The 71,234-nt window shown below is 48.1% G+C and overlaps 1 protein-coding gene across 16 annotated transcripts; it reads right to left on the reverse strand.

Moving 5' to 3' along the window:
• Positions 1 to 364: 364 nt before the first annotated feature.
• On the reverse strand, positions 365 to 37,204 carry FBXO27 (F-box protein 27). Of its 16 annotated transcripts, XM_078359321.1 has the most exons (7): positions 37,102 to 37,204; positions 36,307 to 36,696; positions 35,444 to 35,555; positions 35,267 to 35,362; positions 30,394 to 30,529; positions 8,464 to 8,623; positions 372 to 505 (listed from the first exon to the last, which is right to left on the reverse strand). In XM_078359321.1, the coding sequence occupies exons 2-6, from the start codon at positions 36,668 to 36,670 to the stop codon at positions 8,471 to 8,473; spliced, it is 861 nt and encodes a 286-aa protein (XP_078215447.1). In that variant the 5' UTR covers positions 36,671 to 36,696; positions 37,102 to 37,204; the 3' UTR covers positions 372 to 505; positions 8,464 to 8,470. The 16 variants fall into 16 exon arrangements, with proteins under 16 accessions (XP_078215455.1, XP_078215447.1, XP_078215454.1 ...); XM_078359329.1 differs by lacking the exon at positions 8,464 to 8,623 and having other exon boundaries at positions 365 to 505; XM_078359328.1 differs by lacking the exons at positions 372 to 505; positions 8,464 to 8,623 and adding an exon at positions 20,846 to 21,601 and having other exon boundaries at positions 35,444 to 35,552.
• Between the last annotated feature and the right edge of the window lie 34,030 nt (positions 37,205 to 71,234).

The raw sequence follows: 71,234 nt of genomic DNA on the forward strand, positions 1-71,234 counted from the left end.
TGCTGCCGTGTTCTCCTTGTCTGAATGCTGGAGTCCACAGTGGGAGTCGCTTGCAACACATCTGGTCCAGCCCCAAGCCCTGCATGGAGCCCGCCCCTGTGTCACTGCTTGCAGGGGCCAGTGGGACCCCACAGTTGCTGACTCACACACCCCCTCCTGCCAGGTCATGGTGGCTGTGGGATCCACACTGGAGTGCAAGCCAGGTGTGGCCAGGCAGGCTGAGTGGGCAGGGTGCCTTCTGCAACAAACCTGGAGCAGTTTGAGGCCTGGTCAGTAGGGTTGCTAGCCAGAGGTCTCTAAAAAATGAAAAATAAACAATTCCACTTTTTTGAGAGGGGGTGGGGCAGAGTTTTACTCTTGTCACCCAGGCTGGAGTACAAAAATGGTAGAGGTCTCTGGCCAGCAACATGGCTGAGAAAAATCCTGTGTCTGTAGCAGCTCCTGGAATGATCTTCTTCAAGCACTGAGCCGGGGGCCTGGGCCTGCAGACTCCTCATTATGAGCCCTGAGAAGGCAAAAGAAATGCTGCACTGGGAAGATGCACATAGTTGGAGGGCAGAAACTTAAACATTAAAGCACATTTCAGATAGAGGAAAGTCTTCCGAACCAAAAAGGAAACTTGCAAGGATCCCTCCTGGGAAAATGTAGGGCAAAAAAAATATCGGTGTAGATATAGATACAGACATAGAGACACAACCTCCGGTAGGGACAGAGATGGGCACACATGCACAGGACCGAAGGCACACACACGCGCACACACACTTTAAACATACAGACATAGAGACACAAGCTCCGGTAGGGACAGAGACGGGCACACACACACAGGACTGAAGGCACACACACGCGCACACGTTAGACATAGATACAGACATAGAGACACAAGCTCTGGTAGGGACAGAGACAGACACACACACACAGGACTGAAGGCACACACACACACACACACTTTAGATATAGATACAGACAGAGAGACACAAGCTCTGGTAGGGACAGAGACAGGCACACACACGCAGGACTGAAGGCACACACACACACACACTTTAGATATAGATACAGACAGAGAGACACAAGCTCTGGTAGGGACAGAGACAGGCACACACACTCAGGACTGAAGGCACACACACACACACACACACACTTTAGATACAGATACAGACAGAGACACAAGCTCTGGTAGGGACAGAGACAGGCACACACACTCAGGACTGAAGGCACACACACACACACACACTTTAGATACAGATACAGACAGAGAGACACAAGCTCTGGTAGGGACAGAGACAGGCACACACATGCAGGACTGAAGGCACACACACACACACACACTTTAGATACAGATACAGAGAGACACAAGCGCTGGTAAGGACAGAGACGGGCACACACACACTTTAGATATAGATACAGACTGGTAGGGACAGAGACAGGCCCACATGCACAGGACTGAAAACACACACACACACACACACACACACACACACTTTAGATATAGATACAGACATAGAGACACAAGCTGTGGTAGGGACAGAGACGGGCACACATACACAGGACTGAAGATACACACACACACTTTAGATATAGATACAGACTGGTAGGGACAGAGACAGGCCCACATGCACAGGACTGAAAACACACACACACACACACACACACTTTAGATATAGATACAGACATAGAGACGCAAGCTGTGGTAGGGACAGAGACGGGCACACACACACAGGACTGAAGGCACACACATGCACACACACTTTTTTTTGTTCTGTTTTGAGACAAGGTCTCGCTCTGTTGCCCAGGCTAGAGTGCAGTGGCATGATCACGGCTCACGACAGCCTCGACCTCCTGGGCTTAAGTGATCCTCCCACCTCAGACTCCTAAGTAGCTGGGACTACAGGTGTGCACCACCACACCTGGCTTTTTTTTTTGGTAGAGATGGGGTCTCACCATATTCCCAGGGCTAGTTTCCTGGGCTCAGGCAATCCTTCTGCCTCACCCTTCCAAAGTGCTGGGATTACAGGCGTGAGCCACCACACCCAGCCAAGGCACATACTCATAGAGTAAGGGCCCCCAAAATTCTCAAGCCACATGCCACCTGGAGAGACTCCTATCTGCAAGGGTGTCACAGGAGGCCGGGTGGGGGTCTGGGCTCCATTTTCACCTAGATACTCCAGGATAATATTCTCGTCTCAAAACCCGTAACTTTGGCCAGGTGTGGTGGCTCACGCCTGTAGTTCCAGCAGTTTGGGAGGCTGAGGCGGGAGGATCACTTGAGTCTAGGAATTCGAGAGCAACCTGGGCAACATACAGAGACCTTGTCTCTAAAAAACAAAGAACCCCTCTCCCCCATAACGTCATAATATCTGTAAAGTTATTTTTACCGTATAAGGAAACATGAGCAAATTCCAGAAGTTAGGACCTAGATAATTTTGGCAGGTGGGGGGTTATTCAGCCTACCACACACCAGAGTTCTTTTTTCTTTTTTCTGTTTTTGAGACGGAGTCTCATTGTCCAGACTGGCATGCAGTGATGCTATCTTGGCTCATTGCAATCGCCACCTCCTGGGTTCAAGTGATTCTCCTGCCTCAGCCTCCTAAGTAGCTGGGATTATAGGTGCACTCTGCCATGTCCGGCTAATTTTTGTGTTTTTAGTAGACATGGGGTTTCACTATGTTGGCCAGGCTGGTCTTAAACTCCTGACCTCAGGTGATCCTCCCACCTGGGCCTCCCAAAGTGCTGGGATTACAGGTGTGAGCCGCCATGCCTGGACTTTTAAAAAAATATAAAGATAGGGTCTTGTTATGTTGCCTAGGCTGGTCTTGAACTCCTGACCTCAAGTGATCCTCCCACTCCGACCTCCTGAGGTGCTGGGATTACAGGCATAAACCACCATGTTGCTTTCCAACTTGGACTGGCAGAATGGCTCCCACAAAGAAGGGTGGGGAGAAGAAAAAGGGCTGTTCTGCCATCAACGAGGTGGTGACTCGAGAATACACCATCGACATTCACAAGCGCAGCCATGGAGTGGACTTCAAGAAGCACGCCGCTCGGGTGCGTTGATACCAGGCTCAACAAAGCTGTCTGGGCCAAAGGAATAAGGAATGTCCCACACCGAATCCACGTGTGTTGTCCAGAAAACAGAATGAGGATGAAGATTCACCAAATAAGCTCTATACTTTGGTTACCTACGTTCCTGTTACCACTTTCAAAAATCTACAGACAGTCAGTGTGGATGAGAACTAATCGCTGATGGTCAAATACATCAAATAAAGTTATAAAATTACACACACACACACACACACACACATACACACACACAACTATGTCTGGCCTGGACCATTGTTCTTTTGTAATAATAATGGTCCTCATCCTAGTAGTTGTTATCTGATGATGTTCTATGATTATTAGTTCTAAAATCTTAAGTGCCATAATAAAGAAATAAAAAAGGAAAATCAAATAAAATCTTAAGTGCCAGATTCTGGGCTAAGAGATCAAGGTACAGTATTGCATTAATTCTTCGGGCAACTCTCTGGGATAGGCACCCTTACTACCCTGAAGAGACAAGTAGAGACAATAGTGCTAAGCCATGGAGAAGCCTCGGCCGGCCACGGTGGCTCACACTGGTGACCCCCAGCACTTTGGGAGGCCTAGGTGGGTAGATCACCTGAGTTCAGAAGTTCGAGAACAGCCTGGTTTTAAGTTGATTTTCTTTCATTTTAATTTTTATTTTTTTAGAGACAGGCTCTCTCCATGTTGCCCAGGCTGATCTTGAACTCCCGGCCTCAGACAATACGCCCGCCTTGGCCTCCCAAAGTGCTGGGATTACAGGCATGAACCACCGTGCTCAGTCCTTAAATAAATTTTCAGTGTATTAAAGCTACCAGTGTAAACATTGTTTTCTTTAAGCTTCAAAGTTCTACTTACAGATATTATTTTATTTATAAATCTAATAAATTTCAGCAGTCACTTTTAGGGAGGCCTTTGATGAATGTCCAACCAATTCCGTTTGCAATAGCTTCACATTCCATTTAGGATTGAAATTAAACTCTGTTCAGCGTTCTGCTTTCACAAATTTAGACTGATTTTCTTGGGAACCTCAACAGACGCTTCTAAGAAGCAGAACCTTCCCAAGTACTAACTCTTAAAAGAAATTAAACACATCCCAATAGCATTTACTTACCTAGAGTCAAATTCTTTTACTCATGTTTTGGTGAAATATTACGAGTCCACAAGCCATGAATTTACACAATTACATGTTTTTGCCTTAGGAGACTCACGTCATTTACAGGGCAAATGTGTCACATTTCCTAATATGCCACACTCTTTCAAACATTAGAAATACTTAAAAACCAACCAACCAAACAAACAAATTTACAGGTACTTAAAGTACTTAAAATACCAAATAGCACAGATGATTCTTTTTTTTTTAATTCTTTTTTTGAGACGGAGTTTCGCTCTTGTTACCCAGGAGTGCAATGGCGTGATCTCGGCTCACCACAACCTCCGCCTTCTGGATTCAGGCAATTCTCCTGCCTCAGCCTCCTGAGTAGCTGGGATTACAGGCACGTGCCACCACGCCCAGCTAAATTTTTTTGTATTTTTAGTAGAGATGGGGTTTCACCATGTTGACCAGGGTGGTCTCGATCTCTTGACTTTGTGATCCACCCTCCTCAGCCTCCCAAAGTGCTGGGATTACAGGCTTGAGCCACCACGCCCAGGCAGTGATCCCTTTTTTTTTTTTTAGATGGAGTCTTGCTCTGTTGCCCAGGCTGGAGTGTGGAGTGCAGTGGCGTGATCTCGACTCACTGCAACCTCTGCCTCCCGGGTTCAAGCGATTCTCCTGCCTCTGCCTCTGGAGTAGCTGGGATAACAGGCACCTGCCACGATGCCTAGCTAATTTTTCTGCATATTTTTAGTAGAGATGGAGTTTCATTCACCATGTTGGCCAGGCTGGTCTTGAACTCCTGGCCTCAAATGATCCATCCGCTTTGGCCTCCCAAAGTGCTGGGATTACAGGAGTGAGCCACGATATCTGGCCTATTATTATTATTATTATTTTAGTGGAAACAGGGTCTCACTGCAGCCCAGGCTGAAGTGCAGTGGTGCAATCACATCTCAGTGCAGCCTCACCTTCTGGGCTCAAGTGATCCTCCTGATTTAGCCTTCCAAATAGCTGGGACTATAGGCGCATGCCAACATACCCAGCAACTTTGTGTATTTTTTGTAGGGACAGGGTTTTGTCATGTTGCCCAGGCTGGTCTAGAACTCCTGACCTCAAGTGTTCGACCCATCTCGGCCTCCCAAAGTGCTGGGATTACAGGTACGAGCCACCATGCCCAGCCTCCTATCTCTATTCTTAAAAAAAAAAAAAAGAAAGAAAAGAAAACAATTTTGCTAGCTAGGTGAGACTAATTCTTGGCCAGATAATTTACTATTGGAAAGGGAGTTCTGACTTTCTAGTTATGGAAAGAAAAAACCTACAGATGACTCACACCTGTAAGCCCAGCACTTGGGGAGGCTGAGGCAGGAGGATCACTGGAGCCCAGGAGTTTGAGACCAGCCTGGGCAACCTAGGGAGACCTCCGTCTCTACAAAAAACTTAAAAAATTAGACAGGCATGGTGGCAGGTACCCATGGTCCCAGCTACATGGGAAGCTGAGGTGGGAGGATTGCTTGAGCCCAAGAGGTCAAGGCTGCAGTGAGCTGTATTTGCATTACTGTACTCCAGCCTAGGCAACAGAACAAGACCCTGTCTCAAAACAAAACAAAACAAAAAAACCTTTTCAAAAACCCTGCTGAGTCTCGCTCTGTTGCCCAGGCTGGAGTGCAGTGGCACGATCTTTGCTCGCCACAACCTCCACCTCCCAGGTTCAAACGATTCTCCTGCCTCAGCCTCCCGAGTAGCTGGGACTATAGGTGTGCACCACCATGCCCAGCTAATTTTTTTTAGTAGAGACAGGTTTCACTATTTTGGCCAGGCTGGTCTTAAACTCCTGACCTGGTGATCCACCTGCCTCGGCCTCCCAAGATGCTGGGATTACAGGCGTGAGCGACCTTGGCTGGTGTGAGCCCTTTTTAAATTGTTACCATAACAAGTGGGCTTCATGGGCTGCAGAGGTTTTGTCCTCTGGCCTTCAATCCAGGTTCATAGTGCACCATCAGCTCACTTTCCCAACTGGTGACATCAGAGGGAAGTCTGGAGCTGTCCAGGTGACTTGTGTTAGCCGGTCCCTCTGTTGCCCAGCTCTATTCTGCATTCTCTGCATTCCATCTCGCTGTCTGGCCAGGCCACGGCCCCTGAGAGTAGTTACATGACGCCTGGCATGCTGATGGTATTGCCTGTCACCCCTTTGGCCGGCTTTGCTCCTGGCGAGGCTGATGTTGGGGTTGTGACCCAGAGGTGAACAGGCAGGTCTCAGAGGGACTGTTGGAGATGCTGTGGATTGTTCCTGGGAGGGATCAGCTCTCACAGTGTCAACAGAGTGCAAAGAGGATGCAGCTCATCTGTCATTTACCAGGGGCAGCAGCGCGTGCGGCTGCCAGGCTCAACTTACAAACCTCAGAGGTTGGAGGCTTGGAGGAGGAGAGGCGAGGAGCCCATCCATGTTGGAGAAGGAGGTCAGATAACAGGATCTGGGCAGGCTGGAGGGGGACAGAGGGAGGAGGCTGGCGAAGCAACCTCCAAGCTTAGCCCTGCCAGCCTGTCAATACAGAAATGAGCACCTACTGCATGCAGCATCTATTTTGCTTTTTTTTTTGAGATGGAGTCTCGCTCTGTCGCCCAGCCTGTAGTGCAGTGGTGTGATCTCGGCTCACTGCAACCTCAGCCTCCTGGGTTCAAGCGATTCTTCTGCCTTGGCCTCCTGAGTAGCTGGGACTACAGGCTCGTGCCAACACACCTGACTAAATTTTTTGATTTTTAGTAGAGACAGGGTTTCACCATGTTAGCCAGGATGGTGTCGATCTCCTGACCTCGTGATCTGCCTGCCTCAGTCTCCCAAAGTGCTGGGATTATAAGCGTGAGCCACCGCACCCAGCCTATTTTGCTTTTTTTCTTTGAGACAGGGGCTCACTGTGTTGCCCAGGCTGGAGTGCAGTGGTGCCATCATAGCTCACTGCAGCCTCCAACTCCTGGGCTCAAGCGTTGTTCCTGCCTCAACCTCTTAAGCAGCTGGGACTGCGGGTGCATGCCACCACACTCAGCTAACTTTTTTATTTTTATTTTTTATAGAGACAGAGTCTCACTATGTTGCCCAGGCTGGTCTTGAACTCCTGGGCTCACGTGATCCTCCTGCCTCAGCCTCCCAAAGTGCTGGGATTACAGGTGGGAGCCACCACGCCCGGCCTAACACCTGTTATGTGCACTGTGCTCTCTCAGGGTTCTGCTCTCTAGAAGGTGGAGGAGTGATAGCCCAGCTGCGGGGTGATCCTGCCTGAGGGGTGATCATAGATGTCAGGTTTGTTCTGAATGTCTTTTGAAGGAAAGATGACAGGATTTGCTGCTGGACTGGGTTTGGTGTGAGAGAAGGGGAGAGAGAGGAGTCCAGGACAAGGCCAGGCTTGCAGGTCTGGCAGCTGGTACAATGAGAGTGCTGCTCCTGGAAGACGGCGTGTGGACTCTGATTCAGGAGGTTGCAAAATTCGTTCTTTCTGGGCATGTGCTATGAACTTCAAGGCCCATGTTTCTCTCTTTTTTTTTTTTTCCCTAGATGGAGTTTCCCTCTTGTTGCTCCGGTTGGAGTGCCATGGTGGGGTCTTGGCTCACCACAACCTCCATCTCCTGGGTACAAGTGATTCTCCTGCCTCAGCCTCCCGAGCAGCTGAGATTACAGGCATGTGCCATCACGTCTGGCTATATATATATATATATTTTTGTATTTTTAGTAGAGACAGGCTTTCTCCATGTTGGTCAGGCTGGTCTCAAACTACCGACCTCAGGTGATCCACCTGCCTCTGCCTTCCAAAGTGCTGGGATTAGGGGCGTGACCCACTGCACCTGGCCAAGGCCAGTGTTTCTCTAAATCTTGTAACCATACCCTGAGTAAGAAATACATTCTGGCTGGGCACGGTGGCTCATGTCCCTCCCATGGGAATTATGGGAGCTACAATTCAAGATGAGATTTGGGTGGGGGGTGGGGACACCTTCACTAACCTCCCTCAGTAACCTCCATTAGTCTTTTTTCCCTGAGGATTAAACAGAAATCCGCCTTTTCTTTGAGACAGAGTATAGAATAGAGGGGGTTTCACCATGTTGGCTAGGATGGTCTTGATCTCTTGACCTTGTGATCTGCCTGTCTCGACCTCCCAAAGTGCTGGGATTACAGGTGTGAACCACCATACCTGGCTGCTCATGTATCATTTAATTGATCCTCCCACAATCCTATGAGGAGGCTGGATCAGGGAAGAGCACTTTGGTTGCAAGCAACAGGAAGTCATGTTAACAGTGGGACCTGCTAACAAAAGGGTACTTACTGTTTATTTAATAAGCACTTCTGAGATAAGCTATCTTGGGTTGGTCTAGCAGCTCAGTCATGTCATCAAGGAGCCAGGCTGCTTCTCTCTCCCTTTCCAACACCTGCAGCATCTTGGTGTTTGTCTTGGAGGGTGGCAGCCTCGGCGGCAGGGACCATAACTGCACAGAAAGGCAGGAAGATGTAGGAAGAGAAGGGCGCTCAGTACACTTTCCCTGATGCCTTTTTTTTTTGAGACAAAATTTGCTCTTGTTGCCGAGGCTGGAGTGCAGTGACACGATCTCGGCTCACTGCAACCTCTGCCTCCCAGGTTCAAGCAATTCTGCCTCAGCCTCCCAGTAGCTGGGATTACAGGTGCCTGTCATCATGCTCAGCTAATTTTGTCTTTTTTTTTTTTTTTGAGACCGAGTCTTGCTCTGTCACCAGGTGCCAGACTGGAGTGCAGTGGCATGATCGTGGCTCACTGCAACCTCTGCCTCCTGGGTTTAAGCAATTCTCCTGCCTCAGCCTCCTGAGTAGCTGGGACTACAGGCGCATGCCACCACGCCCAGCTAGTTTTTGTATTTTTAGTAGAGATGGGGCTTCACCATGTTGGCCAGGCTGGTCTCGAACACCTGACCTCAAGCAATCCACCTGCCTCGGCCTCCCAAAGTGCTGGGATCATAGTAGCTGTTAAAATCTTCTCCACTCCTTGTTGAGTGTTCACTGCCAAGTGCCCTCCTTTCTTTTGCTCTCCTTTGGAGTCTCCTTATCTCTCCATAATCCAAGGGCACACCAGGGAGTGTCTGAAACCCTAATTGGGTGCCCCAGCCTATGTCAGCAATGATGGCCATTGCCGTACCATGCCATTAGTCAACATTGTAGATGTCACCTTGCCTCTACTGTGGCAGACCCTGTTACTTGCAGGCCAGCCCCCACCTCCTGGCTAACAGAACCCAGCTGTGTCTTTTTTTTGTTTCTTTTTTTTTTTTTTTGGTGGAGCCATGTGCTCAGCCACAGATAATGAATTAGAATATGCCAGATGTAGCTGGCCTGTTCCCCTGTGCTGGATGTTTGCTTTCACAGCCTCCTTTGCAGCTAAAGGTGTTCCTGTAACCCAGTTCTGGTCAAGAAGGCATCAGGGCTGGCTGTGATGGCTCAAGCCTGTAATCGCAGTGCTTTGGGAGGCCAAGGCAGGCAGATCACCCGAGGTCGGGAGTTCAAGACCAGCCTGACCAACATGGAGAAACTCCATCACTACTAAAAATACAAAATTAGGCCGGGCGCGGTGGCTCATGCCTGTAATCCCAGCACTTTGGGAGGCCAAGGTGGGCGGATCATGAGGTCAAGAGCAGGGCGTGGTGGTAGACACCTGTAGTCACAGCTACTCAGGAGGCTGAAGCAAGATAATTGGTCGAACCCGGGAAGCAGAGGTTGCAGTGAGCTGACACGGTGCCACTGCACTCCAGCCTGGGCAACAGAGTGAGACTCCATATCAAAAAAAACACACACGAAAAACCAGACACACACACACACACACACACACACACACACACATGCACACACACACACACACACACACACGATTGATGGCCAAACACTAAAAAAAAAACCAACACAAGATTATTCCAAATTAGGGTATTGCTGAGCATAGTGGCTCTCACCTATAATCCTAGTGACTGGGGATGTGGGAGGATCCCCTTGAGGCCAGCAGTATGAGACCTGTCTGGGCAACAGAGTGAGAACCCATCTCTGCAAACAAAAAGTGAAAAACTTCGTTAGGCATGGTGGCACATACCTATAGTCCCAGCTACTTGGGATGTTGAAGTGAGAGGATCTCGTGAGCCCAGGAGTTTGAGGCTGCAGTGACCTGTGATTGCATCACTGCACTCCAGCCTGGAAAACAGAGTGAGACCTCCCACTCTAAAAAAAACAAATCGGATCCGGTGTGGTGGCTCACGCCTGTAAGTCCAGCACTTTGGGAGGCCGAGGCATGAGGATCACTTGAAGTCAGGAGTTTGAGACCAGCTTGGCCAACATGGTGAGACCCCCAACTCTACTAAAAATACAAAAAGTTAGTTAGGCGTGGTGGCACATGCCTGTAATCCCAGCTACTTGAGGGGCTAAGGCCAGAGAATCATTTGAACCCAGGAGGCGGAGGTGGCTGTGAGTCAAGATCAAGCAGAGATTGCACTGTGCATTCCAGCATGAGCGACAGAGCAAGACTCCATCTCAAAATAAATAAATAAAATAAAATAAAAAATCAGAGGTGGTGACTCATGCCTGTAATCCCAGAACTTTGGGAGGCCAAGGCAGGAGGAACACTTGAACCCAGGAGTTTGAGACCAGCCTGGGCAACATAGTAAGACCCCATCCCTACAACAATAGCAAAAACAACAACAGAATTAGCCAGGTGTGTTGGCTCACACCTGCAGTCCCCGCTACTTGGGAGGCTGAGGTGGGAGGATCCCTTGAGCCCAGGAGATGGAAGCCATAGTGAGCTATGCTCACACCACTGCACTCACGCCTGGGTGACAGAGCAAGACCCTGTCTCAAAATAAATAAATAAATAAAATCAGAATATTGATGATCTCTGAGTATGATGGAAGAGAAAGGAAAGCCGTCTTCTAAATTCTAAAGCATTGGTGTTATTCCATTTCAGAACTTAGTTGGTGGACAGATAAGTACTTTATTATTGTTTAAAAATAAATACCCAAGCACGCTCTTTTTTTCGTATGTAGGGTTTCCTGGGAAACAGACTCTGAGGTGGAGATTTACAGGCAGATGGTTTTGGGGGAGTGCTCTATGGGGCGAAACTGCTGAGGGAGAGAGGAGGGCAAGGTGGGCAGAGGGAGATGTGGAAGTGTGTTGTGTTTGCTACAAATGCCTCAGTCAGGACGGCAGAGAAGGCAGAGCTGGGGCAGCCCGTCCGAGGGATCCCTGGCTGGGGCACAGGGCCAGGCCTTTGTATTTCCTCATGCACCAGATATAGAATGTGGGCTTCCCCTGGGGATTGGGGATAACCTTGAGCCAGATGGCTTTCTTCAGCTAAAGTCCCAGAGAGAGGTGCAGCTGTAAGTCATCAGTTACCAACACCCAGGCAGCTGGCAGGAAGGGTATCTCAGTCCTGAAGACGGGGTGTGGGTGGCATATTATAGCATCCAGCACGCCTTTGTACCTATGATGCATTTGACAACAAAAATTTAGAAAGAGGCTGAGTGCAGTGGCTCATGTCTGTAATCCCAGCACTTTGGGAGGCTGAGGTGGGCAGACCACTTGTGGTCAGGAGTTCAAGATCAGCCTGGCCAACATGGTGAAACCCCATCTCTACTAAAAATACAAAAATTAGTCGGGCATGGTGGCGGTGCCTGTACTCCCAGCTACTTGGGAGGCTGATACAGAAGAATCACTTGAACCCGGGAGGCAGAGGTTGCACTGAGCCAAGATGGCACCACTGTACTCCAGCCTGGGTGAGAGAGAGAGACTCCGTTTCAAAAAAAAAATTTAGAAAGAAAATACATTCATGTAATACATCATATTAACAGATAAAAGGATAAAAATCCTTTGATAGCATTTGACACGAGGCTTTGTGCAGTGGCCTACACCTGTCATCCCAGCCCTTTCCAAGGCCAAGGCGGGAGGATCGCTTGACGCTAGGAGTTTGGGACCAGCCTGGGCAACAAAGCAAGGCCCTGTTTCTACAAAAATTAAAAAATTAGCCAGGTGTGGGACTCCTATAGTCCCAGTTTATCAGGAGGCGGAGGCAGGAGGATTGCTTGAGTCCAGGAGTTTGTGGCTACAGTGAGTCATGCGAACAGTCTCCAATCTGACAAAAAGAAGACCTCCCAAAATCCTGTAACAGGAATCCAACTTAATGAGAAACATTACCTTTAGAGAACTGTCTTAGTCCGTTTGATGTTGCTGTGACTGAATACCTGAGATTGGGTAATCTCTAAAGAAAAGAGGTTTCTTTCTTACAGTTCTGGAGGCTGGGGAGTTCAAGGTCGAGGAGTTTCTGGTCAGCCTCTGGTGAGGGCCTTGTACTTCGTCATAACATGGGAGAAGGCATCGTGGCCGAGGCGGGGCACTGAGGGCCAAACTGGCTTTTTATACCAAACCCACCATGGTGGTAACTGACCCACTCCCGTGGTAACTCATTAAACCATTGATATTTTTTTGAGATGGAGTCTTGCTCTGTTACCCAGGCTAGAATGCAGCAGCGTGTTCTGGGCTCACTACAACCTCTGCCTCCCGGCAACTCTCCCGTATCAGCCTCCCCGAGTAGCTGGGATTACAGGTGCCTACCACCATGCCCGGCTAATTTTTGTATTTTTAGTAGAAATGGGGTTTTGCCACGTTGGCCAGGCTGGTTTCAAACTCCTGACCTCAGGTGATCTGCCTGCTTCAGTCCTTCAAAGTGCTTGAGCCACTGCACCCCAGCTCACGTTTTGTTTTCAATTCTTTGCTAATCACCCCGAGTCTTTCTTTCCTTTCTTTTTTCTTTCTTTCCTTTCTCTCCCTCTCTCTCTCTCTTTGTCTCTCTCCCCCTCTCCCCCTCCCTCCCTCTCTCTCTCTCTTTCTCTCTCTCTTTTTTTTTTTTTTGATGGAGTCTTGCTCTTGTCACCTAGGCTGCAGTGCAATGGCGCGGTCTTGGCTCATTGCAACCTCCACCTCTCAGGTTCAAGCGATTCTCCTGTCTCAGCTTCCTGAGTAGCTGAGATTACAGGCACCTGCCACTACACCTGGCCAATGTTTTGTATTTTTAGTAGAAATGGGGTTTTGCTGTGTTGGATAGGCTGGCTGGTCTCAAACTCCTGACTTCAGGTGATCCACCAGCCTCAGCCTCCCAAAGTGCTGGGATTACAGGCGTGAACCACGTACGTGCCCAGCCTCACCCCCTCGCTCCCCCCAGTCTTTCATTAGATGCCTGACGATGTCCAGGGAATGTGGTAATAATCATCCAGTTCCATTTTCCTTGTATTGAGTTTTCCTGCTGTACATCTTAAAAGGCTGAATCAACTCATTTGCCCACACATCTGCCCACCAGCACATTCTCCCAAGCCTCCGCTTGTGACAGTTTCAATGACCAGACTGTCACCTGTGCCAGGGACTGTGCTTCCTCTACCCCCGGGAGGGTGCCCTCATTGTCAGCCAGTTGCCAAGAGATTTCGTTCCCAAGCCTCATTTTACCATCTGCCTTCTCAGACCACTCCTGGTAGAAACTGTGAGGTCCTACCTCATTAGGAAGCAATCCTGAGATGAATTTTGAAGTGCAGAGATGGGGTCTCATGCTTATAATCCCAAGACTTTGGAAAGATTACTTGAGGCTAGGCATTTGAGACCAGGCTGGGCAACACAGTGAGACCCAGTCTTTAAAAAAATTAAAAATTACCTGGGCATAGCGGTGCACATGTAGTCCCAGTTACTCAGGAGACTGAGGCAGGAGGATCACTTGAGCCCGGGATGTTGAGGCTATAGTGAACTTTGACTGTGCTACCTGGGCATGGGCATCAGAGTGAGACCCTGTCTCCAAAAAAAAAAAAAAAAAAAGACAAGTGCAAAAGCATTTTCAAGAAATAACACACATGAAAGGAAGAGTATTTGTGAAGAGGACCTATCAGGTGACGTTGATGATGATGATGATGCAAACCTGACGACACTTGGGGCAGCCCAGCAGGGAGATCTGGAGCAAAGACTGCCTGTTAGAGGTGCTGGCATTGTGTGGAAATGGATAGGATGCCATGACTCAGCTATTACCACCTTGTTCATTCATTGGCTGGAAGGCAGTGCACAGAGAGCATGACTCAGCTCTAAGCCGAAGCAGACGCTGAAGGAACTGCAGAAAGGAGGCCACTGCTTCGTTGTTTAGCAAACTCCCAGTAGCTGAGGAGCAAGCGCTGTGTTTTCTTTCTCATTTTCTTTTTTCTTGTTTTTGAGACAAGGTCTTACTCCGTTACCCAGACTGGAGTGGAGTGGTGCAATCACAGCTCACTGCAGCCTCCGACCTCCTGGGCTCAGGTGATCCTCCCACTTCATCCTCCTGAGTAGCTGAGACCACAGGCCTGCACCACCACCACCACGCTTGGCTAATTTTGTATATTTTTTTGTACAGACGTGGTCTCGCTGTGTTGCCCAGGCTGGTCTTGACCTCCTGGGCTCAAGCAATCCTCCTGCCTCAGCCTCCCAAAGTGCTGGGATTACAGGCATGAGCCACTGCTCCCAGCCCAGGCAGGCCCTTCTAAAGACAGCTGTCTCAGGTCTGCTGTTAAATGGTTTTTATAGCCCACTCCACTGGCCCACAGCCAAGGTGTTTTTACGGCAAAACTATCATCCGTAGGCCCCCACATGACAGGGTGGGATGGAACTACAAGACTGGCCTCAGCTACGCCCTCCAGGAGCCCTGGATATAGCCAGTTAAAGCACATCCCACTGACCATAGAGGTCTAGCTTCGAAAGTGAGACGGCTTCCTCTTTGTTTCTGTATGAATTGTTTTACCTGGTTCAAGACATTGATTCAGGCACAGCAAGTACAGCTGGCCCATAAGTGGAAGCTGATCTGAACGGTGTTCAGAGCTGAGACAGTGTCCTGATAATCAGGGAACAACACACACAAGAAGGACAATTCCAGGCCGGGAGCGGTGGCTCATGCCTGTGGTCCCAGCACTTTGGGAGGGTAAAGGCAGGAAGATCATTTGAGCCCAGGAATTCAAGACCAGCCTGGGCAACGTAGAGAAACCCCATCTCTACAAAAAATGCAAAAATTAGCCAGGCATGGTGGTGCACGCCTATAGTCCCAGCTCCATGGGAGGCCGAGGCGGGAGGATCACTTGAGGCCAGGAATTTGAAGCTGCAGTGAGTTGAGATTGTACCACTGCCCTCTAGCCTGTGTGACAGAGTAAGACCCTGTCTCAAAAAAAAAAAAAAAGAAAAAAGAAAAAAAGAAAAGTACAATCCCAGAGGGCACCCGTGGTGCCCCCTGAAGATGGAGAGTTTACAGTTTTCAGGGAGTCCCAGGCAGGAAGTGCCTTCATTAGAGGGTGAGGAGCCCCAGTGTGGTCTTCCAGCCAGTCCTAAAGGTGCCAGACCAGTCCAAACAGTTCTTCCCAGTCTTTGCTGTCACAGGGAATGCCCAAGGCAGTCAGTTCCAGACGGCTTTTGCATGTCCACGACAGGAGTGTCTCTGCCTGAGGAATGTGGACAGCAACTCCAGGTGGGCGTTCTGATGGGATGTCCAGCATCTGGGCTGCCCCAGGTGGCAGGTGAGCAGGTGGAAGGACAGGGGTCAAGTGGAGGGTCTCAGTCAATTTGAATTCAAAGCAGTTCAGCAGCTTGGAAAGGCAAGACCAGGTATTTCTTTTAATTTTTCTTTGGGAGGAGGGAAAAGCTTTCAGGAGTAGTTCTGAACAAAAAAAATTATTACTGCTCATCCCCCAACTTTGCACCTCCCCAGATGCCAAGTTTGTGTTTCGGCTCTCTTTCAAACAGTAATTAATTAATTAATTTTTGGAGACAGAGTCTCTCTCTGTCACCCAGGCTGGAGCGCAGTGGCATGATCTCAGCTCACTGCAACCTCCATCTCCCAGGCTTAAGCGATCCTCCCACCTTAGCCTCCCAAGTAGCTGGGACTACGAGTGCCTGCCAACTACACCTGGCTAATTTTTGCATTTTTTGTAGAGATGGGGTTTCCCTATGTTGCCCAAGCTGGTCTCAAACTCCTGGGCTGAAGAAATCTGCCTGCCGTGGCCTCCCAAAGTGCTGGGATTACAGGTGTGAACCACCACACCCTGCCTGTGGTTTGGCTATTTAAAAATGTTTTATTGGCTGGGCACGGTGGCTCACACCTGTAATCCTAGCACTTTGGGAGACCTAGGCAGGTGGTTGCCTGAGGTCAGGGGTTCAAGACCAGCTTGGCCAACATGGAGAAACACTGTCTCTACTAAAAATACAAAAAATTAGCCGGGCATGGTGGTGCGGCCCTGTAGTCCCAGCTACTCGGGAGGCTGAGGCACAAGAATCACTTCAACCTGGGAGGTGGAGGTTGCAGTGAGCTGAGATGGTGCCATTGCACTCCAGCCTGGGCAACAGAGTGGGACTCTGTCTCAAAAAAAAAAGGTTTTATGTATTTAAAAATAAACGGGTTTTCACTATGTTGCCCAGGCTGGACTTGAATTCCTGGGCTCAAGCGATCCTTCTGCCTTCGCCTTCGGAGGAGCCGGGACTACAAGCCTGTGCTAACGCACCTGGCTCTGTTTTTGTCTTTTTGTTACAGAATCAGTATGTCTCATTCCATCATTATAACTTTAGATTTTTTTTCCCATTTTGATGGAGGTAAAATTCATACATGTATAATTCACTATTTTAGCCATTTAAAAATGTATACAATTCAGTGGTTTTGGTACATTCACAATGTTATGCAACCATCACCACCAACTAGTTCCCAAATCACCCCAAACAAACCCTGTACCTGTGAGCATCCCCCTCCTCCTCCATCCCCCTCCTCCTCCCTGGCAACTGCTAATCTATTTCCTGTCTCAACAGATTGGCCTATTCTGGGCAATTCATATAAATGGATTCATGCAATATGCGGCCTTCTTTCATTTAGAATATTTTCAAGGTTCATCCCTATTGCAGCATGAATCAGTATTTCTCTTTTTTTTTTTTTAGATGGAGTCTCTCTCCGTCACCCAGCCTGGAGTGCATCGGTGTGATCCTGGCTCACTGCAACCTCCGGCTCCCAAGTTCAAGTGATTCTCTTGCCTCAACCTCCTGAGTGGTTGGGATTACAGGCACCCACCACCATGCCCAGATAATTTTTTGTATTTTCAGTAGAGACTGGGTTTCACTATATTGGCCAGGCTGGTCTCGAACTCCTGACCTCTAGTGATCCGCCCTCCTTGGCCTCCCAAAATGCTGGGATTACAGGCCTGAGCCTCCGCGCCCAGGCTATTGCTTTTTTATGACGGAATAATTTTCCGATGTATGGATGGACCACTTTTGGTTTAGCCATTCATCAGCTGAAGGATATTTGGGTTGTTTCCACTTTGTGTCTCTTATGAATAATGCAGCTATGAACATTCGTGTACAAGATTTTATTTGAACACTTGTTTTAAATCCTCTTGGGTATATATGTAGGAGTGGAATTGCTGTGTCATGTAGTAAAATTCTATGTTTAGCTTTTTGAAAGACTGCCAAACGACTTTCTAAAGAGCTGCACCATTTTCCATTCCCATCAACGATGTGTGAGGGCTGCGATTTCTCCATATCATCACCAACACTTGTCATTTTCTCTTTTTCTTTTGGTTCATATTCATCCTAGTGGGTAGGAAGTGGTATTTCATCGTGGCTTTTGTCAGGCCTCCATGTTCAAGCCTGGACCCAGGAAGTCTGAAGTCCTGCTTGCCTCGGCTAATCGCCCCCCACCCCCCCGCCTGTGTTCGCCATTATCCCTGATCGCCCAGCAGAGTGTCCCCTGAACATTAAGCTTCTCTTCCCACCCTGCCATCTTAACAGTCCTTGCTCTGTGAATATCCCTCCACCCCACCTCACCATCTGAACTACTCCTCCGCCTTACCCCACCCGCCATTGTAACTGAACTTATGGTAATGTATACTCCTTGCCCCACCCCACCACTGTAACTGATCTTACCCTGTTAACTGTCCACTACCCACCCCAAACCTATAAAACCAACTCCTATCCTGCCGCCCTTCCACTAATGCCCTTTTCGGCCTCAGCCCACCTGCTCCCAGGTGAATAAACAGCCATGTTGCCCACACAAAGTGCTGAGGTTACCGGCTTGAGCCACTGAGCCCGGCCCTTAATTTCATTTTCAGATTGGCATTGCTAATATATAGAAATACAACTAGGCCGGGTGCGGTGGCTCAAGCCTGTAATCCCAGCACTTTGGGAGGCCGAGGCGGGTGGATCATGAGGTCAACAGATCGAGACCATCCTGGTCACATGGTGAAACCCTGTCTCTACTAAAAATACAAAAAATTAGCTGGGCATGGTGGCGCGTGCCTGTAATCCCAGCTACTCAGGAGGCTGAGGCAGGAGAATTGCCTGAACCCAGGAGGCGGAGGTTGCGGTGAGCCGAGATCGCACCATTGCACTCCAGCCTGGGTAACAAGAGCAAGAGCGAAACTCCGTCTCAAAAAAAAAAAAAAAAAGAAATACAACTAATTATTTTTTTTTTTATTTTTCACAGAGATGGGGTGGTCTCCCTTTGTTGCCCTGGTTGGTCTTGAACTATTGGTCTCAAGCAATCCTCCCACCTCACCTCCCAAAGTGTTGAGAATTATAGGCATAAGCCACTGTGCTGAGCCCTGATTTTCAATACTGATTTGTATCCCCCAAATTTCCTGAATTTATTAGCTCTTTTTTTTGTGAGACAGAGTTTCGCTTTGTTGCCCGGGATGGAGTGCATTTGTGTGATCTTGGCTCACTGCAACCTCTGCCTCCTGGGTTCAAGTGATTCTCCACCTCAGGCTCCTGAGTAGCTGGGATTACAGGTGTGTGCCACCATGCCGAGTTAATTTTTGTATTTTTAGTAGAGATCGGGTTTCACCGTGTTGACCAGGCTGGTCTCAAACGCCTGACCTCAGGTGGTCCCCAACCTCTGCTTCCCAAAGTGCTGGGATTACAGGTGGGAGCCACTGTGCCCAGAGCTGATTAATAGTTTGTGTGTGTGTGTGTGTGTATAATTTAGAATTCCCAATCTTTTTTTTTTTTTTTTTTTGAGACAGAGTTTCACTCTTGTTTTCCAGGCTGGAGTGCAATGGTGCGATCTTGGCTCACTGCAACCTCCGCCTCCTGGGTTCAAGTGATTCTCCTGCCTCAGCCTCCCAAGTAGCTGGGATTACAGGCATGTGCCACCACACCCAGCTAATTTTGTAATTTTAGTAGAGACAGGGTTTCTCCATATTGGTGAGGCTGGTCTCGAACTCCTGACCTCAGGTGATCTGCCTGCCTTGGCCTCCCAAAGTGCTGGGATTACAGGCATGAGCCAGCATGCGCAGCCTCATTTTAAAATTCTCATCCAGAAACGTTGGATACAAAAGGGATGCAAGCATCTCACAGAAAAAAAAAAAAACATTTTTATACAACTTGATTAGAAAGACACATCATGTCCAAGAATTGGTCAGGATAAATCCTAAATTTTCTTCTTTTTTTTGTTACCAGCTTATATATCAAGAATAGAGGCTGGGTCACGATGGCTCATGCCTGTAATTCCAGCACTTTGGGAGGCCAAGGAGGGCAGATCACCTGAGGTCAGGAGTTTGAGACCAGCCTGGCCAACATGGAGAAATCTCATCTCTACTAAAAATGAAAAAAAAAATTAACCAGGTGTGGTGGCACATGTCTGTAATCTCAGCTACTCAGGAGGCTGAGGCAGGAGAATAGCTTGAACCTGGGAGGTGAAGGTGGTGGTGAGCCAAGATCGTGCCATTGCACTCCAGCCTGGACAACAAGAGAGAACCTTCATCTCAAAAAAAAAAAAAAAAAAAAAAAAGTTGAGCACAAGGCAACAGAAGTGAGACACCTCCCTAGTGTCCAACCTGTCAGAAGCAGCCAAAGGGGTGATAGTCCCTGAGATGTGTCTTCCTCAAACTTACAGCTTTTGGCAGAAATCATAGGTTAGAAATGCATCTGAAGGCTGGGTGTGGTGGCTCCTACCTGTAATCCCAGAACTTTGGGAGGCAGAGGCGGGAGGACCACCTGAGGTCAGGAGTTCGAGACCAGCCTCTCCAACATGGTGAAACCTGGTCTCTACTAAAAATACAAAAACTAGGTGTAGTAGCATGTGCCCATAATCCCAGCTACTCAGGAGGCTGAGGCAGGAGAATCATGTGAACCCAGGAGGTAGAGGTTGCAGTGAGCTGAGATTGCACCACTGCACTCCAGCCTGGGGGACAGTGATGCTCTGTCAAAAGAAGGGAAGAAGAAGGGAAGGGAGGGGGAGGGAAGGGGAAGGGAGGGGGAAGGAGAAGGAAGGGGAAGGGCAGGGGAAGGGAGGGGAAGGGAGGGGAAGGGGAAGGAAGGGGAAGGGCAGGGGAAGGGAGGGGAAACGGAAGGAAGGGGAAGGGAGGGGAAGGGAGGGGAAGGGGTAGGGAAGGGAAGGGAAGGGGAGGGAAGAGAGGGGAAGGGAAGGGGAAGGGAGGGGAAGGGAAGGGGGAGGGGGAGGGAGGGGAAGGGAGGGGAAGGGAGGGGAAGGGAGGGGAAGGGAAGGGGAAGGGAGAGGGAGGGAAGGGAGAGAAAGGAGGGGAAGGGAAGGGGAGGGGGAGGGGAAGGGGGAAGGGAAGGGAGAGAGAGAAAGAGGGAGGGAGGGAAGAAAAAAAGAAAGAGAAAGAAAAGGGCTGTTATAGTGAACCCCAAGTTTCTCTTCAGAGAATCAGTATGTCAGTATGTTCAGCTCTCTTATTCTTTAATCCTGTATTTTAAAGTTTAACTTCATTGTACTTCCAGTAAACAACTTTCTCCACCAGTTCTAATCAGTAGTTCACGTCTGTTCCCTTCCCCCCACCCCATCCTCACTCATCCTGGTAACCTCGGTCTCCCCTGGCTTCCTGCTCTGACCTGCCCGTGACTGTCCTTCCTGACAAAACACCCACCCTGCCACTCCAGCTCAGACCCTCGCTCTCTTTAAAACAGCCAGTCGGGATTAGTCTAGCTTGTGCGGTCTAACCCTAGCCAATAGGGGAAGGACACAGCAGCAGGGACGACCCTGTCAGGCATAAGTACCCCTTCACCCCTTGTCCAAGCATGTGGCGGCCATCATTCTCCATCCATGCGCCGCACCCTTCTGTCGAAGTAAACTGCCTTGCTGGGAGGGTCTACCTTTGAGTGCTATTTCTTTTGTGGCATTGAAATTTTACTTAACAGAGCCAAGAAGCCAGTTGACTGTAGATGGTTTCCTCAAAGAAGCAGCCCTTTGCTGTGGGCATTTGTATGTGATGCAGATGGTCCAGCCAGCCTCCGTGATGCTTTCAGTTTAGGTCCCACAGAGGATGCCCTACGTGTGCAACAGTGGTCTCATAGTCGCGTCCTGTTCCTGCAGTGCATGCCTGTTTTCAGTTTGGCACAGCATATGCTGAGACTGAAACAGCACAGTGCAGACAGCGGTAGCAGGTTCTGGCTGACAGTCAGGTCCAGGCCATTACGATCTGTGAATTCAGGAAGCCACAAAGTCAGTGGCTCTTTGGCAGCAGCAAAGCCAAGCCACTGCAGGCTAGAAGGCTGTGTTTCAAGTGCAAGTGACAAGGCTTTCCTAAGCCCTTTTACCTCGTTGATCTTAGAGCTCAAACGGATGCACTCAGAAACATGCCTGGCGGCCAGGCGCAGTGGCTCAAGCCTGTAATCCCAGCACTTTGGGAGGCCGAGGTGGGTGGATCACGAGATCAAGAGATCGAGATCATCCTGGTCAACATGGTGAAACCCCGTCTCTACTAAAAATACAAAAATTAGCTGGGCATGGTGGCACGCGCCTGTAGTCCCAGCTACTCAGGAGGCTGAGGCAGGAGAATTGCCTGAACCCAGGAGGCGGAGGTTGCGGTGAGCTGAGATCGCACCATTGCACTCCAGCCTGGGTAACAAGAGCGAAACTCCGTCTCAAAAAAAAAAAAAAAAAAAGAAACACACCTGGGCTGGACTGGAGGCAGTGGCTTGTGCCTGTATTCCCAGCACTATGGGAGGCTGAGATGGGAGGATTTCTTGAGCGTGGGAGTTCAAGACCAGCTTGGGCAACATAGTGAAACTACGTCTCTTAAAAAAAAAAAGATTAAAAAATTAACTGGGTGTGGAGGTGGGTGCTTGTATTCTCAGTTACTTAGGAGGCTGAGGTGGGAGGATTGCTTGAGCCTGGGAGGTCAAGGAAACAGTGAGCCTAGATTGCACTGTTGTACTCCAGCCTGGGCAACAGAGCGAGACCGTCTCAAATAAAAAAAAAAAAGTCTATTAAACAAAATTGGCTGGGTGTGGTGTCTCACACCTGTAATCCCGGCACTTTGGGAAGTGGAGGTGGGTAGATCACCTGAGGTGAGGAGCTTGAGACCAGCCTGGCCAACATGGCGAAACCCCATCTCTACTAAAAATACAAAAAAACTAGCCGGGTATGGTGGTGCATACCTGTAATCCCAGCTCCTCGGGAGGCTGAGCCAGGAGAATCGCTTGAACCTGAGAAGCAGAGGTTGCAGCAGTGAGCTGAGATTGTGCCACTGCACTCTAGCCTGGGTGACAGAACAAGACTCTGTCTCAAAAAAAAAAAAAAAAAAGAAAAAGAAAAAAACTTTTCCAGCCAACACCAGGCTGCCTCATCAGTTACCTTTAAGGGTCCAGCATTTGATTTTAACAAGGACTCATTAGCAAACTAAAAACTGTTTTTTAAAACTCTAAAAGCAGCTGGGTGTGGTAGCACGTACCTGTATTCCTAGCTACTCAGGAGGCTGAAACAGGAGGATCACTTTAGCCCAGGAGGTCGAGGAGGCTGCAGTGAGCCATGATCGCGCCATTGCACTCCAGCCTGGGTGAGAGTGTAAAACCCTGCCTCAAAAGTATTTTTTTTAAAGTGGAACTCCAAAAGTATCCAGAGATTGCATCTTTCTTTTTGCTGCTTCTTACTTTCTCCAAAGGCTCCAGTAAGCCAAAATTATGGCAAAAATCATCACTTACAGAGACTGTACTTGTTCTGTTTCCAATACTCAGCAAATTTAAATTCCGATCCTCCCATTGTTGGCAAAAAGCAAGTGAGTTGTTTTATATACACACAATTATTTTTGCAGCTTTCCCTAATCCAGATGATCTCCATAGTGTATACTGCAAGCATAAACATTTACACTGATTTAAAAAAATCATACAGCTAGGCTGGGTGCGATGGCTCACGCCTAGAATCTTAAACTTTGGGAGGCCAAGACGGATGGATCAACTGAGCTCAGGAGTTTGAGACCAGCCCAGCCAATATAGTGAAACCCTGTCTCAACTAAATATACAAAAACTTAGCTGGGCATGGTGGTGTGTGCCTGTAATCCCAGCTACTTGGGAGGCTGAGAATCACTTGAGCCTGGGAGATGGAGGTTGCAGTGAGCCAAGATTGCACCACTGCACTCCAGCCTGGGTGGCAGCGAGACTGTCTCAAAACAGAACAGAACAAAAAACCATACATCTAGATGAAATAGTCATAAAATACACCGCAGTTTTCAAATTTCTCCATTTTTTTCTCATTGCAAATCTCAAATCTCTATCAATAAATTCAACACTTAACAGTTGGAATAGAAAGTAGGGTTGCTGAAACCTCTAGGCTGAAGGAACGGGAAGAATCTACCGGCAGTCTTTAGTAACCATGGGATTGTTTCCAGAAACCCCCATGGATCCCAAATCCACAGATACTCAAGTCCTTATGTAAAATGAAGTGATATTTACATAAATCTCCGCACATACTCCCATACACTTTATTTATTACTTTACTATTTTTTTTGAGATGGAGTTTCGCTCTTGTTGCCCAGGCTGGAGTGTAATGGTGCAACCTTGCAACCTCCGCCTTACTGCAACCTCCGCCTCCTGGGTTCAAGCGATCCTCCTGCCTCAGCCTCCTCGGTAGCTGGGATTACAAGCACCTGCCACCACACCCAGCTAATTTTTATTTTTAGTAGAGATGGGGTTTCACTCTGTTGGCCAAAACTCACACACAAAACACAGACTTTGCATGGCACCATTTGCAGTTGAGAGAAACATAAACGAAGGCAAAGATGCAGTGTTAACCACAATCGCGTGAAATTAGCTGAAGTAATACTGTACTACTGTGGTAAGTTGGTAGCCACCTCCTGCTGTTACTGCAGTGAGCTGAAGTGTTGCAAATATTAGCTTAAAATACCAAATGATGCTAATCAACTCTGGGGAGTTCAGTTCTCTGTAAATTGCATAGCACTGTAAACAGCGATCTCTCCTGGTTCTCGTTCATTTTTCATCTTGAGCACAATATTGTAAACCCTGAATAACACCAGGGGACCCATACAAAGCGCCACCGGTGAAACTGAAAGTGCTCCCAAGAAGTACAGGAGTCATGACGTTACAAGAAAGAGTTGAATTGCTTGTTATGTATCATAGACTGAGGTCTGCAGCTGCAGTTGTCTGCCATTTCAAGATGAATTCAGCATTAAGGAGCATTGTAGAAAAAAAAAAAAAACAGGAAATTCCCAAAGTGGTCACAGTTATGCCAGCAGGCGGGAAATCCTTGCACTTTTTATAAAATACCTTCTTATCTCATACTGAAATTGTGAGGCCAGGTGTGATGGCTCATGCCTGGAATCCCAACACTTTGGGAGGCTGAGGCGGGTGGATCACTTGAGGCCAGGAGTTCAAGACCAGCCTGGCCAACATGGCAAAACCCTGTTTCTACCAAAAATACAAAAATTAATGTGGCATGGTGGCATGCACCTGTAATCCCAGCTACTTGGGAGGCTGAGACATAAGAATCGCTTGAACCTGGGAGGTGGAGGTTGCAGTAAGCCCAGATCATGCCACTGCACTCCAGTCTGGCTAACAGAGCAAGACTCCATCTCCAAAAAAAAAAGGAAGGAAGGAAGGAAGGAAGAAGGAAGGGGGAGAGAGAGAGAAAGAAAAAGAAAGAAAGAAAGAAAATGTAATTTTTTTGTAAGTGCAGAATTACTGTAAGAAAGGCACACCTACAGACTCTAATATAATTCTAGAAAAAGTAGTCATTATATGACAACTTAAAGCAAAAAGAAGGTGAAGGATATAAAGTTGTAGATTTTAATGCCAGCAAAGGATGGTTTAATAATTTTAAAGAGTTTGGCTGAAAAAAATATCAAGGTAACAGGAGAAGCAGCTTTTGCTGACCACGAGGCAACAGATGAGTTTCCAGGTACCACTGAGAAAATTATTGAGGAGAAAAGATATCTGCCTAAAGAGGTTTTTTTGTTTTGTTTTGTTTCATTTTTGTTTTTTGAGACAGAGTCTCACTCTGTTGCCCAGGCTGGAGTGCAGTGGCACAATCTCAGCTCACCGCAACCTCTACTGCCTGGGTTCAACTGATTCTCCTGCTTCAGCCTCCTGAATAGCTGGGATTACAGGTACCCACCACCATATCCAGCTAATTTTAATATTTTTAGTAGAGATGGGATTTCACCATGTTGGCCAGGCTGATCTCAAACTCCTGACCTCAAGTGATTCACCCGCCTCGGCCTCCCAAGTGCTGGGATTGCAGGTGTGAGTCCCACCATGTCCGGTCGTGAGAAGGTTTGTATTGCAGACTAAAGTGCCCTATTCTGGAAAAAACTGGCTCAAAGGACCTTTATTAGTCAGGAAGAGAAGCAAGCAGGAGGACTTAAGGCAGGTCAGGATAGGCTAACACTGCTGTTGTGTTGAAATGCTGTCAGATTTATGATCAGGCTGACCTTACTTAGAAAGCTGCTAACCCCGCCGGGCACGGTGGCTCACGCCTGTAATCCCAGCACTTTGGGAGGCCAAGGTGGGTGGATCATAAGGTCAAGATATCGGGACCATCCTCGTCAACATGGTGAAACCCTGTCTCTACTAAAAATACAAAAAATTAGCTGGCATGGTGGCGCGTGCCTGTAATCCCAGCTACTCAGGAGGCTGAGGCGGGAGAATTGTCTGAACCCAGGAGGCGGAGGTTGCAGTGAGCCGAGATCGTGCCATTGCACTCCAGCCTGGGTAACAAGAGCGGAACTCCGTCTCAAAAAAAAATAAAAGAAAGCTGCCAACCCCCAAGATAACCTTACAAGATAAACACCAGCCACTAGTCTTTCGGTTGCAAAACAAGGAGGAGGCCTGGACAATGAGAACCCCTTTTCTGGATTGGTTCCACTGATGCTTTGTTCTTGAAGTTAGGAAGTATTTTTCCAGTAAGTTACTTTGATATTAGACAATGTCCATGGCCACCTAGAACCCCATAAATCCAACACTGAGGGTGTCGAGTGGTCTCATTGCCCTCAAACACAGCGTCTCTAATTCAGCCTCTAGATCAGGGGGTCATAAGGACCTTTAAGGCTCACTATACATTGTGAAGATCAGGTGCAGTGGCTCCGTCTGTAATCCCAGCACTTTGGGAGGCCAAGATGGGCAGATCACCTGAAGTCGGGAGTTTGAGATCAGCCTGACCAACATGGGGAAACTCCATCTCTACTAAAAATACAAAATTAGCTGGGTGTGGTGGCGGGTGCCTGTAATATCTGCTACTTGGGAGGCTGAGGCAGGAGAATCACTTGAACCCAGGAGGCAGAGGCTGCGGTGAGCCGAGATCACACCATTGCACACCAGCCTGGGCAACAAGAGCAAAATTCTGTCTCAAAAAAAAAAAAAGTTATACTCAGTTTTTGAACAGCAAGGAAGGCGGCACCCCAACCACCACGTGGTCCATGGGTCAACTGTACAATGGCCACACACCACTTCATTCTCATGGATTCAACATAGTACTTGGCATGGGGAAAACTCAAGTTTTACTTTTTGAAACTTTGTGAAAGATTTTTTTCCCCCCAAATTTTCTATTCTTTTTCTTTTTTGTGGGGGGAGCCAGGGTCTCACTCCATCTCCCAGGTGGGACTGCTGTGGCCTCAAGATCCTAGGCTCCAATGATCTTCCTACCTCAGCCTGCCAAGTAGCTGAGACTATAGGCAGACATCCCCATGCCCGGCTATTTTTTAACTTTTATTGTAGAACTGGGTTTTACTATGTTGCCTAGGCTTGAACTCCTGGGCTCAAGTAATTCTCCCGTCTAGGCTTCCTACAGTGTTGGGATTACAGGCATGAGCATCATGTCCAGTCTTTCCCAAATATTGTCTTTTATTTGAGACAGTTTTGCTCTATCACCTAAGCTAGAATGCAGTGGTGTGATCTTGGCTCACTGCGACCTCCGCCTCCCAGGTTCAAGCAATTCTCCTGCCTCAGACTCCCAAGTAGCTGGGATTACAGGTACCCGCTGCCATGCCTGGCTAATTTTTACATTTTTATTTTATTTTATTTATTTATTTGAGACAGGGTTTGCTCTTGTTGCCCAGGCTGGATAGCAATGGCATGATCTCAGCTACAGCAACCTCCGCCTCCTGGGTTCCAGCAATTCTCATGCCTCAGCCTCCCAAGTAGCTGGGATTACAGGTGCCCGCCACCACGCCCGGCTAATTTTTTGTATTTTTAGTAGAGACAGGATTTCACCATGTTGGCCTGGCTGGTCTTGAACACCTGACCTCAAGAGAGCAACCCACCTCGGCCTCCCAAAGTGCTGGGATAACAGGGGTGAGCCACCATGCCCAGCCTCAGCGGGGGCTTTCTTCCCTACACTTTCCCCTCCTCAACTGGGACTACTTATGATTCTCAACCAAGGCAGTAACACTGCACTTCTATTAAAAAGATCTGAAGCAGTTTTGGCAAAATAAGAAATTTATTACATATGATTGGCAGATACATGCTGCTGATATATTATTGTTTGAAGAAAAGCCAAAATAAAAAATAGTATTTTAATTTTAAATAGCACATAATTACAGGCCCTTGAGGAACAGAGTTGGGCTCAGGGAATTACCCATTTATTAGAGAAGTCAGAATGGGCAGAACCATCTCCAAATTCTTTTTTTTTTTTTTTGAGACAGGGTCTCGCTGTCATGCAGGCTGGAGTGCAGTGATATGATCATGGCTCACTATAGCCTCAACCTCCTGGGCACAAACAATCCTCTCATCTCAGCCTCCCAAGTAACTTGGACTACAGGTGTGTACTACCATGTCTGGCTAATTTTTGTAGAGATGGGGATCTTACTATGTTGCCCAGGCTGGTCTTGAACTCCAGGGCTCAAGTGATCCTCCCACCTTGGCCTCCCAAAGTGTTAGGATTATAGGCATGAGCCATTGCACCCGGCCCAAACTTTTTTTCGAAATGGAGTCTCGCTCTGTTGCCCAGGCTGTGAGTGCAGTGGCACAATCTCAGCTCACTGCAGCCTCCGAGTCCTGGGCTCGAGTGATTCTCCTGCCCCAGCCTCCCGAGTAGCTGGGATTACAGGCATGCACCAACACGCCTGGCTAATTTTTTGTATTTTTAGTAGATACGGGGTTTCACCATGTTGGCCAGGCTGGTCTCAAACTCCTGACCTCAGGCGCCACCTGCCTTGGCCTCCCAAAGTGCTGGGATTACAGGCATGAGCCACCATGCCCAGCCCAAACTTTTTTTTTTTTTTTTTAACATTGACTTTCAGCTACACGACCTGGTCCCAGCACTGTAGCTCAGAAGCCCCAGGAGGTTGGGTTCACACCCTTAGGGCTGGGAATTTCTGAGCCCTAAGGATGAGAATCTAAGTTCTGAGATGAGTGGAGGGCTTCCCTGAAGGGACCAAGGAGGTCACTGTGGCAGAAACAGTAGGAGGCAAGAGGTCAGTGGCAAGGAGGGGAGGGGATGGGACAGAGGGGCCTGGGACTGGATCAGAGGTTTCGGGTGGGAGGAGAAGAGAGGAGAGGGGAGAATTCTTTTCCAGGACGCATGTTTCCCCCATGCTCAAGCCTGTGGGTTTCCCCTCAGTAGGGCAGGGTCCCCCAAAGCAGCAGCTGCAGTAGGTAGATATGACGGAAGAAGCTTCTTCTAGTAGTTTCTAGAACCTGAAGATGAGGGCCTTTGATCGGACCCAGGAATTCCCAGTATGCCAGGGAGGTACAAGCGCTTAGTTGGTTAATGAGGGGTCCCAGCCAATGGTCCCAGGCCCTGGAAGGCACAGTCAGGCTGTCCTGCAAGAAGGATGGTCCTGGACTAGGGTGGGCGAACTTGCACCATCACACTGGAGTTGGTCAGACGGGCTCCATAGTGGCCGGCCCAGAACTGTGTGTCCTGGCCCCAGTGTTCAAAAGACACAAAGCGGATACCCATCTTGATGTTGGAGAACACGTGAGTGACCTGTAGGCAGAGGAAGGGCCCAGCCCTGTTGTGCCACAGCCTCCTCTACAGAGCTGATGTTGGGGCCTTCTGGCAGATGGTTATTTTCCAAGGATGGCTATAAAATCTCCCATGGGCACATGTTCTTCTAGAATCTTGTAGAATCTTCCACTTACTCATCAAAAAGTGGAATCTGGCTGGTGCAGTATGGCTCGTGCCTGTAACCCCAGCACTTTGGGAGGCGGAGGTAGGTGGCTTGCTTGAGGCCAGGAGTTTGAGACCAGTCTGGCCAACATGGCAAAACCCTGTCTCTACCAAAAATACAAAAAAATTATCTGGGCATGGTGGTGCACGCCTGTAGTCCCAGCTACTCAGGAGGCTGAGGCAGGAGAATTGCTTGAACCCAGGAGGCAGAGGTCGCAGTGAGCTGAGATCATGCCACTGTACTCCAGCCTGGATGATAGAGGGAGACTCCAACTCAAAAAAAAAAAAAAAAAAAAAAAAAGGAGGGGAGAAATCTAATTCTCTTCCCCACGAATCTAGGTGGGTTTGCGTGTCACCAAGAATGTGGTGAAAATAATATGGAGTGACTTTTGCCAGGGACTTCCAAGGCTAGGTCAGAAGAAGCAAAGGAGCTTCTACCTGTTTCTCTAGAATCCTCTTCCCCAAGCAAACACATAAGCATTCTGACTGTGTAGGAGCCGCCATGCTGTGAGGAAGCCCAATCAAGAGAGATCCCGTGGAGAAGCTCTGAGACTAAATGAAGGAAGAGATGCTTCCCAGCCACCACCTGCTACACACACACACACACACACATACACACACACACACACACACACCACCCCGCCCTGCAGCTCCAGACTTCATCAGAATGTCACTGTCTGAACCTCAAGAGGCAAAAGCCTGAACCACCCAGGTGAGCCCTCCTGAAATTACTGACTTACAGAAACCCCAAGAGGTAGTCAAAGGACTGTCGTTGATTTTAAGCCACTAAGTTTTGGTGTGATTTGTTTAGCAGCAATAGGTCATCACAGGCCCCCAACATCCTTTCCCCAACCCCCATCAGAGACTCACGTGAAGGCAGACATTGTTGTTCCACTGGGGGATGGGATCAGGCACAGCAGAGAATTTATCTAGAACAGTCTGGTTGGCATCTAGAAGTTGGACAAGGAGTCGATACCTACAGCCACTGTCGTGTCGGGCTCCCCACCTGTGGAAGAGGGAGGCCTTAAAGGCTGGACTTACCACCCCATCTCTTTGGGTGTCTGCCTACCTTGTCCTTCCTGCCTTGTCCAAATGCCCTCCCCATGTACACAAATCCTCTAAAGGGACTCCTGGGAGATGATCTCTGGACCCTTGAATGTGTTGTGTCAGACAGGAATATCTTCGAAGGGGACCCAGGGGGTATTGGATAGTCTACCAATGTGATTTAGGGCAGGGGCTAGCCACACTCATATAGATGGTCTTAGGATGGGGGCTGGCCCCTCCAGAAAGGCCCACAATGTGACTTACGGTGGGGGCTGGGAGTCAGGGAACATCAATGGACCTGGAGGCCAAGATTAACCACATGGGCCATCAATCAATCCATCATGCCTATGTAGTGAACCCAAGAAACACTGAACACGGAGGCTCAAGTGAACTCTGTTGGTCAACAAAATACCATGCATCTTGTCACACATCAGTGCCAGCATAGTAACATATTCTGATGCCATGGCAGGACAGCAGAAGCTCTGTGTCTGACATTTCCCCTGGGTGCTGCTCTATGCCCTTCTTTTCTTGGCTGATTTTAATCTGTATCATTTCCCTGTAATAAACCAGAAGTGTTTAGTAGCTTTCTGTGAGTTCTTCCAATGGATTACGAATTGTGAAGGTGGTTTTGGGAGTCCCCCAAACTTGCAGTTGGTGGAGTTGTAGAGATGGGGTTTTGCCATGTCACCCAGACTGGTCTTGAACTCCTGGACTCAGGCAATCCTTCTGCCTCTGCCTCCCAAAGAGCTGGGATTACAGGCATGAGCCATTATACACAGCCAGATTTTGTTTTTAATTATTATGCATCAAATGACATAATATGTTTGTGTTGTTCTGACCTATGTGTTAGAAGTGAGGATGGTCTTAGGGATTCCATCCCTGAACTTTGTAGTGAGCTTGAAACTTCTCACAAATATTGATGCCTGGCTGGGCATGGTGGCTCACACCTGTAATCCCAGCACTTTGGCAGGCTGAGGTGGGTGTATCATTTGAGGTCAGGAGTTCAAGACCAGCCTGGCCAACATGGTGAAACCCCGTCTCTACTAAAAATACAACAATTAGCCAGGCACGGTGGCAGGTGCCTGTAATCCCAGCTACTCAGTAGAGGCCAAGGCAGGAGAATTGCTTGAACATGGGAGGCTGAGGTTGCAGTGAGCTGAGATCGCTCCATTGCACTGTAGCCTGGGTGACAGAGGGAGACCCTGTCTCAAAAATAAAAACCAACCAAACAAAAAATATTGACGCCTGGCTCTCACCCTCAGACACTCAGATTTAATTGGTATGAATGGTGCCTGGGCATTGTGTGTGTGTGTGTGTGTGTGTGTGTGTGTTTTCACTGAGTCTCGCTCTGTTGCCCAGGCTGGAGTGTAGGGGTATGATCTCGGCTCACCGCGCCCTCCACCTCTTAGGTCCTGGTTCAAGCAATTCTCATGCCTCAGCCTCCCGAGTAGCTGGGATTATAGGCACGTGCCACCACGCCCAGCTAATTTTTGTATTTTCAGTAGAGATGGGGTTTCACCATGGTGGCCAGGCTGGTCTTGAACTCCTGACCTTGTGATCCACCCGCCTCGGCCTCCCGAAGTGCTAGGATTACAGGTGTGAGCCATCGCGCCTGGCCGGCATTGTGTGTTTTAAAAGCTGCCTTTATGATGTGCAGCAAAATCTGGAAGCCACTGACTATTCCAATCAGATAGTACACCATTGACCAAAACAGCGCAAACATGTTACACGGTTTGATGAGTAACAATTAAAAACGAAATCTGGGCCGGGCGTAGTGGCTCAAGCCTGTAATCCCAGCACTTTGGGAGGTCGAGGCAGGTGGATCATGAGGTCAAGATATCGAGACCATCCTGGTCAACATGGTGAAACCCCGTCTCTACTAAAGATACAAAAAAAAATTAGCTGGGCATGGTGGTGCATGCCTGTAATTCCAGCTACTCAGGAGGCTGAGGCAGGAGAATTGCCTGAACCCAGGAGGCGGAGGTTGCAGTGAGCTGAGATAGCAGCATTGCACTCCAACCTGGGTAACAAGAGCGAAACTTCGTCGCAAAAAAAAAAAAGGAAAAAAAAAAAAACCCGAAATCTGGCCAGGCATGGTGGCTCACACCTGTAATCCCAGCACTTTGGGAGGCAGAGGTGGGAGGACTGCTTGAGTCCGGGAGTTCAAGACCAGCCTGAGTGACATGGCAAAACCTATCTCTACCAAAAAAAAAAAAAAAAAAAAAAAAAAAAGGCCAGGTGCAGTGGCTCACACCTGTAATCCCAGAACTTTGGGAGGTTGAGGCGAGCAGATCACCTGAGGTCAGGAGTTCGAGACCAGCCTGGCCAACATGGCAAAACTCCGTCTCTACTAAAAATACAAAAATTAGCCAGGCATGGTGGTGCATGCCTGTAATCCTAGCTACTCGGGAGGCTGAGACACAAGAATCATTTGAACCCAGGAAGTGGAGAGTGCAGTGAGCTGAGATGGCACCATTGTACTCCTGCCTGGGCAACAAGTGAAACTCCGTCTCAAAAGAAAAAACAAGAAGAAAACCAAAAATTTAAAAATTAGACAAGCATGGTGATTCTACACTTGTAGTCCCAGTTACTCACGAGGCTGAGGTAGGAGGATCACTTGAGGCAAGGTGGTGGAGGATGCAGTGAGCTGAGATCATGCCACTGCACTCCAGCCTGGGTGAAAGAGCAAGACTCTATCTCTAAAAAATAAATAAATAAATAAATCTTATTGGAAATATCTCTTAATGAGATGGAGTTTGGGGGCAGGGTTATGGGGTCTTAAGAGTGAATTTGCTGGCCAGATGCAGTTGCTCATGCCTGTAATCTCAGCACTTTGAGATGCCAAGGTGGGTGGATCACCTGAGGTCAGCAGTTCGAGACCAGCCTGACCAACATGGTGAAACCCAGTCTCTACTAAAAATACAAAAATTAGCCGGGTGTGGTGATGAACACCTGTAATCCCAGCTACTCAGGATGCTGAGGCAGGAGAATCACTTGAACCCAGGAGGCAGAGGTTGCAGTGAGCTGAGATTGCACCATTGCACCCAGCCTGGGCCACCAAGAGAGACTCTACCCCCCCAAAAAAAAAAAAGTGAATTTGCTAATGCTCAAAATTTCCAATGGCCATTTGCCTGGTTCCCCAGTAGTCTTTACATATGGGGACCACACACTACAGTGAGGGGCTTTTTTCCTCTAAAACTAGAGAAGGGGGATACTGAGAAAGAGACTAGGGAAGGAGAACTGTATGATGCTTCCCACACAGATATAATCTATAGCAGATTAATTTTATAAGAGGGGGCAGATGGCTGCAGTGGACCTGGAATTTGACTCCTATAAAACCGTGTGGGTCATAACCCCCTGGAAACTCTTCATGCACCATCACTAAAGGGACAAGCTCTGGAGTCAGCTGAGTCGGGGCCTTATGCCAGGTTCTGCCAAGCTCAGGCTGTGTGGCCAGGGCAAGTCATCAGCATTGCCCCCTTTTTTTCTGGAGACAGAGTCTCACTCTGTTGCCCAGATTGGAGAGTAATGGTGTCATCTCAGCTCACTGCAGCATCCACCTCCCATGTTCAAGAGATTCTCCTGCCTTGGCCTCCGGAGTAGCTGGGATTACAGGTGCACATCACCACAGCTGGCTAATTTTTTGTATTTTTAGTAGAGATGGATTTCACCATGTTGGTCAGGCTGGTCTCGAATTCCTGACCTCAAGTGATCCGCCCACCTTTGCCTCCCAGAGTGCCGGGATTACTGGCATGAGCAATGGTGCCCAGTCTGTCATCTCCCCTTTCCTAATCTTTCAGTTTCCTGCAAAGCTCTGAATGATCTGACGGCCTGAAATACACCTTCCCACAGAATCGAAGTTCAAAAAAGATGATCACATTTATAAAGTACTTGTTATGTGCTTGCCATGTAATAATTGTCTTTGCAAGAGCCCTATCTTATAAACAGAGGAAACAGAGGTATGCTGTGACATGCCCAAGGCCACAAAGCCGCAGAGTTAAGGTTTGAATCTGGGAGGTCTGGCTCCAGAATCTAGGCTCTTATCCAACTTTGCTATTTTCTCCTCCTAAGGCAAGGAACATCTCAATCATTCACAGACAAGACTGAGCTGGGCCCAAGGCCTCTGTATTGGATCTCATCTTCTGCTTTCCAGTCCACATCCCTTTGGGCATGAGTAGAGAGGCTCAGGACGTGTACTCTGCTAATTACTAAAACTGTGAGTGTGGCTGTCACTTCACCTCCCTGAACTTCAGTTTTTCTTTTTCTTTTTTTTCCCTGAGACTGAGTCTCACTGTCACCCAGGCTGGAATGCAGTGGCACAATCTTGGCCCACCACAACCTCCGACTCCTGGGTTCAAGCGATTCTCCTACCTCTGCCTCCTGGGTTCAAGCAATTCTCCTGCCTCAGCCTCCCAAGTATCTGAAACTACAGGTGCACACTACCACACCTGGCTAATTTTTTTGTATTTTTAGTAGAGGTGAGGTTTCTTTGCTGGCTGGGCTGGTCTTGAACTCCTGACCTCAAGTGATTTGCCTGCCTCGACCTCCCAAAGTGTGAGCCACCATGGCCAGCCTAAACTTTGGATTTTTTTTTTATCTGTAAGGAGGGGTTAGGAGGCCTAAATTAAGTCACCCCTAAAAAGATCATGTCACATGAAGTCAGTGCTTAGCAAGGGGCTATTTTAATCATCACACTCACCAGTCAGAGACACAAATCTCAATCCTGCCACTATCCAGCAGTTCTGGCCACAGACCCTCCTCCTCTAGGTCCAAGACCTGCTTCTTGCGACACCAGCTGGGAATGGAGACAGGGTAATAAGAACAGGCAGGCCTTTCTCAACAACTGGCCGGACTTTTGGATAGCAGGGGCATTCACCTGAATGAAGTCACGAAGCATGTCTGAGAAGGGGCCCCACGCACAGTTGTCCTGTTTTCCTCTACCACCCAGCCGTCCCCACCATGCTTCACCATCCACTTTCGGAGGCCTTCTGTGAAATAAAAAAGGCTAGTACCCAAGTTCCAGTCGCCTGCCTGTAGATTCCTAGTGAGACTCCGCCCCTAGCCCCCTCCCACGTGCTCGTAGTGCAGCTCGCTTTCCCGGCCCTTCCCACGGAGGCCTCGCTCCCTGACCCCTCTCATCAGCTCCCGGCAAAGTCCTGCCCCTCTGACCCTTCTCACCGATTTGCAGCAAAGCTCGCCCCTCCAGCCCCTCTATCTGGCTCCCAGAGCTGCCCCCGCCCATAGGCTCCCAGTGAAGCCCTGCCCCACCATTCCTGCACCTTGCCTTTGAATGCTACCTCGCCCCTCCGACTCCTCCCACCGGCTCCTAATGCTGCCTCGCCCCTCCTACTCCTCCCACCGGTCCCAGTGAGGCCCCGCCCCTTCCACACCGCCCACCGATCCCAGTGAGGCCCCGCCCCTTCCACGCCTCCCACCGGTCCCAGTGCGGCCCCGCCCCTTCCACAACTCCCACTGGTCCCAGTGAGGTCCCGCCCCTTCCACACCGCCCACCGATACTAGTGCGGCCCCGCCCCTTCCACTTCTCCCACCGATGCCAGTGAGACCCCGCCCCTTCCACTCCTCCCACTGGTCCCAGTGAGGCCCCGCCCCTTCCACCCCTCCCAGCGATCCCAGTGAGGCCCCGCCCCTTTCACGCCTCCCACCGGTCCCAGTGCGGCCCCGTCCCCCCGGCCCCTCCACCGCTTCCAGCATCCTGGACCACCTCTTCTGGGATCCCACCTTGGCCGCAGGGGTTGCGAATAAGGTTGCGTCCAATGGGTCTGCGCGCGCAGAAGCGGCCCAGCGGGCAGGGCCTGGCGTTGCGGGAGGCAGACTGGCAGCTGCGGGCGAGCTGCAGTAGCGCGCGGCCGGTGGCGCTGTGGTCCCGGGCCAAGATCAGCAGCCACAGGGCCTGGCTGTCCACCAGGTCGCGCCAACCCCGGCACACTTGGCGGCAGCGCCCCAGCAGCGTGCGCGGGGGGACGTGACTCAGCACCACCAGAAGCAGCTCCGGGGGCATTTGGCTCAGGTCCAGTGCCCCTTCGGGTTCCGGCTCCGGCGCGGGGACCCGGGCGGCCCGGCACCTGGAGGCAGAGGCGCTCATGGTCCCCCCGCCAGGCCCGGCTGTGGCTGCGGAAGAGGAAGGGTCAGGGCGTCAGGGACTAGCAGCCTCCGCGCCGCGCTGCCTCCGCCTGCCCTGCCTCTGCCAGTTGCACCCCTACCTTCAACACTCCTGGGCCCCGTTCCCAGGTCCCCATCCCCCAGCCCGTCCTTGATAGCACCGATATCCCGGAGACCCAGCGGTCTGTGTGTATGTCCCGAATTGCATGCAATCGGCCCCACTGACAGCCCACCCCAAGTCCTACCCCAGGGCCTGGCGGCGCTCCTCGCCGGGATGCCACAAGCTCCCCACGCCCCTCTGCACCCTTTTTACTCGCCGGCCCCTCCCCTCTTACAGGCCAGCTTGACCTACCCCTGCATCCTCCTTACTGGCCAGCCCCTCCCATCTACTCTTTCCCCATCTCGAGACCCAACCTGCTTCCCGCGATGGGGCCTGTCCGGCCGGGATCCGGGGAAGCCGTCCCCTCCAGCTGGCCTCTTGAAATGTTCCTAATTCGTTAGCTGCAGTGAGACGCCTGGCTCCGAGCAACCGTTGTTATTTTGGTCCGGCTTCTGGGTGGGAGGCCTCATATCCGTTAACGCCTTAAAAAATTTCCATCACCTTTAAGGTCGGGCATGGTTATCTTCATTTCACAGGAGAAAACAGGCTCCAGCTGCTAAAAATGAGTACCGCAACCAATCATAACATTAGCTAACTTTTATGGACAGTTTTACTGCCATCCAGGATGGCAGTCCCATGAAGTAGGTGCCGTTATGCCTCCACTTCACAGGTGAGAACACAGACCAGCAGAGGCCGAGTGACTTGCCTATGATCACTGGCCAGTAAGGATTTGAACCCAGCCAGCCTAGCTCCAGAATTCCTGATTTTAACCCCTAGATCAGCTCTGTCCAATAAAAACACAATTGTGGCTGGGTGTGGTGACTCATGCCTGTAATCCCAGCACTTCTGGGGGCTAAGGCAGGTGGATCGCTTGAGGTAAGGAGTTCGAGACCAGCCTGGCCAACATGGTGAAACCCATCTCTACTAAGAATACAAAAATTAGCTGGGTGTGGTGGCAGGTGCCTGCAATCCCAGCTAATTTGGAGGCTCAGGCAGGAGAATCGCTTGAGCCTGAGAGGCTGAGGTTGCAGTGAGCAGAGATTGCACCACTGCACTCCAGCCTGTGCAAGAGTGAGACTGTCTCAATAAACAGAAAAAACAATCATGAAAGTTGATTATATGAATTGGATCCTTCTTGTCATACTCAACTACATCAAAGTTGAGAGGCCAGGAGGAAAAAAACACTCAGGGCAGATACCATTTGCCCCAAGAATGTGGCTTTCTGCCGGGCTGGCTGTTAAAACTGCCAGGTGTAACCTGGAACCAGTCTAACTGGTACTGAAACAACCTGCTGTGACTCTAAGACTAGTTTTACCCTCCGCTGTCACTTACCAATCAGAACTTGCCAGCTCCCCAAAACATGGCTAGTGTCAATGAACTTTCTTGCAAGACAATACCTGACATTTCTGTTTCTTATTTTAAAAAAACCTCTAACCTCTTCGCTCTTTGAAAGTACTGAAGACCACGTGGTCTGTGTGCATGCCTCAAATTTCAATTCTTGCTTTCCAAATAAAACATATTATTTTTTTTGAGACAGAGCAAAGACTCTATCTCCCAGGCTGGAGGTCAGTGGTGCGATCTCGGCTCACTGCAACCTCTGCCTCTTGGGTTCAAGCAATTCTCATGCCTCAGTCTCCCCAGTAGCTGGGATTACAGGTGTGCGCCATCATGCAGGCTAATTTTTGTATATTTAGTAGAGAGGGGGTTTCACCATGTTGTCCAGGCTGGTCTCAAACTCCTGACCTCAGGTGATCTGCCCGCCTTGATCTCCCAAAGTATGGGGATCACAGGCGTGAGCCACTGCACCCAGCCCAAATAAAACATTTTAAATTTAGAGATTTGTCTCTATATCTCTATATTTTATTTGGCTTTGCATAATGTGAGCCATATACATAATTTAAACATCAACAAACAAAACCAGACATAGATTATTCCCCACAAAGAATTTGCCTTCTAGAGGGAGAGACATGATAAACAGTTGCATAATGAGCAAATTACATAGTATCAAGGAAATAATTAAAAATAAAGCCTCCAGGTCAGGCACAATGGCTCATGCCTGTAATCCCAGCACTTTGGGAGGCTGACACGGGCAGATCACTTGAGGTCAGGAATTCAAGACCAGCCTGCCCAACATGGCGAAACCCCGTCTTCTATTAAAAATACAAAAATTAGCCAGGCGCGGTGGCACATGCCTGTGATCCCAGCTACTTGGGAAGCTGAGACATGAGAATCACTTCAACACGGGAGGCAGAAGTTGCAGTGAGCTGAGATCTCACCATCACACTCCAGCCTAGGCGACAGAGTGAGATGCCATCTTAAATAAATAAATAAAATAAATAAAACCTCTTTTGACCTTCTAAGAATTCTCTCCACAAATCCAGAAAATAATTAAATGGGGCCCAGCATGGGGGCTCACATCTGTAATCCCATCACTTTGGGAGGCTGAGGCAGGAGGATCCCTTAAGCTCAGGGGTTTGAGACCAACCCTGGCAACACAGTGAGACCCTGTCTCTACAAAAAGTTTACAAAGTAGCTGCATATGGTGGTGTACACCTGCAGTCTCAGCTACTTGGTAGGCTGAGGGGGGAAGATGGCTTGAGCCAGGGAGGTTGAGGCAGCAGTGAGCAATGATCATGCCACTGCAGTTCAGCCTGGGCTACACAACAAGACCCTGTCTCAAAAAAAAAAAAAAAAAAAAAGAATGAAACGGTTGTAGTAGTGCATACACATTAAACTAGCCTGTAATGTGCATCTGCTCTGATGAACAATGTGTGTTAAAAAGTGATTAGTGGGCCGGGTGCAGTGGCTCACGCCTGTAATCCCAACACTTTGGGAGGCTGAGATGGGTGAATCACAAGGTCAGGCATTTAAGACCAGCCTGGCCAAGATGGTGAAATCCTGTCTCTGCTAAAAATATGAAAATCAGCTGGATGTGATGGCGTGCACCTGTAATCCCAGCTACTCAGGAGGCTAAGGCCGGAGAATTGCTTGAACCTGAGAGGTGGAGTTTGCTGTGAGCTGAGATCACACCACTGCACTCCAGCCTGGGCGACAGAGCAAGACTCCGTCTCAAAAAAGTGATTAGTGCTATGAAAAATTAGACCAGAGAAAGGAAATGGGGCATAATGAGGCTGGGTTGGGTGGATAGGAGAGGGAGAACCTGAATCAGGAGAGACGAATGAACTATTATGCTGATCTTATTTCTTCTCAATATGTATATTTTCATTTTAAAAATTTCTGCTGGGCGTGGTGGCTCATGCCTGTAATCCCAGCACTTTGGGAGGCCCAGGTGGGTGGATCACCTGAGGTCAAGAGTTCGAGACCAGCCTCACCTACATGATAAAATCCCCTCTCTACTAAAAAGACAAAACCAGGTATGGTGGCGCATGCCTGTAATCCCAGCTACTTGGGAGGCTGAGGCAGGAGCATTGCTTGAACCCGGGAGGCGGAGGTTGCATTGAGCCAAGATCGCGCCATTGCACTCCAGCCTGGGCAACAAAAGCAAAAATATGTCTCAAAAAATTGCTTAAGTATATTTTTTGAGACTGGGTCTCACACTGTTATAGCTCACTTCAGCCTCAAACTCCTGGACTCAAGCAATACTCCTGCCTTCGCCTCCTGAGTAGCTGGGACTAAAGGTGTGTACCGTCATGCCCAGCTAACTTTTTTCTTTCTTTCTTTCTTTTTTTTTTTTTTCAGAAGAGACAAGGTCTTGCTGTTGCCCAGGCTGGTCTCGAACTCCTGAGCTCAAGTGATCCTCCCGCCTCTACCTCCTGAAGTGCTGGGATTATAGGTGTGAGCCACTATGCTCACTAAAACTAATATATTAGTTTCAATGTAATGTGTAAGCAGTGGGAAGCTTTTTGATAATGAGATACAATGACCCAACTCTATGATTTTTTTTTTTTTGAGACGTAGTCTTGCTCTGTCGCCAGGCTGGAGTGCAGTGTCACGATCTCAGCTCACTGCAACTTCCACATCCCGGGTTCAAGCAATTCTTCTGCTTCAGCCTCCCAAGTAGCTGGGACTACAGGTGCACGACACCACGCCCACCTAATTTTTATATATTTAATAGAGACAGGTTTTCATCATGTTGCTCAGGATAGTTTTGATCTCTTGACTTCATGATCCGCCCAGCTCGGCCTCCCAAAGTGCTGGGATTACAGGCATGAGCCACAGCACCCAAACATATATGAATTTTTAAGAACTTTTTGAGACAGAGTCTCACCTTGTCACCCAGGCTGGAGTGCAATGGCTTGATCTTGAACTCCTGACCTCATGTGCTCCGCTCACCTCAGCCTCCCAAAGTGCTGGGATTACGGCATGAACCACCACACCTGGCCTGAATTTTTTAACAGTTAAAGGGTTTAAAAATTGTAAGTAGGTTGGTCAGGCACGGTGGCTCACGCCTGTAATCCCAGTACTTTGGGAGGCTGAGGCAGGTGGATCACCTGAGGTCAGGAGTTTGAGACCAGCCTGGCCAACACGGTAAAACCCCCATCTTAAAAACCCCCTACTTAAAAAGTTAGCTGGGTGTGGTGGCACACACCTGTTGTCCCAGCTACTTGGGAGTCTGAGGCAGGAGAATTGCTTGAACCTGGGAGGCAGAGGTTGCAGTGAGCCAAGATTGTGCCACTGCACTCCAGGCTGGGCAAGAGAGTGGAACTTTGTCTCAAAAAAAAAAAAAAAAAAAAAAAAATTCAAGTAGGTCAAAAGGGCAGATACTGAAAAGTCAGTTTTCTTTTCCAGTACTTGCTTTTCTTCCCAAGGAGAAGACTCGGTCTCCACCCAAGGATACCTCACCCAGATATACGTTCACCCATCCTTCTGAGGACTGCTACCTGAGAGACTTTATTTGCAAATAAGACCACCTATGTTCTCAGTGCAGTTCTGCCCCTCACCCTACCACAGTCCAGAAGCCTCCTAGCCCCTATCTATTTCTGTAGCTCAAAATGCTATTTAAGCTTCAACCATCTGGCCCTTCTTTGAATCTCATACTTTGTGGGGTTCCTGTGTGTGTGCACATAAGGGATTTGTGTGCCTTTTCTCCTGTGAATTTGTCTACTGTCAAGTTTATTTCAGAGACTTACATTGTCAAGCCTTTGGAGAGGGTGGATGGAAAGTTTCAGTTGTTCCTTCACTCGTTAAAAGTTTTAAAAAGTTCTTTGAGATGAGGTCTCACGCTGTTGCCTAAGTTGGAGTGCAGTGGTGTGATCGTGGCTCACTGCAGATTTGACCTACGAGGCTCAACCCATCCTCCCACCTCAGCCTCTCACAGCGCTGGGATTGCAGGCATGAGCCAGTGCACTGCAGGCATGAGTCAGGTCACTGCAGCCTTGCCCTCCCAGCCTCAGGTGATCTTCCCATCTCAGCCTCTTGAATAGCTGTGATTATAGGCACAGTTATATTTCCACCATGTCTAGCTTTTTTGTTTTTTTGAGATAGTCTTGCTCTGTCACACAGGCTGGAGTGCCATGGTACACGCAGCTCACCTCAGCCTCTGCCTCCCGGGTTCAAGCAATTCTTCTGCCTGCCTGCCTCGGCCTCCCGAGAAACTGGGATTACAGGCGCACAGCACCATGCCTGGCTAATTTTTGTATTTTTTAGTAGAGATGGGATTTCACCATGTTGGTCAGGTTTGTCTCAAATTCGTGACCTTGTGATCCGCCCACCTCGGCCTTCCAAAGTGCTGGGATTACAGATGTGAGCCACCATGCCCGGCCCAATGTCTGGCTAATTTTTTGTAGAGATGAGACTGGACTACAATGTCTCATCTCAAACTGTTGGCCTCAAGCGATCCTCCTGCCTTGGTCTCCCAAAGTGCTGGGATTACAGGTGTGAGCCACCACACTGGCCTCATCCTTATACTTTATAGACAGAAAAGGGCTGAGGAAAGCAGAAACAGAAAACAAAAAACGGATTGGCACTTTCAAAATTACTTTCCTTGTAATGGATAAAGCAGAGTTGTTCTTCAGTTCAGCAAACCAGAAAATCTCTTAATCTAGGAGGGCCAGTTGTGGGTTTTATGGAGCTGTTGCTTCAGAGACTCCACACAGAGGGGCAAATGTTCTAGAGCTACCACAAACCCCCTGGGGATTCCAAATAATCATGTCTGCCTTTGTAACAAATTCCCAGGAGCTGCCAGAGCTGATGCTCCCAGGATCAAGCTTTGAGTAGCGGAATCGTACAGGAATCAAGCCGAGCATCCCTTGCATGTTGCTGCACATATTCTTTTATTTTTTGAGATGGAGTCTTGTTCTGTTGCCCAGGATGGAGTGCAGTGACATGATCTCGGCTCACTGCAACCTCTGCCTCTTGGGTTCAAGCTATTCTCCTGCTTCAGCCTCCCGAATAGCTGGAATTACAGGCGCATGCCACCAGGTCTGGCTAACTTAAATTTCTCTCCTTTTATTTCCCCTTTACATTATAGCTAGGGCATTTTGGAGCTCGGTTTTGAAGTGCTTGTTATCTAAGTATTTCATTTCAAGGTGATAAAGGCAGCGTGAGAAATCGGGGGCATTGGCTCAGATGAGGTTGGGCAACGCTGATGCAAAGCAAGAGGTGAGTGGGGGCTGCAAGCTTCTCTCTCTGCTAGGGGTGTGGGTGGGAAGCTGGGGAAAGTCCTGTGGTCCAGTTTGCAGAAGCAGAAATGTCATGAGCCTCCAGGAACAGAGAAGTGGGCAGCACAAATAATTCCAAGGGTGTTAGTTTCCACCAATGTAGGTTTCTTGATTACAGCTCCCCCTAGAGGCCACGGTGAGCAGGATTAGAGTGAGGTAGGACCAGAGGCGGGGCTTGGTCAAACGGGGCGGTGGGAGAGTGGGAAGCAACTTTCTTTTATTATTATTATTATTATTATTATTATTATTATTATTGAGAGGGAGCTTCACTCTTGTTGCCCAGGCTGAAGTGTAATGACATGATCTTGGCTCACTGCAACCTCCGCCTCCTGGGTTCAAGTGATTCTCCTACCCTCCCAAGTAGCAGGGATTATAGGCATGCACCACCACACCTGGCTAATTTTTTGGTATTTTTAGTAGAGACGGGGTTTATCCATGTTGGTTAGGCTGGCTTCGAAATCCTGACCTCAGGTGATCCTCCCACCTTGGCCTCCCAGTGTTAGGATTACAGGTGTGAGCCACCACACCTGGCCTATTATTATTTTTGAGACAGGGTCTCACTCTGTCTCCCAGGCTGGAGTGCAGTGGCACAATCTCGGCTCACTGCAACCTCCGCCTCCCAGGTTCAAGTGATTCTCCTGCCTCAGCCTCCTGAGTAGCTGGGATTACAGGCGCCTGCCACCACACCTGGCTAATTATTGTATTTTTAGTAGAGACAGGATTTCACCATGTTGGCCAGGTTGGTCTCAAACTCCAGACCTCAGGTGATCCACCCGCCTTGGCCTCCTAAAGTGCTGGGATTACAGGCCTGAGCTACCACGCCCCTCTGGGAGCAGCTTTCAATGAGATAGGCCCACCAGTGTGCTATGCCAATTTGCCATTGCCATGGCAACACCGGGGAGATACTGCTCCTTTCTATAGCAATGACCCAATGATTTCTCCTCCTTTGCTAGAAATTTCTGCATGAACCACCCCTTAATCTGCATACAGAATTTAGAGTGGGTATAAATATGACTGTGGAACTGCCCTGAGCTGCTACTGTCTGCCCATGAATAGCCCTCCTCTGCAGGAGCAGTCACCGAGCTGTGACACTGCCATTTCAGTAAAGCTGTTTCTTCTTCCTCTGGATTGCCCTGAATTCTTTCCTGGGTAGGACGGGTGGGGTGGCTCACACTTATATTCCCAGCACTTTGGGAGGCCGAGAGAGGCAGATCATTTGAGGTCAGGAGTTGGAGATCAGCCTGGCCAACATGGCAAAACCCTGTCTCTACTAAAAGTACAAAAATTAGCTGGGCATGGTGATATAATCCCAGCTACTCAGGAGGCTGAGGCAGAAGAATCACTTGAACCCGGGAGGCAGAGGTTGCAGTAAGGCAAGATCATGTACTGCACTCCAGCCTTGGAGACAGAGCGAGATTACATCTGAAAGAAAGAAAAAGAGAGAGAGAGACAGAGAGGAAGGAAGGAAGGGAGGGAGGGAGGGAGGGAGGGAGGGAGGGAGGGAGGGAAAGAGAAAGAGAGAGAGACAGAGAGGAAGGAAGGAAGGAAGGAAGGGAGGGAGGGAGGGAGGGAGGGAGGGAGGGAAAGAGAAAGAGAGAGAGACAGAGAGGAAGGAAGGGAGGGAGGGAGGGAGGGAAAGAGAAAGAGAGAGAGACAGAGAGGAAGGAAGGGAGGGAGGGAGGGAGGGAGGGAGGGAATGAAAAGAAAGAAAGAAAGAAAGAAAGAAAGAAAGAAAGAAAGAAAGAAAGAAAGAAAGAAAGAAAAAGACAGACTTGAAAAATAAAGCCAGGGAATGCCATGAAGACAGGATTCTCATGTTTATACACCTAATAACAAAAACAATCACAAAAGACTCTACAGAAACCACAGACTCACACAAAGGGCATTACAACTTTACACAAAAAAGGAGTTCTACAAAGACCTTTGTAGAAGGACCTGTCTGACCTCTAACTGGCATCACCCTTAACAGTGATAATTATTTTGAAACAGTTATGTCCTCCTCGTCTTTTCTTGTAAGAGCCTTTGTCTTCCTCCACCTTCCTGAACCCGCACATAGTTTTCTGTGCCATGCAGATTCTCATTGCAGTGCTATATTCCCAAATGAACATCTTTTTTTTTGAGACTGGCTCTGTCGCCCAGGCTGGAGTGCAGTGGCACAATCTTGACTCACTGCAACCTTTGCCTCCTGGGTTCAAGTGATTCTTCTGCCTCAGCCTCCTGAGTAGCTGAGATTACAGGTGCCCACCAGCATGCCCAGCTAATTTTTTTTAATTTTTAGTAGAGATGGGGTTTCACCATGTCGGTCAGGCTGGTCTCAAACGTCTGACCTCAGGTGATCTGCCCACCTTGGCCTCCCAAACTGCTGGGATTACAGGTGTGAGCCACCATGCCTAGTGCAAACATCTCTTCTTTATTTTTTTTTTTTAAATTTTGTATTATTTATTTATTTTTAAAGACTGGGTTTCACCATGTTGGTCAGGCTGGTCTTGAACTCCTGACCTCAGGTGATCCGCCCGCCTTGGCCTCCAAAGTGCTTGGATTACAGGCGTGAGCCACTACACCCGGCCAACATCTCTTCTTTTACAGAGCCTCTCTGTTTGTTCATTAGGTTGACAGATATGGTGTCAGAAATGGGACATGAATGATATCATTATCGGAAGACATTGGTTTTTGGAATTGCTGTGCAGCCCTCACTCTGAGCTCTCTGTTTACATGGATGGCTCTTCTTTCCTGCCCTGGTTATCCCCACTCAGGCTGAGCCTCCCTTCTTTTGTTAGAGGCTTTTTAATATCATTTGGGATCTGTAAGATAAGACCACCTTCTTTTATTTATGTATTTATTTTTTGAGATGGAGTCTCACTCTTTCGCCCAGGCTGCAGTACAGTGGCCTGATTTTGGCTCACTTCAACCTCTGCCTCCTGGGTTCAAGTGATTCTCCTGCCTTACCTAGCCTCCCCAGTTCCTAGGATTACAGGCACACACCACCATGCCCAGCTAATTTTTGCATTTTTTGTTTGCTTTTGTTTTGTTTTTTGAGATGGAATTTCGCTCTTGTTGCCCAAACTGGACTGCAATGGCACTATCTCAACCCACTGCAACCTCTGCCTCCCAGGTTCAAGTGATTCTCCTGCCTCAGCCTTCCAAGTAGCTGGGATTACAGGTGCCTGACACCGTGCCCAGCTAATTTTTGTATTTTTAGTAGAGATGGGATTTCACTACGTTTGCCAGGCTGGTCTTGAACTCCTGACCTCAGGGGATCCACCTGCCTTGGCCTCCCAAAGTGCTGGGATTACAGGCATGAGCCACCAAGCCTGGATAATTTTTGTATTTTTAATACAGATGGAGTCTCATCATGTTGGCCAGGCTGGTCTCAAACTCCTGACCTCAAGTAATCCACCAGCCTCAGCCTCCCAAAGTGCTGGGATTACCGGCGTGAGCCACCGTACCTGGCCTGGTTAAGACCACCTTAATAAAGGACTCTACATCCGTCCTGAACTGATAAAAGACTTCTTTATCTTTTCCGGTAAGCCCTTCCTGGTGTAGAGACCGGTGTCTGTGTGGACTGCATAGTCTGTGTTTCCGCAGAATTTACGTGCTCCCTGTGAGACGTGCCTCTTTCGGTTTACCCACCAGGTTTCGTATTTTGTTCGATCTGCACACCTCAGTTAATATTTCTGTGAACACTTTTATGTTGGTTTCTTTTGATTTGGTTTGACCCTTCCCTTGCTTGTTTCCAAAAGTCTTTCAAGAGCAGAACTAAACATTCTAAACGCTGGGTGCATGACGACTAATTAACAGCCACTAGGGTGGTCATCGCTACCTACAACACCTGACTAAACGCCTGACACTCCCTGGCAGGATTCACAGGATTTTCTTTGCTTCTGGAAGATAAATACGATTCTCAAACATGAAAGCATGCCAGGTTTTCTGGGGTTCCAGCTGGCACATATTATGGCCTGTTCTTGTGCACGTTGTTTTTTGAGATGGAGTCTCGCTCTGTGCCCAGGCTGGAGTGCAGTGGCGTGTCACAGCTCACTACAAACTCCACCTCCTGAGTTCAAGCCATTCTCCTGCCTCAGCCTCCCGAGTAGCTGGGATTACAGGGGTGCACCACCACGCCTGGCTAATTTTTGTATTTTTAGTAGAGATGGGGTTTCACCATGTTTGGCCAGGCTGCTCTCAAAGTCCAGACCTTAAGGTATCTATCCACCTTGGCCTCCCAAAGTGCTGAAATTACACTGCACTGTAAGGGCAACAGAGTGAAACTCCATCTCAAAAAAAAAAAAAAGAGTGGTCATCTAAAATACAAAATATATAATAACCCAAATGTCTTTTATTTCATGTAACTTAAGTAAATCTTTAGTAAATAAGCTGATTTTTAAATTATCAGTAAAATAAAATGGAAATGTCTCCAAAATTGTCAGCATACATGTTTTTCCTGAGTTTAATGGTCAGTTTTACATTTGTTGCTGCTAGATGTTATAATGTGGCAGGGTTTGGCCCAAGGTTTATAAAACTATAAACCTAGTCTAAAATAGAATTATTTTTGTGTAATTTTTTTCCTTCCTGCCTCAGCCTGCCAAGTAGCTGGAACTAAAGGTGCCACCACACCTGTCTAATTTTTGTATTTTTAGTAGAGACGGGATTTCACCATGTTGGCCAGGATGGTCTCAAACGCCTGACTCCGTGATCTGCCTGTCTCAGCCTCCCCAAGTGCTGGGATTACAGGCATGAGCCACCATGCCCAGCATCTTTGTGTAATTTTTAAAAGTAAGGTCGATTTAATAAAAATATCTGTGTCTTCTGAGATACTCATATATTTACAGGCTACAAATCTTGTGACATGAGAAATAACGAAATGATCGTTAGCTTTGTCTAATGTCTAAATTTTCATAAGTAATCTAAGTAAACTTAAAAAGATTGGTTAAGTGTAAATGGGATATATGCTTAAAAATGAACTTTATATAATTTGAAATCTCTAAATCATGTTATGTAAATTAAATAATAGATATTCATTAAATATGTGGGTCATTTTCAAATAAGATAATAAACTGAAACAAATTGCTGAACATAGATATGTTTGTTCTTGGAGATGGATATATATATAAACATATATATTTGAGACGGAGTTTCTTTCTTGTTGCCTAGGCTGGAGTGCAATGATATAATCACCGCTCACTGCAACCTCCACCTTCCAGGTTCAAGCAATTCTCCTGCCTCAGCCTCCCGAGTACCTGGGATTACAGGTGTCCACCACCATGCCCGGCTAATTTTTCATATTTTTTTAGTAGAGAGAGGGTTTCACTACATTGGCCAGGCTGGTCTCGAAGTCCTGACCTCAGGCAATCCACTTGCCTCACCTTCCCAAAGTGCTGGAATTACAGGCATGAGCCACCTCGCCTGGCTCTTTTTTTTCTGAGGTGGAGTTTCATTCTTGTTGCCTAGCCTGGAGTGCAATGGCGCAATCTTGGCTCACTGCAACCTCCTCCTCCTGGGTTCAAGCGATTCTCCTGTCTCAGCTTCCCAAGTACCTGGGATTATAGGCACACGTCACCACGCCTGGCTGATTTTGTATTTTTAGTAAAGACAGAGTTTCACCATGTTGGTCAGGCTGGTCTCAAACTCCTGACCTCAGGTGATCTACCTGCCTCAGCCTCCCAAAGTGCTGGGATCACAGGCATGAGCCATTGTGCCCAGAGGCTTCTATATTTTTTGTTTCATTTACTTGTTATTTTGAGACAGAGTCTCACTCTGTCACCCAGTCTGGAGTGATCACAGAGTGGTGTGATCATAGCTCACTGCAGTCTCAACCTCCCTGGGCTCAGGTGATCCTCCACCTCAGCCTCCCAAGAAGCTATAGGTGTGCACCACAATGCCTAGCTACATTTTTTATTTTTTGTAGAGACAAAGTTTTGCCATGTTGCCCAGACTGGTCTCAAACTACTGGGCTCAAGTGTTCTGCCTGCCTTGGCCTTCTAAAGTGCTAGGATTATGGGTGTGACTCACTGTGCCCAGCTAGCTCCTTTGTGTGTGTGTGTGTGTGTGTGTGTGTGTGTGTGTGTGTGTGTGATGGGGTCTCACTCTGTCTCCCAGGCTGGAGTTCAGTGGCATGAGCTCAGTTCACTGCAAACTCCGCCTCCTAGATTCAAGAGATTTTCCTGCCTCAGCCTCCCAAGTAGCTGGGATTACAGGCACCCACCACCACCCTAGGTTAATTTTTGCATTTTTAGTAGAGATGGGTTTTCACCATGTTGGCCAGAATGGTCTCCAACTTCTGACCTCAAGTGACCCACCCACCTCACCCTCCCAAAATGCTGGGATTACAGGCCACCACACTCAGCCCCAGCTGGCTTCTTATAAATTATACAAACTAAGTATTTTTGAGTATATTAATATACATAAAATTATGGGAAAACATGTTTGTATGGGAAAAATGGTTTTTGTTTATAAAATACTGATATGTGACAGACAATTCGAGATTTCTTGCTTCCCAGGTTTTCACTGAAATTTAAGGCTACTGTATTAGTTCATTCTCAAGTTGCTGTGAAGAAATACCCAATACTGGGTAACTTATACAGGAAAGAGGTTTCATGGACTCACAGTTTTTCTGCATGTCTGGGGAGGCCTCAAGAAACTTACAATCATGGCGGAAGGGGAAGCAACACATCCTTCTTTACACGGCAGCAGGAGAAAGAGGTGCTGAGCAAATATGGAAACGGCCCTTATAAAACCATCAGGCCTTGACCTGGCACAGGGGCTCACATCTGTAATCCCAGCATTTTGGGAGACCAAGGTGGGCAGATTACCTGAGGTTGGGAGTTTGAGACCAGCCTGGCAAACACAGTGAAACCCCATCTCTAATAAAAATACAAGAATTAGCTGGGCATGGTACATGCACCTGTGGTCCCAGCTACTCGAGAGGCTGAAGCTCGAGAATTGTTTGAACCTGGGGGGCGGAGGTTACAGTGAGCTGAGATTGTACTCTTCACTCTGCCTGGGATGACAGAGTGAGACTCTGTTTCAATAAATAAAAATTATTTTATTATAATAAAATAATAAAGGCAAAAGCTGCTCTGTTTCTACAGCCCTGTGAGGTGAAATGAGACCAATTTTAAGGAACAAACGTTGTGCCTAATGTATGGGCCACACAAAAGCTCACCAAACTGTCTGATGTCATGTCCAAAGACACACATACTGAAAATTAGGAGGAAAAGCTGATGTTTTCACACTGTAGACAGCTTTTCCCAAGACGTTTGGAACAAAAATAACTCATAATAAGATTTTTACCCCCCTAATGCCATCTTTTTCATTTGGCAGGATAATGGTTTAATTGAAATTTTACAACCAGGCTGGGCTTGGTGACTCACACCTGTAATCCCAGCACTTTGGGAGGCTGAGGTGGGAGGATCACTTGAGGTCAGGAGTTCGAGACCAGCCTGGCCAACATGGTGAAACCCGTCTCTACAAAAATACAGAAATTAGCTGCACATGGTGGCATGCACCTGTAGTCCCAGCTACTCAGGAGGCTGAGGCAGGAGAATTGCTTGAACCTGGGAGGCAGAGTTTGTAGTGAGTTGACATCATGCCACTGCACTCCAGCCTGGGCCACAGAGGGAGACTCCATCTCAAAAACAACAACAAAAAGAAATAAAAAAAAGGAACATCCGTATCATAGGTGGACAAAGGTTCAAGGATGACATCCGCTGGAACAAGGGCCAGAACTGCCTCGTCATGGGACCATCTCGTCAATATCTTGCTGGGCAGCAAGCCATCCTGCCCAGACCCCTCCCACCCATACCTTTAAATTGTCCCAGCCTGTAAGCAGCGGTGGGCTCTGGCATTAAGCTGGTCCCCAACTTCTGCAGGGTTTATGCTGGACATAAAGCCTGTATTTACTGTCTAGCTGCTCTCTCTCTCTCTTTCTCTGTGTGTGTGTCTTTCTTTACCCCTTGCATTCCGTTGAAAACCTAACAAAGATGGTTTTCACTATGTTGTCCAGGCTGGTCTTGAATTCCTGAGCTCGACCAATCCTGCTGTCTTGGCCTCCCAAAGTGCCGGAATTGCAGGAGTGAGCCTCAGCACCTGGCCTGAAATTTTTTAATTAATTAATTAATTTGTAGAGACAGGGTCTTGCTATGTTGCCCAGGCTAGTCTCAAACTCCTGACCTCAAGTGGTCCTCCTGCCTCGGCCTCCCAAAGTGCTGGGATTACAGGCGTAAGCCACCACACCCAGTGAGTCTCAGAACTGAACTGAATGAGAGGACACCCAACTGGTGTCTGCTGTGGAATTGCTTGATGTGGGGGGAGAAAACCCCCCTATACATCAGAGTCCCTGAAGTATTCTGTGTTTCGAGAATACAGCAGGAGAAACTGGGTTTGTTTTTCTTGTGTGTGTGGGTAAAATACTTAAGTACCTCTTCTCTATGCATTATTTTATATAACTGATAAATCACCATATGTCACTTGGGTCCCTGAAGTTTGTAACAAATTCATAGGGTCTGTAATTGAGGGGAATAGGCACCAATTCTGTAACAAATTGATAGCGTTTGTAACAAATTGACCAGGCATAGGATAGGGACACATTTGAGGGAGGCGGTGTCATAGGCACCAATTCTGTAACAAATTGATAGGGTACCACAGCCAGGAGAAATGGCTGATTCTGGATAGATGTGTAGGTGCCCACAGGATCTGCTGAAGAATTGGGTGTGGGATGCTGGGCCACACAGCACATGTTCAGGGCATCAGGCAATGTATTTTGTGAAGTCCCAGTCTATAGGAACAATGTGATTGAAAGATGTGGCCAGGTGTGGTGACTCACGCCTGTAATCCCAGCACTTTGGGAGGACAAGGTGGGCACATAGTTTCAGGTCAGGAGTTTGAGACCAGCCTGGGCAACATGGAGAGAGCCCATCTCTATTTTAGTAAAAGAAGGGAAAACATTTTTTTTAAATTTCTTTTTCGTTTTTGACTAGAGATAGGGTTTATCCTTGTTGCCCAGGCTATTCTGGAACTCCTGGGCTTCAGGAATCTGCCCACCATGGCCTCCCAAAGTGCTAGGATTACCAGTACCCTAAAAAAAGGAAAAATTTTATAAAAGAAAAATTTATTACAAAATTCATGGACCCAAGTGAGGTATAATGTGGTTTATCAGTGATATAGAATAATGCATAGAGAAGAGGTACTTAGGTATTTGCTTATTGTAACAAATTCATAGGGTCTGTAATTGAGGGGAATAGGCACCAATTCTGTAACAAATTACAAATTGTTTTTCTTTTTCTTTTTGTTTTCGTTTTGAGACAGTTTCAGTCTGCCTCCCACGCTGGAGTGCAATGGCATGATCTCGGCTCACTACAACCTCCTCCTCCTGGGTTCAAGTGATTCTCCTGCCTCAGCCTCCAGAGTAGCTGGGATTACAGGTGCCTGCCACCACATCCGGCTAATTTTTGTATTTTTAGTGGAGATGGAGTTTCACCATGTTGACCTCGAGTTATCCACCCACCTTGGCCTCCCAAAGTGCTGGGATTACAGGTGAGATCTACCACACCCTAAAAAAAAAAAGAAAATTAAAAAAAAGAAACATGTGTTACAAAATTCATGGACCCAAGTGAGGCATAGTGTTTTATCAATGATACAGAATAATGCATAGAGAAGAGGTTCTTAGGAATTTGCTTATTTTTGAACCCACGGCCATGAAATCCTCTGGAGTGTCCAGGTACCATCTCTTCATGTTCTTTTTTGGTCAGCTGTGTCATTTTGGGCTAATTTAATATCCCTCAGCATGCAAGAGGCAGTAATGCTGTTACCCTCAACATCCTTGCCTCTGCTGACCTCTAGAGCTATTTAACGCTGGCCATGTGGTTCTTGATGACACTGCCTCAGGAGGCTGCCTCGTCTGTTGTGACATCCATGAATATTGGCTTCTGGTGACTTTGTCAGAGGTTTTCCCAGGCTGGGTGGATGGCAAACACAATTGCAAATGCCAATCTTTTTTTATTTCATGTCAGATGGTAAAGTGCCAATGTCATGACAAGGCTTGAGGGAGGCACATTGTATTACTCTGTTTTCACGATGCTGATAAAGACATACCTGAGACTTGGTAATTTATAAAGAAACTAATGGACTCACAGTTCCACGTGGCTGAGGAGGCCTCACAATCATGGAGGAAGGCAAAAGGCAAGTCTTACATGGTGGCAGATAAGAGACAGAGTAAGAGCCAAGTGAAAGGGGAAAACCCTTACAAAAACATCAGATTTCATGAGACCTGTTCACTACCATGAGAACAGTATGGGGAAAACCAGCTTGATGACTCAACTATCTCACACTGGGTCCCTCCACAACACATGGGAATTATGGGAGCTACAATTCGAGATGAGATTTGGGCAGGGACACAGCCAAACCATATCACACATCTCACACAAGAATCTGAAAACCCAATCATCAAATACAAGTCTTTTAAAATTGTTTTTGCAGCCGGGCAGTGGTGGCTCACACCTGTAATCCCAGCACTTTGGGGAGGCAGAGGCAGGCAGATTACAAGGTCAGGAGTTCAAGACCAGCCTGGCTAATATGGTGAAACCCCGTCTCTATTAAAAATACAAAAATTAGCCAGGCATGGTGGTGCACTCCTGTAGTCCCAGCTACTTGGGAGGCTGAGGCAGAAGAATCACTTGAACCTGGAAGGTGGAGGTTACAGTGAGCTGAGACTGTGCCACTGCACTCCAGCCTGGGTGACAGAGCAAGACCACATCTCAAAAAAATATATATTGTTTTTTTGTTTTTTAGATGGAGTCTCACTCTGTGATTCAGGCTGGAGTGCAGTGGTTTGATCTAGGCTCACTGCAGTCTCCACCTCCCAGGTTCAAGCAATTCTCCTGCCTCAGTCTCTTTTAAAACTTTTAAAAAAATATATTTTTTAGCAGAGATGAGGTCTTGTTACATTGCCCAGGCTGGCCTCGAACTTCAACCTCAAGCAATTCTGCTGCCTCCCAAAGTACTGGGATTACAGGCATGAGCCACCACACCCAGCCAAATAAGTTTTCACCAGAGTAGTGTGAAGTAATGTGAGCAAGAACTTTTCTGGTCATGGTAAATGATCATATTTGGGATTTCCTGGTAGAAATGCAGAAGCACACACCTTCCACCCAAGCCTGTCTTTAGGCTACCATCCCTGCATTCCTAGAGTCTCTTCTTTGAGACAGGGTCTCAAGGCTGGCTGGCATGCAGTGGAGTGATCTCAGTTCACCGAAGCCTCAGCTTTCCAGGTTCAAGCAATTCTTTCACCTCAGCCTCCAAGTAGCTGAGACTACAGGTGCATGCCACCACACCCGACTAATTTTTCTGTATTTTTAGTAGAGATGGCGTTTGCCTGTGTTGGCCAGGCTGGTCTTGAACTCCTGACCTCAAGTGATCCACCCTCCTTGGCCTCCCAAAGTGCTGGGATTACATGTGTGAGCCAAGATTTTTTAAACTTAAAAAAGTTTTAGTTTTAGAGCTGAGGCCTCACTATGTCACCTGGGCTGACCTCAAACCCATGGGCTCAAGCGATCCTCCCACCTCTGCCTCCCAAAGTGCTGGGATTACAGGCATGAACCATCGTGCCCGGCCCCTAGAATCTTTCAGCATTTACCTCGTCTTGGCCTTCAACATCCCTGCAACCTGTGAGATAAGGAAAGCAAATACAGTGACCACGTTTCTGTCCCTCCTGGAGCCCAGCTACGGCTGAACAGAGAGCATCTGGCGCCCATCATGTTATGGAGTCATGGTCTCCAAAACCCCGGGAGGGGAGAGGCCTTACAATTTGCCCATTGTGGAGAAGAAACCGGCCAGTTCTTTAAGAGCCTGATGTCTCTCTTCCCAGCAACCGGAGTTACAAGCTCTGCATACTAGTTGCTGTGGGGGAAATAAAGGCATTTTCACAATGCAAGGGGAAAAAATCGCTCCTTTCTAAAAGGACATTGCCTGTGGGGCACAGTGGCTCATGCCTGTAATCCCAGCACTTTGGGAGGCCAGAGCAGGCAGATTGCTTGAGCTCAGGAGTTCAAGACCAGACGGGCAACATGGTGAAATCCTGTCTTTACAGAAAAATAGAAAAATTAGCTGGGCATGGTGGCACACGTCTGTGGTCCCAGCTACTGGGGAGACTGAGGCAGGAGGACGGCTTGAGCCCGGGAGGCGGAGGTTGCAGTGGGTGGAAATCATGCCACTGCACTCCAACCTGGGCAACAAAGCAAGACTCTGTGTCAAAAGAAATGACAACAATAATAAGTTAAATAAAATAAAGGGACAAATTATCTTATTGTAAATCCCAGCACTTTGGGAGGTCGAGGCGGGTGGATCGCTGGAAGTCAGGAGTTTGAGATTGAGATCATGATGAAACCCCATCTCTACCAAAAATACAAAATTTAGCAAGGCATGGTGGCACATGTCTGTAATCCCAGCTACTGGGATACAGAGGCAGGAGAATCACTTGAACCCGGGAGGCAGAGGTTGCAGTGAGCCAAGATCATGCCATTGCACTCCAGCCTGGGTGACAGAGCAAGACTCCATCTCGAAAAAAGAAAAAAAAAATTCAAGAAATAGAACTCTAAAAAGAAAAAATGTTGAGCCCACCTACTTGGTTCCAGTGCAAGAGATGGTCACGGACCATTGATGGCCCAATGCCCTGAATGTGTCCAGGTGAGTGAGCCGGAGACGTCCAGAATCTTCTTGGCAGCACCATTCTGGTGGCCACCAGGGGGCTCCAAGGTTCCAGCCCCAGGGCCCCAGGACCACGCCACAGGGCCTGTCCTAGACAGAGTTCCTGGCGGCTTCCAGCGGAACCTCTGCACACAGGGGCGGTGGTAGAGGTGGGTTAGATCTCTGCAGAACTCATGAAAGGGGAGAAATGGGGCAGGCCTGCACAGGTCCTGGTCTGAACTGGGCGTACCCTGCCCTGAGAGCCCTGTAGCCACAGGCTGTCCCCTGCTGCTGGAGAGGGACTTAGAGGAAAGTGCAGGACCCCCACAGAGTGCAGGAACTGCGAGAGAAACAGCAAAGCCCAGCATCTCCAGACTTGGTTCCTCCAGGATTTCCAGTCCTGTTGCCATTGACTGGGAAGGGGAATGGGGCAGGAAGCGGGGAAGGAGGAGGAAAATCAGGGCTTACTTTTGGGGAAACTGAGGCTCAGAAAAGTTAAGCCCAGAGGCACAGAGCAAGGACGTGAAACCATTGGCCTCGTAACCCCCAGGTGACACCGCCTGCCCCAGCTCCACATGAGGTTGTAAAGCATTGGTGATGCTGAACGATTTCATAAATGACTTCATTTAGTCTCATCAACAAGGGGCATTTTGATCCCATTTAGGGGAAGCAAAGGGAGGCTCAGAAAAACCTTGCCGAGGCCGTAGACGGAGGAGGTGGTAGGTGTTAGTGCACTCTGAGTCCAGGCCCATATTAGGCTCACAGAGTCACCTTGACCCCTTCCTGCCCCTCCTTTTCTGAGCCTCCCTCTGCTCCCTTCCTTCCTCCTTCCAGGAGCCAGGGCACTGAGGGGCTTCCTGCCTGCCCGCAAGGGGCCACAGGGCCTTGTTCTCATCCATTCCTGCCTCTGAGCCTTGCTCTAACCCAGCTGGCCACAGCCCCACCTGGCCCAGGTGCTGCTGGCCCTGCTCGGTCCCCTTACAAAGGCCTGTGGGAGAGGCTGGGGAAATTGCCATCCACCTGGGTGGGAAACAGTCACCATCGCCAGCCTGTCCACACCCAGGACACCCTGCTGCATCCTAGCTCTCGATCGGGAACCAGAAGGCAGCAGAGTCCCTGCAGGGCTGGCACTGGCAGCCTCATTGTGGCCTGTGTCAGGGGCGGTGCCGAGCAGCTCCATCCTGCGGTGGCCAGGTGGAGTCCATCTCTCATGCCCACGCCCAACCCAGCAAACCCAGGCAGCTCCAGCTGCACAAAACCCCGCATGGCATCTGTTCCCTCTCCCCAGACTGTGGCCACTACCCTGTCTCCATCTGGACCATTGCTCCCATCCACGGGCTCCCTGCTCCTCTCCACGCCACCCTTGCAATCTGTCCCGCAGCCACAGGGGGGCTGTGAACTTTTTCGTCACTCCTCTGTCCAGAACCCTCCCAGGATGCCATCCCGCCCCGAGTAAAGGGCAAAGTCCTCCGCAGGGCCCACCAGGCCCAGCATGACCTGCCCCACCCTGCTCTGACTCCGTGGCTCCCTTGGGCTCCTTGCTCCCCCCGGCCTGGCCCCTGCTTCTTATTCTGTTCCCACCACAGGACTTTTGCTCGGCTATCCCTCCCCCTGGGTCACTCCCTTCCCTCCTTCCAGTGTTTGCTCAAATCTCGCCTTCCCAGCCAGGCTTCCCCTGACCACTGCCTTTAATACTTTAACCCTGCTGCCTTTTCTTGAACTCCTGGTTTTTTTGTTTGTTTGTTTTTGTTTTTTTGAGACAGGATCTAGCTCTGTTGCCCAGGCTGGAGTGCAGTGGCATGATCACAGCTCACTGCAACCCCGAACTCCTAGGCTCAAGCAATGCCTCCTGCTTCAGCTTCTCAAGTAGCTGGGACTACAGATACACGCCTGGCTGAGTTTTGTAATTTTTTGTAGAGATGGGGTCTCATTATGTTGCGCAGTCTGGTCTCAAACTCTTGGCCTTAAGTGATTCTCTCACCTCAGTCTCCCAAAGTGCTGGGATTACAGGCATGAGCCACCGCACCTGGCCATCACCCTGCCCTTTTTACCTGCTTCACCTGCTCTGATTTTCTCCGAAACCTTCCATAGACTTCCCAGCTTCCTCTCTCCTTCCCACTCATCCAGCTACTGGCCATGGCCACCTTCTCTGTCACTGCGACTTGTCAACTGTGTGCAGGCTCCAGGAGGGCTGGTCAGCTCAGCCTCTCTGCTGGAGTCCTGTATTAGTTTTCCATTGCTGTTGTAACAAATTATCACAAACTTGGTGGCTTCAAACACAGACTTTTATTCTCTTGCTGCTCTGGAGGCCATAGTCTAAAATCAGCTTCACTGGGCTGCAGTCAAGGAAGAGGCAGGACTGCCTTCCTTCTGGAGGATCTACGAGGGGAGCCATTTATTGACTCTCCTGGCTTTTGGGGGCTGCCAGCATTCCTTAGCTTGTGGCTGCATCACTCTGATCTCTGCCTCTGGAGTGATTTTGCCTTTTCCTCTTTTGTGTGAAACCTCCTTCTGCCTCTCATTTGTAAGGACACTTGTGACAGCATATATGGCTCACCTGGGTAATCCAGGATAATCTCATCTCAAAATCATTAACTTGGCCAGGCATGGGGGCTCCTGGCTGTAATCCTAGCACTTTGGGAGGCTAAGGCGGGTGGGTTATCTCAGGTCAGGAGTTTGAGACCAGCCTGGGCAACACGGCAAAATCCCGTCTCTACTAAAAATACAAAAATTAGCTGGATGTGGTGGCATGTGCCTGTAATCCCAGCTACTTGGGAGGCTGAGGCACGAGAATTGCTGGACCCTGGGAGGCAAAGGTTGCAGTGAGCCAAGATCATGCCACTGCACTCCAGCCTGGGAGACAACACAACTCCATCTCAAAAAAAAAAAAATCATCAACTTAATCACATCTACAAAGACCCTTCTTTTGTATAACATTCAGCATCTGATAAGGGCCCATAGACGGGGGCTTCTCCCTGCGTTCTCACATGGTGGAAGAGGCAAGGGCTCCCTCTATGGCCTCTTTTTTTTTTTTATACAGAGTCTTGCTCTGTCACTAGGCTGGAGGGCAGTGATGTGATCTCTGCTCATTGCAACCTCTGCCTCCCAGGTTCAAGCAATTCTCCTGCCTCAGCCTCCTGAGTATCGGGGATGACAGGTACACGCCACCACACCTGGTTAATTTTTGTATTTTTAGTAGACAGAAGATTTCACTATGTTGGTCAGGCTGGTCTCAAACTACTGACCTTGTGATCCACCCACCTTGGCTTCCCAAAGTGCTGGTATTACAGGCGTGAATCACTGTGCCTGGCTGAGGCCTCTTTTATGACGGCACTAATCCTATTCACGTGGCCTTTGCCCTCGTGACCTAATCACCTCCCAAAGGCCCCTAATACCATCACCTTGGGGGTTGGAATTTCAATATATGAATTTTTTCTTTTTCTTTTGACAGTGTCTCTCTCTGTTTCCCAGGCTAGAGTCATGGCTCACTGCAACCTTGACCTCCCAGGCTCAAGTGATCTTCCCACCACAGCCTTCCCAGCTAACTGGGACTTCAGGTGCGTCCCACCATGCCTAGCTGATTTTTTGTAGAGACGGGGATTTTACTGTGTTAGCCAGGCTGACCTTGAATTCCTGGGCTCAGGCGATCCTCCTGCCTTGGCCTCCCAAAGTGCTGGGATTACACGCATCAGCCACTGCTCCTGGCCTCGGTATATGAATTTCGGAGGGGATGCAAACATTCAGACCGTCGCAGACCTGAATATATTTGGGGGCCGTCATTCAGCCTGCTGATAATCAGGTCGTGACTGATGGCGGTTCCAGGAGAACAGAGCCTTAGGGAAGGGCACCTGCAGCTGGTTCTCTAATCCGCAGGGCTTAAGAGCATCATCAACCCTGTTGCCATAGTTAAGGCGGCACCTGAAGTTCACAGTATGCAGAGGCAAAATGGTGACTTATATTGTCACCTTTGGTCACCTGTCATTTACAGGGTCAGGTCCATTCTGCACTGGTTTCCCTGTTGAGCAAGGATGGTGGCTGTTGTCAATCCAGGCTGCCCACTTCCTTGTTCTTATTCTTATTGAGTCTCCCTGAGGCTCCTCTTAAACACTTTTTTTTTTGAGACAGGGTCTCACTCTGTCACCCAGGCTGGAGTACAATGGCATGATCATGGCTCACTGCAGCCTCGACCTCCTGGACCCAAGCAATTCTTCTGCCTCAGCCTCCTGAGTAGCTGGGACCACAGGTGCATGCCACCACCCCTGGGTAGGATCCCCTGCCAATTTTTTTTTTTTTTTTAGATGGTGTCTCTAAAAAAATCAGCTGCAGTTGCCCAAGCTGGAGTGCAGTGGCACAATCTTGGCTTGCTGTAACCTCCGCCCCCGCAACCCCAGGTTCAAGTGATTCTCCTGCCTCAGTCTCCTAGGCAGTTGGGATTACATGCAGATGCAACCATGTCTGGCTAATTTTTTATCTTTTTAGTGAAGACAGGATTTCACCATGTTTTCCAGGTTGGTCTTGAACTCCTAACCTCAAACAATATGCCCACCTTCACCTCCCAAAGTGCTGGGATTACAGGTGTGAGCCACCATGCCCAGTTGGTTTTTACAAAATTATTATTATTACTATGCTGTAGAGACAAGGTCTTTCTATGTTGGCCACGCTGGTTTTGAACTCCTGGCCTCAAGCCATCCTCCCACCTCAGTCTCCCAAAGTACTGGGATTACAGGCATGAGCCACCACACCTGGCCAACAAGGGGAATCTTAAGTACAGAGCAAAGTCTCCTGGTAGCTCACCAGCCAGAGGGTGGAGGGGTGCTGGGGAGTCCACCCCAGTGGGGACTCACTGTAGCACCAGTATGTGGGAAAACCATGGACATGACCCCCAGATCTAAGAATGGTGGACACTGGGGAAGATGCCCTACCCACTCAACCCTTTCTCCACTAAGGACCCAAGAGAGTAGAGGGCTAACCCAGCCGCTGGGGTTCATCCTGATTCAGCCAATCAGTCTAATCTCCTATGGTGTGATTGGTTCAGGAGTGGGCACCCAACCTAGTTCTGGCCAATGGGATGTGAGGGGAGGGGGATATTCTGAAAAAGTGTAGAAAAAAAGAGGATCACAGATCTAAGGTTTGTAGAGGTCAGGAGTTCAAGACCAGCCTGACCAACATGGTGAAACCTTGTCTTAATTTAAAAATAAAATAAAATAAAGAGTTTGTGGTTTCCCAGAACCACATGGAAGAAGGAATGAGGGAGGACACCTCCAAATTGGGTGATGACTACCCCATGGCTTCAGAGGTGTGGACTGAAAGCCACAAAAGAAGGAAGTAAAAGATCAGATAATGCATTTCCTTTAGGAATGTAAGTCATGGGGCCAGCTGACCACAGTGAAATCTCACACTGGGAAATAGTGTGGGCTGTTGACTTGACAATGGAGCCATAGATTCACCGCCATTTTGCAGAGCTATCTGTGAAGGTGCTGATAACACTCTTGAGAGGATCCCAGTACTGGTCCAGAGTGAAGAAGACACAGGAATCCATCATGTGGTGAGATTCTAACTTCATCCCTAACTGGCGGTCTACATTATGTGTAGATTAACTGTTGGAAGCAGATGCTCAGTGCCGCAAAGAAAAATCAGCATTGAGACAAAGGATCTCTCAGCAAGGCAATTTTACTTTCTGCAGAAAGGGTGCACCTGTTCGCCATCTTGCCATGAAAGCACAGCGAACAAAGGAAAAGCAGACTTATTAATCCCTTACGCATTTGGGGTTGTCTTTACTGCAGGGTCTGATCTCTATTGGCTGGAGCCAGATCTCACAGTCTAAAACTGAACCTGATTGGCTAATAACTTAAAACCTTCTTGAGTATTTAAAGGCAATGGAGAACAAAAGGAAAAGAGGAAGTCCAAATAAGGAAGGGACAGGAAGTTGCTTTATGACAGGACTTAGAAAAGTAATGGCTGAATATCTTGGTTAAAGCACAAGGACATAGAATGTACTATGTGCTTGTGAGCATATCTATCAGCTACATAGGACAGGGCTTAACAAAGTTATGAGCAAAAAGGCTTTGAAGAAGGTGTTTAAAACAAACTATTATCTTTAACACTTATGATTATTCTTTAACAAGAAAGAAAACTTTGGAGAGGGACTTTTCTACTTCTCACATTAACTAAGGCAGTTGATATCTTTTTTGATGTGTCTTGGAAAGGGGTTGTATCATTCCTCATTCCTCATGTTACCGAATAAAGGAGGTGTTTTCCTTTTTTTTGAGACGGAGTTTCGCTTTTGTTACCCAGGCTGGAGTGCAATGGTGCGATCTCAGCTCACTGCAACCTCCACTTCCTGAGTTCAAACAATTCTCCTGCCTCAGCCTCCTGAGCAGCTGGGACTACAGGTGCGCACAGGAGGTATTTTCCATTGCACTCTCCAGGAAGGACAGGTGGAGGAGGAACAGCTGCAGCTTGTCTCTGTTGCTCTGCCTTCCTTGGGTTTGGTGGCTGGGGAGGACCCATGGTTTATCGGAACTTATTCTTGTGCTTATAAATCAGCTAGTGAGGAGCCTCTATTTTATTTTACTTTTTATTATTTATTTATTTTGAGAAAAGTAATGGCTGACTATCTTGGTTAAAGCACAAGGACATAGAATGTACTATGTGCTTGTGAGCATATCTATCAGCTACATAGGACAGGGCTTAACAGAGTTATGAGCAAAAAGGCTTTGAAGAAGCTGTTTAAAACAAACTATTATCTTTAACACTTATGATTATCCTTTAACAAGGAAGAAAACTTTTTTATTATTTATTTATTTTGAGATGGTGTCTTGCTCTGTCGCCCAGGCTGGGGTGGAGTGGCACGATCTCTGCTCACTGAAACCTCTGCCTCCCGGGTACAAGTGATTCTCCTGCCTCAGCCTCTGGAGTAGCTGGGATAACAGGCATGGGCCAACACACCTGACAAATTTATTTTTATTTTTACTAGAGACAAGGTTTCACCATGTTGTCCAGGCTGGTCTCGGACTCCTGACGTCAGGTGAGATCCACATGCCTCAGCCTTTCACAGTGCTGGGATTACAGGCATGGGCCACCGCACCTGGCCAGGGAGCCTCCATTGTCAACAGTTAGTTCAATTCGAGGATGTTAGGAAGACTATTGTGGCCACCCACCTAAGTCTTTGCCAACAGGCTGATACATATTTTTTAAATTTTTGTAGGTACATAATAGGTGTGTTTATTTATGGGGTACATGAAATGTTTTGATACAGGCATGGAATGTATACCAAGCATATCATGGAGAATGGGGCATCCATCCCTCAAGCATTTATCCTTTGTGTTACAAACAATCCAATTATACTCTTTTAATTATTTAAAAATAGACAATTAACTTATTGTTGACTACAGATGCCCTGATGTGTAATCAAACAGTAGGTCTTATTCATTCTTTCTATTTTTTTTCCCACCCATTAACCAATCTCTCCTCCCCCACAACCTCCCACTACCCTTCCCAGCCTCCAGTAATCATCCTGCTATGTCTATGAGTTCAATTGCTTTGAATTTCAGCTCCCATAAAAAGCGAGAGCATGTGAGGTTTGTCTTTCTAAACCTGGTTTATTTCACTTAACATCATGGTCTCCAGTTCCATTTACGTTGTTAACGGATGACAGGATCTCATCTTTTGTTTTGCTTTTTTTTTTGAGATAGAGTCTTGCTCAAAAATAGTAATAATAATAATAATGAGAGAGAAAAAAAAGACTCTCCTCTTTTGCCCAGGCTGGTATGCAGTGGCATGATCTCAGCTCACTGCAACCTCTGCCTCCCAGGTTCAAGCGATTCTTCTGCCTCAGCCTCCTGAGTGGCTGGGACTACAGGTGCATGCCACCATGCCTGGATAAGTTTTTGTATTTTTAGTAGAGACAGGGTTTCACTGTGTTAGCCAGGATGGTCTCGATCTCCTGACCTCATGATCCACCCACCTCAGCCTCCTGAACTGTTAAGATTACAGGTGTGACCCACCACACCTGGCCGGGATCTCATCTTTTTTAATGGCTGAATAGTACTCCACTGTGCATACGCTAGGTTGTTTCCAAATCTTGGCTATTGTGAGCAGTGCTGCACTCACATGGGAGCGTTGATATTTCCTTAATATATACACTGATTTTCATTCTTTGGGGTATATACCCAGCAGTGGAATTGCTGGATCATACGGTAGCTCAATTTTTAGTTTTTAGTTTTTAATTTTTGTTTTTGAGATGGAGTCTCACTCTGTCCCTCAGGCTAGAGTGCAATGGTGCAATCTCTCTCACTGCAACCTCTGCCTCCTGGGTTCAAGCAATTCTCCTGCCTCAGTCTCCTGGGTAGCTGGGATGACAGGCATGTACCACCAGGCCTGGCGAATTTTTGTATTTTTAGTAGAGACAGGTTTTCCCCATGTTGGCCAGGCTGGTCTCGAACTCCTGACCTCAAGTGATCCACCTGCTTTGGACTCCCAAAGTGCTGAGATTACAGGCATGAGCCACCCCCACCCCCAGCCCAGCTCTGTATTTCCTTTTTTTTTGAAGATGAAGTTTCATTCTTGTTGCCCAGGCGGGAGTGCAATAATGTGATCTTGGCTCACTGCAACCTCCGCCTCCCAGGTTCAAGTGATTATCCTGTCTCAGCCTCCCGAGTAGCTGGGATTACAGGTGCTCGCCACCACGCCCAACTAATTTTTTGTATTTTCAGTAGAGACGGGGTTACATCATGTTGGCCAGGCTGGTCTCGAACTCCTGACCTCAGGTGATCTGCCTGCCTCGGCCTCCCAGAATGCTGGGATTACAGTTGTGAGCCACTGTGCCCAGCCTGTATTTTCTTTGAAAAAGTAGTAAGTGATCTTGTATAGTAGTGATACAATGTTGCCTTCAAAATGAATTGTTTAAAAATTATTTAAACAAGATTAAATAAATGAAAGTTCAGGTAGTCCTTGAATAGGACAAAAAAAGTCTCAAGTGCTATGTGAACCACTGAAGTCCGGGACACTTGGCCTTAGAGAAACCCTGCACCATTTTTTTCCCCTGGCGATGGTCCCCAGTCTGTCTGGCTTGGACATGAGACTCACTCTTCTTTCTTGGGTTTTCTTTTCATGTGCACTGAGCCTGGCACTCAGCCGGCCAACAAGAGGGCTGAGGGTTGTCACCAAGCAGTGACGTCTCCCGGCTGGGAGCCTTTAAAGAGCCTACACTTGCCCTGATTTAAAATAAACAGGCTTTTAGGAAATCTCTGCTGAACAGCTCCTGCTTCAGGAGAAGCACCTGTGGGAGGCCAAGGCTGGAGGATCCACTTGACGTTAGGAGTTGTTTGTTTGTTTCTGAGAGAGAGTCTTACTCTGTTTCCCAGGCTGGAGTGAAATGGCGTGATCTCAGCTCATTGTAACCTCCATCTCCCGGGTTCAAGCGATTCTCCTGCCTCAGTCTCCCGAGTAGCTAGGATTATAGGTGCCTGCCACCACACCCTGCTAATTTTTGTGTTTTCAGTAGAGACAGGGTTTTGCCATGTTAGTCAGGCTGATCTCGAACTCGGTCAGTAGTTTTACTAGTGTTTTTTCAGGCCTCTCTCCCACTCCTGACCTCCTAAGCCAGTATTCTCTCCAACAAGCCTTTCCCCACCCCACGCTACAGATCTCTGGGAAGGGGAGCCCAGTGGCCCGATTGACAGGTGACTCCAAGATGGTGCTTGTTCAAAGATGCTGAGACCTCTCTGGAAATTGTCACCATGTTGGTCAGACTGGATGACAGAGCGAGACCCTGTCTCAAAATAAAGAAACAAAATTAGCTGAGCCCAGCATGGAACTCCATGATACTTATAAACAGGTTTGTTGTTGTTAGATCTTAGGGTCTCGCTCTGTCACCCAGGCTGGGGTGCAGTGGTGCAATCAGGGTTCACTGTAATCTCAAACTCCTGGGCTCAAGCAATCCTCCCACCTCAGCCTCCCAAACTGTTGGGATTATAGGCGTGAGCCACTGCACTGGCCCATAACGGTTTTAAATTTTTCAGGAGTGCAACTAGTGGGTAGAACTAGGGACGTGTTTTCATTGTTCAGCATTTGGTGCCTGAATCACAAAGCCAGTATACCTGTGTCTGTCCTCATTTGTGGGTGTCCAGCTGGCACTGACAAAGCTTCTGCCCCTGGCACACCCTTAACCCTTTATTATGTGTTATAGCTTCGTTAAGTCTGAGCCTTTTCAACATTTTACTATAAATTACTTTCCTCTTATTCTTTCTTTATTACAATAAGGACATTATCTTGATTTAAAAAAATTTTTTGTACGTGGGTGGGTTATATTATCCATAAACTTCATTTCGGGGTGGTAAAGGGAGCATACAAAATATTTATTATAACATTAATCTATGCTAAAAATCAAAACAGCAGTTACCCCTGAGGGTGGGGGTGGGCGGTAAGAGGACTGACTGCAAAAGGGCACAAAGGAATGTTCTGGATGGAAATGTTCTCTGCCTTGATTGAGGTGGTGTATGATTGTCGAAACTCATCCAACTGCACACTTAAAGTGGGCGCGTTTTACTGTGATTGTAATGTAAATTATACCTCACTGGAGTGGAATAAAACAAATTTTTAAATATCTGCATAGAAACTTTAAAAACAGAGTTGACCAGGCTCGGTGGCTCAGGCTTGTAATCCCAGCACTTTGGGAGGCCAAGGCAGGTGGATCACCTGAGGTCAGGAGTTCAAGACAGTCTGGCCAACATGGTGAAACCCCGTCTCTACTAAGAATACAAAATTAGCCGGGTGTGGTGGTGGGCACCTGTAATCCCAGCTACTTGGGAAGCTGAGACATGAGAATTGTTTGAACCCAGGAGGTGGAGGTTGCAGTGAGCCAAGATCTCACTGCTGCACTCCAGCCTGGGCAATGGAGCAAGCCCCGTCTCAAAAAAACCAAACCTAAAAAACAAACAAACAAAACCGTAGACTTGTTCTAGAAGGCAGATAGGTGGGGATCTGCTAAGGCCTTAAAATTGATTAAATGGATTTAGACTGGCATTTAAAAACAGAAGAGATTGGAGCTTGGCACTGCCCACATTGTGAATCTTGCACAAGTCATATAAAATGTTTTATTCTTTGAGACAGGTGTCTTACTCTGTCACCCAGGCTGGAGTGCAGTGGCACGATCTCAGCTCACTGCAACCTCCGCCTCCTGGGTTCAAGCCACTCTCCCACCCAGCCTCCTGAGTACCTAGGATTTCAGGTGCATGCCACCACATCCAGCTAACTTTTCTTGTATTTTTAGTAGAGACGGGGTTTCACCATGTTGGTCAGGCTGGTCTTGAACTCCTGACCTCAAGTGATCCATCTGCCTTGGCCTCCCAAAGTACTGGGATTACAGGGGTGCAACTGGTCAAGTTATATAAGCTTTAAATTACATAATAGATATACGTATATGCATGTGTTCTAGGTTGTGATGTAAGTACATTTGTTATTTTGAATTGTAGTCAGAAACTTTGAAAAAACTCTCAAATGGTACTCGCCAGACTTTAAACAGAGATCTCTTACTGCTTCTGCAGCAGTGTCAGAGATGTGATTAGATCATCATGATTTTATCCTAGAAGCTTGACAGGCAGAAGCGTGTGTTTGAAAGAGGATTAAATGTGGTAGAGTGAGTTCTAATAACAGAAACCACAGGGACGGGGCATCAAAAGAGTGTTGGGGTGAGAACTGAATGCTCATCGTTCATAATGATGTCTAAATTTGATCAATGCAGAATTAACACGAACAAAACTGGAAAAATACTTCCAAATTGCACCACATGCAAAGGGCCAATTTTAATAGATTTCCCACAAATGAATAAGAAAAGGAACAATCTCATCTAGGAAAAAAAATCGCTTGAACTTGGGAGGCGGAGGTGGCGGCGAGCTGAGATTGCCCCATTGGACTCCAGCCCGCAATAAGAGTGAAACTCCTACTCAAAAGAAAGAAGGAAAAGTAAACAGAGAGAAAAATAAAACAGAATTTTAGAAACCAGACTTCTCATCCTGGCATGGTGGCTCACGCCTGTAATCCCAGCACTTTGGGAGGCTGAGGCAGGAGGATCACATGAGGTCAGGAGTTCGAAACCAGCCTGGCCAACATGGTGAAACCCTGTCTCCACCAAAAATACAAAAAATTTAGCTGGGCGTCATGGTGTGCACCTGTCGTCCCAGCTACTTGGGAGGCTGAGGCAGGAGAATCACTTCAACCCAGGAGGTGGAGGTTGCAGTGAGCCAAGATCACACCACTGCACTTCAGCCTAGGCAACAGAATGAGACTCTATACCTGCCCCCCAAAAAAAAGACAGAGAGAAAAAAAACCTGAGGGTGCTATTAAGAAGGTGCAAATGTGTGAATGGCCACTGTGAACAGCTGGCAGACCCTGCCATGCCATTCCTCCCCTCCCATCATCCTCATTTGTGCCTCCCCCTCCGTTACCACCTTCTCTGTCACCTCCCCAGCCTCACGACTCTCTCCTTTGCCACTATCTGTCTCAAAAACAAAAACAAACGAATAAGTAAACACCAACAAAAACTCCGGACTTCTCAAGAACAATATTGCAAACAAGAAGATGAGAATGTCAATACCACATCACACCTACCCATAAGTTTAAATGAAACATTGATTGGCCATTATTAATACCCAATTTTTTTCAAAATAAAGCAATATTTCCATTTACTCTCCCTCTTTCTTCCTCTCCTTTACTTATTATTATTTTTTTTCTTTCCTTCTCTCAAAAAAAAAAAGAAATCAACTTGTAAACCTCTAGATCCAGGTCAGCAATGTCTCTCTCATTGCTTGATTTCCTTCCTTCCCTTCCCTTCCTACCTCCCTCCCTCCCCGCTTCCTCCCTTCCTTCCTTCCTTCATCCCTTCCTTCCTCCCTACCATCCTTCTTCCCGCCCTTCCTGCCTTCCTCCCCCACTCCCAAAAAAAAAAAAAAAAAAAAAAAATGAAGATGAGAAGACAATGCCTTGAAAATTCCAAAAGAAATAGATTTTGGTCGCTGAATTCTGTAGCCGGTCAACTATCAATTAAGTCAGAGAGGTGGTTGAAGACATCTTCAGATGTGTACAGTCTCAAACATTTACCTCCCATGAAACCTTGCTCAAGAAGCTCCAGGATGGCCAGGCTCAGTGACTCACACCTGTAATCCCAGCACTTTGGGAGGCCAAGGCAGGCGGATCATGAGGTCAGAAGTTCGAGACCAGCCTGGCCAACATGGTGAAACCTCATCTCTACTAAAAATACAAAAATTAGCTGGTCATAGTGGCATGTGGCCTGTAATCCCAGCTACTCAGGAGGCTGAGGCAGGAGAATCACTTGAACCTGGGAGGCAGAGGTTGCAGTGAGCCGAGATCATGCCACTGCACTCCAGCCTGAGAGACAGAGCGAGACTCTCTCTCAAAAACAAAACAACAACAACAAAAAACTCCAGGATGTGCTCCACTGAAATGAGAGCACCACCAAGAAAGAGGGAAGCACTCAGATCCAGGACACAGGTGGCCTGATGCCGGAGAGAGTGAGGGGCTCCTCAGGATGGCAGCAAAGGAGGTCCCAGCATGGCAGCAAGGCATCAAAGTCAGAGGGCAGGTGGGGCATGGTGGTGTGTGCCTGTGATCCATCTACTGGGGAGGCTTCGGCAGGAGGATCGCTTGAAGCCAGGAGCTCAAGGCTGCAGTAAGCCATGATCATGCCACTGCACTCCAGCCTGGGTAGCAGACTGACCCTTTCTCTAATATAGACATAAAAAATAAATATATGACATTGATTTCTGTTATATAAAAATTAACTATTTCTATATATTTCTATATATCTTTTTTTTTTTTTTTTTGAGATGGAGTTTCACTCTTGTTGCCCAGGCTGGAGTGCAATGGTGCTATCTCGGCTCACTGCAACCTCCGCTTCCTGGGTTCAAGTGATTCTCCTGCCTCAGCCTCCGGAGTAGCTGGGATTACAGGCACGCGCCACCATACCTGGCTAATTTTGTATTTTAGTTTCTCCATGTTGGTTGGGCTGGTCTCGAACTCCCAACCTCAGGTGATCCACCTGCCTCGGCCTCTCAAAGTGCTGGGATTACAGGCGTGAGCCACCGTGACCGGCCCTATATATAATTCTGTAATATAAAATTATTTATTTCTATTACATAAAAATACATTAGAAAAGGTTAGAGGGCAACCAGTCCAGAGAGGACTGTGTGACTCATGCGGAGGACGTGGTGAGGGCAGTCGTTGCCAGCATGCCAACCGCCATTGTGCTGCTGTTTCTTGGTTTGGGGTTTTTGGCTTTTTTTGAGACGGTGTCTCATTCTGTTGCCCAGGCTGGAGTGCAGTGGTATGATCTTGGCTCACTGCACCCTTGACCTGGGCTCAAACGATCCTCCCATTTCAGCCTCCCAAGTAGCTAGGGAGACAGGTGCACACCACCACGCCTGCCTAATTTTTGTAGAGTCGGGGTTTCACCATGTTACCCAGTTTGATCTTGAACTCCCGAGCTCAAGCTTGACTTCCAAAGTGCTGGGATTGCAGGTGTGAGCCACTGCGCCCAGCCTGTTTTGCTTTTTAAGTTGAAGAGAGTATGGCTGGGTGAACATGAACCTCTTTCCTTCCTTCCTCCCTCCCTCTCATTCTCTCTTTCCTTTCTTTTGTCTTCCTTATTTTCTTCCTTCCTTCCTTCCCTTTCCTTCCTTTCTCCCTTCCTTCCTTCCTTTCTCTCCCTTCCTTCCTTCCTTTCTCCCTTCCTTCCTTTCTCTTCCTTCTTTCCTTCCTTTCTCTCCCTTCCTTCCTTCCTTTCTCCCTTCCTTCCTTCCTCTCCCTTCCTTCCCTTCTCTTCCTTCCTTCCCTTCCCTTCCTTTCTCTTCCTTCCTTCCCTTCCCTTCCTTTCTCTTCCTTCCTTCCTTCCCCTTCCTTCCTTCCTTTCTCCCTTCCCCTTCCTTCCTTCTTTCCTTCCTTCCTTCCTCCCTTCCCCTTCCTTCCTTCCTCCCTTCCCCTTCCTTCCCCTTCCTTCCATCCTTCCTTCCTTCCCCTTCCTTCCTTCCTTCCTCCCTTCCCCTTCCTTCCTTCCTTCCTTCCTTCCTTCCTTCCTTCCTTCCTTCCTTCCTTCCTTCCTTCCTTCCTTCCTTCCTCTCTTTTATTATTGGAGACAG

This window comes from Callithrix jacchus, chromosome 22 (assembly GCF_049354715.1).
Source record: "Callithrix jacchus isolate 240 chromosome 22, calJac240_pri, whole genome shotgun sequence".
NCBI classification, from domain to species: Eukaryota; Metazoa; Chordata; class Mammalia; order Primates; family Cebidae; genus Callithrix; species Callithrix jacchus.

Bases quoted from the DNA above. Each gene is read 5' to 3' on its own strand.
- FBXO27 (XM_078359315.1), bottom strand. From the start codon at position 36,670: ATGAGCGCCTCTGCCTCCAGGTGCCGGGCCGCCCGGGTCCCCGCGCCG. The intron at 35,556-36,306 runs GTGGGATCCCAG...TTTATTTCACAG, and splicing joins TCGCAACCCCTGCGGCCAAG to AAGGCCTCCGAAAGTGGATG. The intron at 35,363-35,443 runs GTGAATGCCCCT...CTCCATTCCCAG, and splicing joins TGCTTCGTGACTTCATTCAG to CTGGTGTCGCAAGAAGCAGG.